At 36.8% G+C, this 72,089-nt stretch overlaps 4 protein-coding genes across 5 annotated transcripts in view; 2 read left to right on the top strand and 2 right to left on the bottom strand.

Annotated features, from left to right (window-relative positions):
• Positions 1-632, bottom strand: part of LOC113332067 (cytochrome c oxidase subunit 6b-1-like) — a 3,078-nt gene extending 2,446 nt beyond the window's left edge. The window contains exon 1 of the mRNA XM_026578746.1: positions 475-632. Within this exon, the coding sequence (XP_026434531.1) occupies positions 475-510 (36 nt within the window). The 5' untranslated portion in view covers positions 511-632. The remainder of the gene's footprint in view (positions 1-474) is intronic.
• Positions 633-43,092: 42,460 nt separating this feature from the next.
• LOC113332023 (VQ motif-containing protein 9-like) lies at positions 43,093-48,973 on the top strand. 2 transcript variants are annotated; one of them, XM_026578685.1, is made up of 2 exons: positions 43,093-44,390; positions 46,898-48,973. In XM_026578685.1, the coding sequence occupies exon 1, from the start codon at positions 43,310-43,312 to the stop codon at positions 44,360-44,362; it is 1,053 nt and encodes a 350-aa protein (XP_026434470.1). In that variant the 5' UTR covers positions 43,093-43,309; the 3' UTR covers positions 44,363-44,390; positions 46,898-48,973. The 2 variants fall into 2 exon arrangements, with proteins under 2 accessions (XP_026434470.1, XP_026434469.1); XM_026578684.1 differs by lacking the exon at positions 46,898-48,973 and adding an exon at positions 44,506-44,623.
• Positions 48,974-49,997: 1,024 nt separating this feature from the next.
• LOC113331937 (14-3-3-like protein) lies at positions 49,998-52,432 on the top strand. The gene is made up of 4 exons (XM_026578572.1): positions 49,998-50,554; positions 51,282-51,404; positions 51,743-51,859; positions 52,094-52,432. Exons 1-4 carry the CDS (start codon positions 50,078-50,080, stop codon positions 52,145-52,147), a joined length of 771 nt encoding a protein of 256 aa, XP_026434357.1. The 5' UTR covers positions 49,998-50,077; the 3' UTR covers positions 52,148-52,432.
• A 3,238-nt stretch (positions 52,433-55,670) lies between these two features.
• On the bottom strand, positions 55,671-57,201 carry LOC113331743 (VQ motif-containing protein 9-like). Its single transcript, XM_026578387.1, has 2 exons — positions 55,904-57,201; positions 55,671-55,788 (listed from the first exon to the last, which is right to left on the bottom strand). The coding sequence occupies exon 1, from the start codon at positions 56,982-56,984 to the stop codon at positions 55,932-55,934; it is 1,053 nt and encodes a 350-aa protein (XP_026434172.1). The 5' UTR covers positions 56,985-57,201; the 3' UTR covers positions 55,671-55,788; positions 55,904-55,931.
• Between the last annotated feature and the right edge of the window lie 14,888 nt (positions 57,202-72,089).

Raw genomic sequence — 72,089 nt, 5'->3', positions numbered from 1 at the left:
CCAGGAATTTCATTTATCCGTATGCCAACAGTCCAATTCGACATAATACATACAGATGAGATATAGTGACTTTCTAACATCAAAACCAAAATTACATCTATTCAAGATCCTAGCATTCAGAACAACTGTATGCATCCTTCCTAAACGAAAACCTATTACTGATTCATAATTTGTGGGGTCTGGTTTTAGGTCAAAACCCAGTCCATATACAAACATCTTTCACCAAAATTCCACCTAACGAAAACAAAGTCGAGCTTGAGTACTTTGTAGATCTAATTATTGAACTACATTGAAGAATAACATTATATCAATTTTCGGCAAAACCCATACACAGATTCAATGAGTACATAAACAGATCGGAGTGCAACCAATTTATAAACAATATTGACGAAATTAGGCTTAATTTTTAGATCTAAATCATGGTGATTTAGATATAAAAGGGTGGGGTAATATCATGAGATTGAGATAATATACCTGTGCTAGGGTTAGGGTTTTTTCGACTTCCGCCATTGCTATAGTTGTTGTACTACGACTATTTCTGCTTTCGTCTCTCGATATGTAGAGAGAGAAACAGAAACAGAAACAGAAAAAGAAAAATAGAAAAAAGAAGAGTGACTACTAAAGAGTAACTAGCTACGTGGCATCATCTCGTACGAAATTCATTAGAGTGATGAGAGGAATCATGGTTATTGTTTGGGGGGGAAAAGTCAAGGATGTTTGACCCAAACTTAGATTGGAATCGAGCAGAGGTTGGAACCTAGTTATTAATATGAAGCATGCCTCCATTATTGCTACAGGAAGATAAAGAAGGGCATTTTTTTATTTTTTTTTATAGACAACCGCCTTCGGAAAGGCTAGTGATCCAGGAATTGTTTGAATTTTGTCCAATAAGCTAACTCATGAGCAACCGAATTAGAAATGCGAGGTTGGAAAGTAAAAACATAAAACACTAAACTAGAAGAAAAAAACTGAGTATCCTTAAAAATTGCATCCGTTCTTGAATCCCTATCAAACACGCCTGTTGAAAATTGATCAATGAGATTTTTCGCATCACTTTCAATGATAATGTGAGTAAATTTTTGCTTCGTAGCTTTTTTCAAGACTTCCCAAATAGCGCTGGCTTCAGCTTCTTCAGCAGACTTTACTTCAAAAACTAAGGATGCACAAAAAGAAGCTTTGCTTGAGAAGTCCCTCATCACATAGCCTGCACCATTAGCTCCAGAAATGTCATTATAAGCTTCATCAGTATTATATTTTATCTAGCCAATAGAGAGGGGCATCCACTTATCACATAGACCAACATGAGTAGAAGGAGAGATAGTTAAGCAAGGTTTCCTAGTCAAGAGCATAGCTCTAGCTCTACATTAAACTGCCATATGAGTTTCTTTGAAATTTTGGAAAATCAGGTTATTTCTACTGCTCCAGAGGGACCAAAGAACAGTAACAAACAAACATTGAGTATCATCAGGAAGTTTAGACACAGGGTCAGTAAGCCAAAACATCAACCAATCATGGAGAAACCTTCATGAGTTTATGAAAATAAAATAAGGAAAAATAATGGAGGAAGCATGTGAGCGGCTAGGGCACGGCCGGCCGGCCGGCGGGCACGGCCCATGGGCGCTTCTCCATTATTTTATTATTATTTTCTCTCTCCTATTTTTGTGTAGGATTCCTTATTATTTCATGTTTTTGGACGCTCGTTCGTGCATCCGGGTGCTCAGTCGTGCATCATTGTCGAGTACACTCGCACCATTTTTGTGAGCCTTACTCAATGATGGTCCAGATGCCCGATTGCTGAATATTTATTACTAATTTATGAAATTCAGTGGAGAATAGTTCATGAAACTGAGTAATAAAAAATGAATAATTGTTCATTATTAATTCATAGAATCAGCTATGGATTCGACTACGAATTCAGAATAATAAAATGAGCATTACCACCCTATGGGATCGTGGATTCGACTATAGAATCAGAGTAATTAAAATTATCCATTACCATTTCATGAGATCAGTGGATTCGATCATGAAATCGGAGTAATGAGATAACACAGTTGTGTTTTATTGCCATTCTATGAGATCAAGCCGTGGATTCGATCACAGAATCAGAGCAATTGTTATTGCCATTCCATGGGATCAGGTCGTGGATTCGACCATGGAATAGGAGCAATGCTATTGTCATTCCATGGGATCAGGTCGTGGATTCGACCATGGAATATGAGCAATGATAGATTATTCTGGGAATTCAGTAGTGAATGTCACGACAGAAGTAATTTATTTCAGAAAAGATATTAGCCAGTTAAAGCGTCACATCCATTCTGAATGATGCACAGTCAGGGAGTCACGACGTTGTTTACGACCTAAAGGCGTTAGTGTTATCAATCTACGAAGAACCGCCTGAATCTATGCACTCTCTCCACATAATCAGGGAACGGTGAGTGTCACCGACGTCTTGAAGGCGTCCGCCGCGCAACTATTCTTCTATGTGGAGGTGGGTCTCTCTCCTGCAGTCAGGGAACAGTGAGTATCACCGACGTCCTGAAGGCGTTTAAGTTCTCAATCTACGGAGAACCGCCCAAATACATTATTCTGCATAGAGGGCACGACGAAATGCCAGGGGTCGAACGCTCAGCTAGTGGAGGCTTTTCAAAAACATATTCGTCATGGCTTCGTAAAATATGAATCGTTGCATGCTTGAAAGCCGTGTCAAAAACATGCCTCATGATTTTACGGTTTTGCCCTTTGTTGAAAATCCGCCATCTATCTAATCTTTCAAGGATAAGATCTGGACCTTGTTGCATATTAGACCAAGTAAATTTAGGGCCAGAGAAACCAGGATCCTGCAAATTAAACGCAGAACAAAAACTCCTAAGATTTAAAAAATCAGAATCATCAACTTCTAGCCCACCATTCTTATCCTCGATACCTAAAAGAGCATTAAATTTTCCCTACAACGAAGACTGGTTCATCTAGAGGTGTATAAGATAACTGACATTGATTTTCCCATAAAGCTTGTCTTAGACTACTACTAGGTTCACCATATATGAAATGAATGTGACAAATCTTGGATTGGATAATATCAGTAGATGTGACATAGATTCCCTCAAGCTAGAGGATAAAATGTTGAGTTGGATCTCCTTTTTCCAGGCCAGAACTAGACCACCATTTCTTCCAATACTTGGGACATTAAAGGTGCACGGAAAACCCATATTTTATAGTCTTCTAGCAGCCAAATATTTGTCCGTTTTGGTTTCCGACAGGAAGATGATACCATGGTTAATGTTTCTACAAAGCAGGTTGAGTTCCTTATTAACAGTTTTTTTACCCAATCCTCTAACATTCCAGCAAAGCATGTTGACATTATTAACAGGAAAATGATTGACAGGAATAGCGACATTAAGAGGGTCAATTAAAAGGGGGGAAGGAGTAGAATTTACCTGAGTGGTAGAGGCAGAACCACCACCAGGAGGAGAATCACTATGAAAAAATGAGGGTACCCAAATACACCACAATCTCTTATTTATACACCTATAAGTCCTCTTACCGAAAGTGATCATCTATGGACAAAGTCGAGACAATGCAACAAATCGGTATTCACACTTTGTGTAATTGTCTATGGATAAGAGATCGAGACAATACGACTACCAAAGTGTGATACTTGATAATAGGTTCAGACTTAACCAAACTCTATAGGGTCACTATCAAGTATGTACGGAGTTAACGTTTGTGTAATTTACTTTAAATTATATAAACAAATAAAATTGCGGAAAACAAAAGTAAATCACAAAGCAAGATTTTGTTAACGAGGAAAACTGCAAATATAGAAAAACTCCGGGACCAAGTCCATAATTGGATACTCTCATAATTAAGCCGCTATACAAAATCTAAACCAACTTTGTATAGTTGAGACCAAGAAACTACCCCTAGTTCACTTAGTTTCCTCAGTATCCCTGCACTTCCGACTTCGATGAGTACACACACTGGAACAATTCCTTTGGATCGTATTCCAAAAAGGAACAACAAATCTGTTTGGTAACAACTCTTTCGATTCTTTCAAGATAAAGATATCTCAAGTCATACGCAAAGGCTCTTCCGTTTAATCCAATAAACTCCTTTGCCTGGTTAGATCAATCTATCCAATAACTACCAAAGTAGTCAAGTTTAGATTCATAATCACTCGATATAGATCCCAACAAGAAACTATTAAGTGATGCCGATATCACGCAACTAATCAATCGAATAAATCTGATTCTAGTTGTATCCCAGTCGATCAAGGTTTGTGCACACCCAAAGATATGAGAACCAAATAATAAATCTTCTTTGACTTCAAATCTTCTTTAATCTTCAATAAACACCTGCACAACACCACTTGAATCTCTTGCGATCAATCACACACATAACGGAGTTTGTTAACAATGGATTATCACAATATGTCTTTAGATATACAAATATCTCTAAAGATCTCGTCGATACTTCGATCCAGTTTGAGTAAATCTTATATCAGAAGAGAAGATTCTCAAAAATAAACAAACTAGGTGCAATCAAATTTTCAACAACTGTTAGTCAATCAAATCAATCGAAAACTAATAACACTGCAATTTTCTAGTTTCCCACCAACGGTACTCGTGGAGCTTCTTGATCCCACATATGTCTTTAAAGGAGCGGTCGTAAGAGATTTCGCCTAATTAGGGTACTTTCCTCCCCGGATAGACGGCTCCACCAGAAACAACAAAAAGATGAAGTTTGCCTGGCTCTTAGGATAGTTTGCTAGAAATGCAAACTTAGGTATTTATAGACCAAGGATGTCTAGACACCAAGGAATTTCCAAAACCGGAAATATTCTCAAGGTATGCAATAACAGGGGTTTACTCTTTAAATACTTTTTCTGATTTCCAGAGACTTTAATAGATTTCCAAAGTATTGTGTTACTGGTTGTATACTTTATGAAACTCCTTGTAATTATATGTTACTCGTTATATACTTGTAAAATCTCGTTCAAAGTTTGTGTTACTCGTTATACACAAGAAATTTAAAGACTTTGCATACTTAACAATTTTTAAGACTTTGAATGATATTTACGTGTTTTTTTTCGCCTTAGAGAAAGTCTTGCAAAATATGAAAGAGTTTGGGAGACTTCTACAAAAATTTAAAAACTTCATTTATTATCTTTCATATTTTTGATATTATTTTATTTCTTCATTTATTATCTTTGATTTTTTTATATTATTTTATTTTATTTCAAGTTGATGCAAGCACTTGCACGTATACGCTAGATCCACTTCTCTCTCTCTCTTTTAATTATATCCTTAATGCATATGATCAAACTTTTTATATATATCATATAATACGATCAAACTTTTTTGATTTTGTTATTTGTTGAAATGAAAATTTTCGTTGATGGATAAAGTGTTTCAGATTATGATTGCTGCTCAATTTAATTTGCAATCAACGTTTTTCAAGAATTGTTTTTGATATGATAAATTTTATAGAACTCTACGAATCTCTAGATTTGTCTTGTTTGGTTGTTGTGCAATTCTCTAGAAATCTTGTGTTCACAACTTTTTAGAACTCTACAAATCTCTACAAGAATTAGGCCAACTGTGCATCTATTTTTCAAACTCCTTAGAACTCTCTGAAAATTGTTATTTTTCATGACTCTTTTTAAATCTATACAATTCTACAAAAGTATTTATTGAGTAAACCCCCGTAAATAACAAAATTCGGTTTTCCTAATTCCAATAAATGCTTGTCCAAAATTTCCGAAATCTCTCAATAGAAATTCTCCAATTAGTAAATGCTTAATTAAAAGATATGCATTTTTATTCTCTAGAGATATCCATTTAATTGCTGGTAATTAAAGCATATAATACCAAAAATCTTAATTAAAAGATTCTCAATTTATTTCGGCACAGGATCTCCTTGAGTCTTAAGGAATATCTTTGAACAATAAATGATAAGAGTTATTGAACGTGTTCAAAGTATGTTGACATCTTTTCACTGTAAATCCTTATTCATATTTACATTCTTGGAATCGGTTATACTGATGTATTTTCAAATGGTTGTAGAGATAGTGGTAAAAACTGGGTCTTTTCAGACTTGTGAAGAAAACAATTTTTATAGATTTAAATTAAACAGGCAACTAAATAAAATAATTCAAAGTTTTGGAGAAAAATACCAAGACTAGGATTCCACCATTGACCAAATAAATAGTAAACTCTAAATAATATTCATGCAATTTTATCTTTAAAAATAATTCTAATATTTGCCTCAAGTATATTCTTGAAGTAATCGTTGTAATCAAAGAGTATAAAACATCAAAAGTATTTAAAACCCAGCATGCTTCATCAAATTAATTCACAACTATTCAATAAGAACTAATATTTCAATTCAATCCCATGCAAATAATCAAATAATAATATTGCAAATAAATAATAAAATTAGAATTATACCAATTAATGTGGAACAATGGCTTCCTCCGTCGCCTTGGCTAATGGGTTTAGCTCTTCATGGTAAAAACACACACAAAATAATCACTCATGGCTGAATAGGTGTTTTTATTGAAGAAATAAGATGAAACAGAAATTCGCAACGCTGAAGAAGTGTTACAACGTCGCTGTTACAAAACAGATGATGTTGTTTATATACGATAATAATGATATGCTGTAGAGAAACGACAGTTTTATTTCGCTGTAAGCACTGTGGAAAAACGACTGACTCTGCGAGTCCGTTCTTCCTTCTTCGTCTTCCTCCTCGAGCAGCAGCAGCAGCAGCAGGTATGATTTCTGTTCTTCGTTTCGGCTCTGAACTCTCTCCTAATTCTCTCCTCAGGGTTTCTAACCCTTCTATGACAAAAACCCAACTATATATAGCCTTCAGATTCCCTAGAAACTCGATCAAATTCGAGAATAAATCTCTTATTCTTCACGTGCAGTTTTAACAATAATTCCATCTGTCGATCTTTGTATGCGTCTGTTAGCTATTCTATTGCTCCCAAAATCTTCTCTGACTTGAACTCAACTGTTTTGAAGTATATCCCACGCAAGAATCTCTCCCAAATCTTTCAAACCAATTCAAAACCCTAAACAGGGACCGTGTGCACTTTCTTGACTTTGTGTGGATTTTCTGACTTATCCAGCCCAATTAGATGGGTCTAATCGCTTCTAACAGGTCCCTTATGTCTTGTAGAGTCCGTGGGTACCAAATTTGCCCATTGAATCGCCTGCTAGGTCGCTCAAATCCTTGATCCAAAACTGTTGACGCTGCTGCCTTTTTTCCCGCCAAAATCCAGTTTTGAAACTTTGAAAATGACCTCCCCCTATCCAGTTCCGGTCTCCCTTTAGCAGATGCCTGGAAATGGGTCACCACTTAGTAATTAGGTTACCCCTTATCCAAAATGAGAGTCCGTATAGTAATTTTCTCCCACGGGCGCAAAAACCATTTTTTAGCCAATTTCGCCGCAAAAGCTTTATTCTTCCAAAAACACCTACAAATACATAAAATAACCGAATAAGTACAATATCGAGTACTAACAATATATACAAATGAGCTATATTAGACACATAAATGCGTCTATCAAATACCCCCAAACTTATTATTTGCTAGTCCCGAGCAAATCAAAACTACAAAATAAAATCCTAACTCACTGTCGCAGGCATCGTCGATTGCATTTAGCGTATGCAATAAGCCTTTAAACCCCTAGGTGGCCCTAGTGGCCGAGTTATAGTCTCGGGAGGGCTTACCAGAGATATACCCACAAAACCTGTACTCCAGACCTTAGCTATCTACGCAGAACCTTGGAAGGCACTAAAGAATCTCCTTGGTTGGCATACTTATTGACTACAGGAAGAAGTACCCTGATGCGAAATTCCAATTGTTGTACACGAGTTTGCACTCAAGCATACTAAAATTCATATAAAGTGACAGAGCTCTACTCAGATAGTTGCACTATGGACATCATATTCGGAGTCAAAACTAATCACATGGATAGATCAAGAAGATGGATATAGAAAAACATGTATGGTTTTGATGTTACTAAGTGAACGGCGTTTCCCATATCTGTCTGAAGGCCTCCGCCAAAATGAACCTATCCTAATGGATTGAGATACTAGTATGACTAATATCAACACACTGGCATATACAAGGGTACCAGTGGTCGATAACCTAACTCTAGGTCAACACAACTGGCATATACAAGGGTACCAGTGGTCGACTTTATTGAATTTATTCCTTTTGGTCAAATGGTCTGGTCTCAATTTCTTTCTTTCTTTCTTTTTTTTTTTTTTTTTTTTTTTTTTTTTTTTTCATCTTTTTTTTTTTTTTTTTTTTTCATTCTTTTTCTTTTTCAACTTTTTTTTTTCATTTTTTTCATGGTATCTCAATCACTCTAATTCACCCTAGCATTGGTAACAACTTGAATCGTGGGCCCCACCTATCACTTAGAGAAACATAGTTTAAAAACAAAATAAAATAAAAATAGAAGTGAAAAGGACTCAACGAGATATGGTGAAACTATCATGTTATTTCTAACATCTGAGCTCTGTGCTTTTATGAATAGACTCTTTAGATGTTTCCATCTAATCAGATTGGTTCCTCAAACCTACAATCAAAATGCTTCCATCCACTTAGATTAGTTAGTGCAATCCTCAATAGGCATAAATTTCTAGGCTCTGGAGTTTATTTATTGCAACTAAAAGCTAACAAAAAGTGTTTCTTCCCCACCCCCAAACTTAAATCTTACATTGTCCTCAATGTTCTAAGGATGAAAATAAAAGCATGAACAAGGAGAAACTATTACCACTGGAGGGAAAAGAAATAAGGAAGGATATTACCGTATCACATGAACGCGGGAGCCTCCCAGTAAATGCTAAATTTATAGTCATTAGCTAGACATCAAATACCTCAAAAAGAATTTTCACCTTCCAAAGTCGTATACCAATAGTCGAAATAATTGTGGGTCCATAAGACCAAATAGAACTGCCACAAATAGGAGACAAATGCTCAAGATCAGAAAAATGAGCAGATAGAGCACAACCTGATCTAAAGTTTCTCGCAAGACAACTGGATTTATCTGAGGTGCCCACTTGGGCTTCATATGAGTGTCTCGGCAAACAGATTCATCCGAAAAACGGGTCTCTAACATATGGATTTTCTCCTGGACATTATCAGGCGGATCAGGTTGTGGAGTCTGAATACACTCAAGCGATACCTCAGATGCACTAGGCTTGAGTCCCAAGTTAGGGACTTCTATTGGGGATAATTGACAATCTCTAACCCCAAACTTAGAATTTTGGGTGCCTCTACAATGACTAGTCACAATGTTCCTAATTTCTAGACCATCGGGTTCTTGAAAAAGGTCAATTGCTTTCTCTAAGTCATAATCAGGTGGTTCATCCTCAGCTTGCTTCATATCTTCTATGGTCCACTCTAAGGCTTCCTTATTTTCTTGAAGCACGGTCTCTGGACTACTTTCCTGATCATTATCCAAATCGGAGGCTATAATCACAGGGAAAGACTCGGAGGCTACTTTCCTGATCATTATCCAAATGTATAGTTAGACTCCAACTCAGGAGGCTCTTTTAAATAAGGTATTAAGATAGACTCAGAAGCTAGTAATGGTTCGAACCTATCTTTCCATATATCAATATCTAACATAGGAACAGAATCCAACAGAGCATTTACTTGTTCAATGTTACTATCATCGTCGAAATCCAGGCTAAAATGGGATAAACAACTCTCCAATGTATTTTCCGGTACGATGTTTGGTAATGACTCCTGAACTAAGGTTCCTATCATGTTCACCTCTTCAATACATGTGCTATCTAGCTCAGAATGTAGCTTGTTTACATTAAAAATATTCAGCTCAATAGTCATATTACCAAAAGATAGATTCATAATACCATTTCGACAGTTTATGATCGCATTAGACGTAGCTAAGAATGGGCGACCTAAAATCACAGGTATTTGGTTCTCTGGGTCGGGGACAGGTTGGGTATCTAGGACCACGAAATCCACTGGATAAATAAACTTGTCGACCTCAATAAGAACATCCTCGATCACACCACGAGGGATTTTAACGGACCTATCAGCTAACTGGAGTGTTATCTGGGTAGGTTTCATCTCTCCAAGTCCTAGCTTAAGGTACACATGGTATGGCAGTAAGTTCACACTGGCTCCTAAGTCAAGCAACGCTTTCTCAACACGGTACTTACCTATTGTACAAGAAATGGTAGGGGACCCTGGGTCTTTATACTTAGGAGTAGTGGTATTCTGAATAATAGAACTCACATGACTAGCTATGAAGGCTTTCTTCTGGACACTGAGCTTACGCTTTCGCGTACACAAGTCCTTAAGGAACTTGGCATAAGAGGGAATCTGCCTAATTGCATCTAATAATGGAAGGTTGATATTAACCTGCTTAAAAACCTCCAATATATCATTAAAGTTGGACTCCCTCTTAGTCGGAACTAGCAGCTGTGGGAATGGGGCTCTGGGAACAAACGGGCTCAACAGGACCCTCATTGGTCTCCTTGGAGACTCTATCAGTCTCCTCATTTTCTGGCTCAGCAGGGTGAACTACAGCATGTTCACTATCAGGCATGGCAACCTTGTTGTCAACTTTCTTTCCACTCCTAAGGGTTGTGACAGCATTCACATGATTGTACGATTTCTCTCCTTTTGGGTTGGGATCAGTACGACTAGGGAACCTTCCATCTTCTCTCTCACTTATGAACTTAGCTATTTGTCCTACTTGAAGTTCTAATTTGGCAAGACTCTGGGAATTATTCTTCAATTCTTGCCTAGTTTCTTGTTGAAAGCTCATGTGGTTCTTTGTTAGCATTTCATGGTTATTTGCTAACATAGTGAGAGTATCCTCTAAGGTAGAGATCTTTTTCTCGGAAGTGTTTGAAACTGGGTTTGACCTGAAGAGTTCTTAAAACCAAAACCTGGGGGAGGCTGAGAATTGCTAGACTGGCCTTGACTCTGGCCCTTAGACCAAGAGAAATTAGGATGGTTTCTCCAACCAGGGTTGTAGGTTTCTGAGTATGGGTCAAACTTCTGACGGTTCTCAAACCTAGCATTGTTATAGACAGCATGGGCTTGCTCTTCACTAACCTGACCTTCCCAAAATGAATTATCGGGCTCTATTCACACAACTAGAGACTTGAGAGGCTCTATTAGGTTCAACAAGGGACCTATTTTTAGACTGACCCATTTCCAAAGCTTCTAACCTTCTAGATAAAGCAGCAAACTTAGCATCTGAACCAAAACTGTATCTACCATTGGTGCTACTTCTATTGACCAAGAGTCTTTTAGGGGGTTCAACACAAGATTCCCACTGTTGGGATTTTTCAGCGATAGCTCCTAAGAAGGTAAAAGCATCATCAGCATTTTTACTAGTGAACTCACCAGCGCACATAGATTCAACCATGGCTTTGGTCGAATAGTCTAAACCATCATAAATAATCTGTACAAGTTTCATATTATCAAATCCATGGTGAGGAACTGAGATAGGAGATCATTGAATCGCTCTAAAAACCTATAAAGAGACTCTCCCTCTTGTTGCACACTAGCACTAATTTTCTGCCTAACAGCTGCAGTTTTATGCTTAGGGTAGAATTTCATATAGAAGGCAGCGATAAGTTCCTGCCATGTTTCTATGGATTCAGACGGTAGGTTGTTAAGCCAGGTCTTGGCTTTATCTCTCAAGGAAAAGGGAAACATTTTAAGTTTCAAGACTTCATCAGTAAGGTCTTTTATTCTAATTGTCCCACAGATTTCCTCAAAGTCCCTAATATGGAAATAAGGGTTCTCATCATCTTTTCCTAAGAATATAGGGATCATCTGAAGAATACTAGGTTTTATCTCAAAATTAGCCGTAGTGGCTGGCAATTTAATGCATGAAGCTCGTTTGGTCCTAGTTGGGAACATGTAATCTTTCAAAGTTGCCATCGTTGGCACAACTGGAGTACTAGGGGTACTTTTGTCACTCAGAGATAAATTCTCAAAACTGAAGTTTCCAAAAACAGGGCTCTCCAAAGAAGAGTCTTCGAGCTCCTGCTTAAATCAGAATAACTATTAGGTTTTTCGCTAATCAATCGACCTAGAGTATCTCTTTTCCAAGCCCTATTAACAAAATCGGGCATACACTAAAAAGAATTCAAAAAGAAATAAAAAAAAAATCCTAACAGGAAGGTTTTAGCAATCACACAGCAGGCTGACTCGAATTTACCACAGCAAACCTAAAGATTTCTAGCAAACAAGCATGATGGCTCCACTTAGATTGTTTCTAGACCAGCTTCTAATCCTTCGAAAGGGAATTCGTTACAATTTGAGCAAACCCCTCTGGAATCAATCCGAGTTTAAGCAAGTTGAATCGAGGCGAGGGAAGCTCAGTGGAACTTTGATACCCAAAACCTCACCGATCCAATGCGGCGCAGTCACGCATTCAACTCGCAGAAACCGTCAAGAACTTCGAGGTGTGCTTAAAAGAGTAACCAATATTTTTTCGAATGATTGTCCTGTTAAGCTCGATACCCTATAGGTCTCTTTCTAGTCCAAATTTTAGGCTTAGGTTCGCTTTAGGTTTCGTTTTCCTAAGGCGGGCAAGAAGGGAGCGGTGATGAAATCCGAACCCTTATCTTATATGGTCCAGTCCTTGCCCTTTACTAGGAATTTAAAAACAGTCCATATTCAAGTCCTCAGCATATATTCACCTTAAAGAGTCCAGTAACCCGCTTGCAAGAGATTCGCGGGTGTTTAGAATTTTACCTCCCGTACCAGACGGGCGAAGAACCGCTGAAGTCGACTCGGGCCACGACTCCTATGTCGTGTGCGAACCCGAGGGGCCGAGGTGATATCGTAATCACCGTCCTTCCCTGCAAACAGTTTGTATTTAAGGATACCCTTCCGTAGGGTTTAAAAATAAAAATAAAAATGTCCCAAAATTAATGTCCAAAGTCCATAAAAAAAACAAAAGAAAAGAAAGTCTGAAAAAAAAAATTACAAAAATAAAAATGTCTCTCTTTTTTTTTCTCTCTTTTTATCAAAAAATAAAAAAAATTCTTCTTCTTTCGTTCCTATAGCTTTGCTTTTCGCTCCCAAACTTTAAGTAAATCACCACAAGCTTTGGCAAAATTGTCTTTCGCTCCAATCTTCAAAAATCTGCAAGGAAACAAGAAAAACCCAAAAAACGTAAAGAAGAACAAAAATAATAAAAAAAATCCTAACTAAACACAGGTCCGCGTCGGCTGCGCCAAAAATTGATGCATTTTCAAATGGTTGTAGAGATAGTGGTAAAAACTGGGTCTTTTCAGACTTGTGAAGAAAACAATTTTAATAGATTTAAATTAAACAGGCAACTAAATAAAATAATTCAAAGTTTTGGAGAAAAATACCAAGACTAGGATTCCACCATTGACCAAATAAATAGTAAACTCTAAATAATATTCATGCAATTTTATCTTTAAAAATAATTCTAATATTTGCCTCAAGTATATTCTTGAAGTAGTAGTTGTAATCAAAGAGTATAAAACATCAAAAGTATTTAAAACCCAGCATGCTTCATCAAATTAATTCACAACTATTCAATAAGAACTAATATTTCAATTCAATCCCATGCAAATAATCAAATAATAATATTGCAAATAAATAATAAAATTAGAATTATACCAATTAATGTGGAACAATGGCTTCCTCCGTCGCCTTGGCTAATGGGTTTAGCTCTTCATGGTAAAAACACACACAAAATAATCACTCATGGCTAAATAGGTGTTTTTGTTGAAGAAATAAGATGAAACAGAAATTCGCAACGCTGAAGAAGTGTTACAGCGTCGCTGTTACAAAACAGATAATGCTGTTTATATACGATAATAATGATATGCTGTAGAGAAACGACAGTTTTATTTCGCTGTAAGCACTGTGGAAAAACGACTGACTCTGCGAGTCCGTTCTTCCTTCTTCGTGTTCCTCCTCGAGCAGCAGCAGCAACAGCAGGTATGATTTTTGTTCTTCGTTTCGGCTCTGAACTCTCTCGTAATTCTCTCCTCAGGGTTTCTAACCCTTCTATGACAAAAACCCAACTATATATAGCCTTCAGATTCCCTAGAAACTCGATCAAATTCGAGAATAAATCTCTTATTCTTCACGTGCAGTTTTAACAATAATTCCATCTGTCGATCTTTGTATGCGTCTGTTAGCTATTTTATTGCCCCCAAAATATTCTCTGACTTGAACTCAACTGTTTTAGAAGTATATCCCACGCAAGAATCTCTCCCAAATCTTTCAAACCAATTCAAAACCCTAAACAGGGACCGTGTGCACTGTCTTGACTTTGTGTGGATTTTCTGACTTATCCAGCCCAATTAGATGGGTCTAATCGCTTCTAACAGGTCCCTTATGTCTTGTAGAGTCCGTGGGTACCAAATTTGCCCATTGAATCGCCTGCTAGGTCGCTCAAATCCTTGATCCAAAACTGTTGACGCTGCTGCCTTTTTTCCCGCCAAAATCCAGTTTTGAAACTTTGAAAATGACCTCCCCCTATCCAGTTCCGGTCTCCCTTTAGCAGATGCCTGGAAATGGGTCACCCCTTAGTAATTAGGTTACCCCTTATCCAAAATGAGAGTCCGTATAGTAATTTTCTCCCACGGGCGCAAAAACCATTTTTTAGCCAATTTCGCCGCAAAAGCTTTATTCTTCCAAAAACACCTACAAATACATAAAATAACCGAATAAGTACAATATCGAGTACTAACAATATATACAAATGAGCTATATTAGACACATAAATGCGTCTATCATATACCACACTTCCAAACACGTTTATAATTGATTCACATGTAATCCAAGATCACTATGTGATTGATCAAATATCAAATCACATACATGGGTTCAATCGGTTCTATCAATCACTAGGATCGGTTATACCTTAATATGGAAACACTTGTGATCGGTCACACAAATTACCAGGACCGGTTACATCAATTACCAGGACCGGTTACCATATACTCATGGTATTGCTTGTGATCGGTCACGTTAGTTACCAGGATCGGTTATACCAATTACCAGAATCGGTTACACCAATTACTAGGACCGGTTACACCAATTACAAGGATCGATTACATAAAAATCTGTGATCGGTCACACCAATTACAGGGATCGGTCACACCAATTACAAATATCAATCATACCATCTCATGGTGATTACTTAGGATCGGTTACACTAATTAATAAAAACTAGTCATACCAAATCATAAGTCAGGCACATGTGATTAGTTGTACCAACATACATAACAAAGTTACAACTGGTTCTACCATCTCACACATATTGGTAATCCAAAGATTTGCAATGAATAGTCGTACCAATAAGCCTAGCGATTTCCCTTTCGATTCATAAAATAAGTTCATGAATGTGCTTCCTTTAAACAAATGTAAAAAATTGTTTCCTAGGATGAAATCTTCACCATAACCCATTCACATAATCATAACAATATATACAAGATTATGTCGATGTCATATCTACGAAGTTCAAAAGATAAGCGTTATACTTCGTAGTCTAATTCCCTAATACTATGATCATATAAATATGACCATGTCACATCACTAGAGTAAAATACAATATGTAAAGTATATACAGCTTCACAGTTATATTTTCAATATAGCATGAGTTGAAAGATATGTTAGGAATGAAATCAGTTCAAGTCAATATTACTAACCTCAAGAGTAAGGATGATGTTGTCGTTGTAGTTCGCTTATTCTTCTTCTTAACTTTCTTCAGGTCTTCGGAGTAATACTTGTATGTTTCAACATTCCTAAAATTTCTAGTCTCACCTAAACGAAGTTGACTCTAGTATACATTCAAGCGACTTTACATGAGTTTTGAGTCACTAAAATATGACAACCAAACTTGACATACCAGCGCTTGGTGAGTTCAACCGAGCTATGCTCTAACACACTATAACCACCAATTTGAGAAACATCTTGGGTAGAACTGAGACTCAGAGTAGCAGAATTGTGAGGATAATTTTTGCAGACACCATTGCTGCTTGGGGAATCGTCAACAGGTACATTATAACTTCCATAAGGATCAACCAGGGAATGAGTGTTGAGGGTACAATTTGATAGCTAGGTAAATCTCCCAATTTAGTGATTGGAGGGCAAAGTTGAGCATAATCAGGCTCAGAAACTTCATGTTATTCAGGAATTACCACAATGCTAGCTAAAGTAAAAGAACTAGATCTTGTGTGTTTCCTCATATCAGCTCTAGGATTAATTTTACGTTTGAGGTTTGATGGAGCATCATGCTCATCAACTGCAGAGATGATTTCTCCTTTAGTGATAGTAGGAGTCTGAGTCGGAACAACAACTGTTTTGAATCTTCTCAAAGAGTTAAAGGTTCGAATCGGACCACGATTTGCAGACTCGGGGATAGGGATGGAAGCTTTAGCAGTAACATTCTGAGTAGTGACTTGTTTGAAAATAACTGGTAACCCATTGTCCAGCTGAGTCGAGTTTTGTTGAATCGGGCCAACATCAAAAATATTTAGAGCAGTGAATGTATTGACAAAATGACGCATTTGGAGATTACTTGTCAACCCCTTTTGAACAATTTTCTCAAAATTATGAATGCTTTCCTTAGTTTTCCGTTTATAACACAGAGGAGCAATAAAGGACTCATCTTGACTATCTGGAACAATATCACTTTGGTGCATAATGGTATTATTTGCCAAATTAGTAGAAGTAGATGCAGGTAGCCGACTCACTATCTTTGGTGGCATCATCAGCTTCGAGACAGCTGGAAGAGAGTATTTAGTGTTTGAAGAACAAGTTTCCTTGATATCTTTCTGCTTTAATTTTCAAGTAGGACAATTAACATCTTTGTGATCCAAAACACGACATGAGGTTTGGAAGTATCGCAGAACCTTAATATATCTGCACTCAATGAGGTAAGGCTGAGTTCTTCCACTAGTAAATAGGAGAATGCCAGAAGGTAGAGCCTTTTGAACTGAAATTCTGACACAGACCTTAACATTCTTCTTTAGAGGATGGTTTCCACAAGGATATTGAGCTTCAATCAATTCTCCCATCTTGAAAATGAGATTCTGGAGATCTTCAAATTCAGTACATTCTTTCGGGATATTAAATAAAATAAACCACATAAGTTCTTCAGCGAATAAAACTTGATATTTTGCTGGCCAACCTGTTGGAGGAACAACTCTAAGAACTATTAAATACCCACAGGCAAACCAAGGTCGTTGAGAATTAACTCTGTTGAAGTCACTTTCTGCTAGGAACCTTATGAGAACTTTGTTTCTTATTCTACTGAAAGTTATAACGGTGGGAGTTTGAGAAAGAGGCCATTGATTACAAATATAATAACGAGTGGGAGAAGTTGGTACAAGGGTTTCACGACATATATAGCCAACCATACACCACTTCCAGTTGTCATTAGATTCAGCTAGGATAACTGTTTTGTCAATAAACACAGGTTCAGAGAGGGATGAGGGTATAGTTAATTTTTCAGCCGTTTGAGTAGTGAGATTTTGGATGTCTGAATTTGAAGAATGAATATTATCAGGTAAACTGGAGGACTCTATATAATTTATAAACTTGATGAGTATAAGAAGATATTTATGAAGAGGAGAAGCAAGAATATAAAATATAATATGTAGGTGGATAGAAAGGAATCTTGTTTTGGTACTTCTCTGATGATACTGACAAACTATCAGGATGTGGAGATGAGAGCAAGTATAATCTTTTAGTAACCTTTGAACTTTAAAATGGGACGTATAAGACTGTTGAACAAGGTTTGAAAAGTGTTCAGGTGAGAAATGGTGTAAGGTTGTTGTTGTTATTCTGCTATTATTTTTGAGATGAGGGCATCTATCATTCGAATTGTCCCCTTCCACCACACATTTTTGGTTTAATGAAAGAGATTGAAGCTTTAAACGCACGTGGGATTGGTGACAATATTCCAAAGCAACAACTTGTACAATAATCCTAGATAATATTTTCCTTGATACGTATATTTGGTGCATAAGCATGATGAGATACAAAGTTGGTAAGCCACAAATGGGTTTGGATTTTCTTTAGTAGATACGAGAATGATGACATAAACAACCAAGGGTAATTAAAGCATTGGTTTGAGACAATGGGTGTTGGTGGTTGAAAAGGGTAGGGTAATGGGTGATGATGCTTTGTGGTTTTGTGCTCTAGAAGGATGGTGTGAATGTTAGCAAAGTGGTTAGGCACACTGGCTAGGTTTTCTATGGAGATAACCCATCTGGCAGACGTACCCCAAGTGCCAATGGTACCTCTCGACAGGTGCTCATTACTCCGAATATGCATAAAATCAAAGATTCTAATTAAAACCCGTGAAATCTTTTCAAAATTATATGACCTACCAATACACCTCCTAATGATGGTTCCAAAGGGAGTAATGGCTAAAGAAGCGTTTAGGATTTGAAAATAGGGTTCTACAGAGTAATGATGGTCTTGAAAATGAAAATAATACGCATGGCTTTGAAGGGACTCGAATAACCAAGCGACAAGACCCTTAACCAAATGCCATAAATGGCAGTTAATGGGCACTATATGGTCTTTAAAAGGGGTTTAGTCAAGATATTAATACAACCATTATCAAATTTACTAGGGAAAATATTAGATAGAGGAGAGAAAAAAATGGCAAACTCCGGTGACAATCTTCCGGTCGATCCTTCCCTTTCAACAGAGTACAATCAAGCCAAAAATCTTACATTTTCTCTGAGGGATAGTGAGATTGAGAGATTGAGGGATGAGATACAAGAGGAGATAAACAGGTTTGCACAAGAGTTAGCCCGTCGCCAGAAAGAAGAGGAGGAAGTTGATGCTCTGTATGTTGCATGGAAGGTGGAGCCTTTTGAGAGGGTGGACAGGAAAGATGAGGAGAGATCACAAAAATCAGAGAAGTGTAAAGGGTATGGAAGTGCAACTGAAAGCGATTTTGAGGGTTCTGACAATGTATTTGAATATCCAGTTGAAGAGATTGATACCAGTGAAGAGGATTCAGATGATACAGAGGAGAAAGAGAGGATGAAAAGGTATCATGAGAGGAAGCTTCGCATGAGGTTTGAAGATGAGAGAGCCAATCCAAAGATCTTTGCCAAGACCATGCATGAACGAGAGTCAAGTGATGATGATGAAGAACTTTTAGATGCTTCCAGTGATGAGGATGAAGATAGTGATGAGAAGTCGTCGTCAGATGAGAGTTCGCCATCAGATGATAGTCAAGTTTCTCCTGCATCACCAGGCAGTGATTATAGTGCGGAGTACGAAGAAGAGGATAATTGGAGCTACGATAAAGAGGACTTTTAGAAGTCCCTTCTGGGGTATCGAACGCAACCAAATTCTCAGACTTTGAGAAAAGTTTGAAGATGATTAATATGTTTTTTCCGAAATGGCTTTCTCGATACTTGCTCCTTTTTTTCTCTAATTTGTTGTGGATATTGGTGAAGTTGATCTTTTGCTTTTTAACTGTTCGGCCGGTTTTATGAGAATTTTTTTTGGTTTCTTGGTGTTGATAGGTGGTGAAAGTTATGGAGTTTGTGAAGTAGGTGATGGAATGATCATAATCTGTAGAGTCAGTAGTATCTTGTTATTTTTGGTGTCTGTGAACTTCTAGAAAATCGATTAATTGAAGTTGTTGATGATGTTCACTTTTCTTTTCTTGTTTGATTTCAGTGTCAGTGATGTAAGTGTTATGAATATAATTGACTTGATAATCTAGAATGTGGTGGTTATTGTAGTTCTTTTTCTTGCTTTCTGTAAAGATGAAATCTGTAGTGCAAATGCTGGAATTGATAATGATCTTGATGAAGCAAATTAGGAAAGCAATGATAGACGATAACATGTACTCCCTCCGTCCCTAATTAGATGACCTAGTTGTAGTTTGTACAATTTTTAAGATAAGGATGTTAGTAAAACTTAGAAATGATTTATCTCTTAAACTATATCACGGTTTTTCGTAAACTTTATACCGTTGAAAAGCATTTTAAAACACCTACGTAACGAATATAAACATAACTATCAAATTATACATATTTCTTATAGTAACAAAAATAGGCCATCTATTTATGGGACAAAACTTAAAACAAGTAGGTCATCTAATTAGGGATGAAGGGAGTAATTGATTAGAATGGGACAAGGTTTACTGAGAGGATTTAGGAATTGCATCAGAAAAACAATTTTGCAAAGTAATTTTTTTAGAACAAGCTTACGTCATGCTGATCTATCAGAGTTTTTTTTTTTTAAATTCATTTTGGACGCATATCTACTTGCTAAAGAAGGGCATTTTGAAGCAAAATAAAAAACCTGACATTTTTAGGGGGATCCAAAAAAAAATTAAGGGTAACTTTTTTATTCCCATATAGTGAAGATGGTTATGGGGTGTCTTAAAAATAGAATTTGTCTATGTTTTTCATAATAATCAGTAGGTAAAATAGATTGTTATCTACTGATTATTTTTGGGCTATCTTTATGGAAATCCAAAGGTTCCCACTTTGGCTTATAGACAAACGTGGTTTCCGTTTTCCTAAGTAGAAGGACAGGGTCCAAGAGCATAGTTCAGTGGTATCCCATCAACTCCAGTAAGGAGGAAGTCAGGGGTTCAATCCTCTCCGCCGTAAAAATTTATAGTAGATTAGTTATGTAGTCCGGCTTTCGCGTTTGAAAAAAAAATAAAAAAATAAAAATATAGAAGGACAGAGTTAAATCGGTGGAGCTGGTTGAAACAACACGTTATAGTCAATTTTTTTTTTTTGAATATGTGTTTAAATCCACCGAATAGAAATCCTTACCCAAATTGTGCTTCCAAGGGAAACGAAGGTTCCCGTCTAATGTGTTCGCTAGCAAGCATTTACTCTAAAAAAAAATCTGCCAGAGGGTAGCGGGTATCCCTAATGACTTGTAGGGATGTAAAACCCATTTCATCGGGATCAATTCTTATGGCTAATGATTTTTCTTGATAACTTGATTCTAGGTGTATTTCTTCATCTTTATTTCAAACTGGATTTGTGCAGCGACTCAGGGGAATGGTTGCTATCAGCGTCGTTTTGCAACCAACTCATTAGAGGTACAATTTGACGCTTACATAGTTATTTGGTTTTCTGGGTCGCATTGGTTGAAGTGTTCATATTCATAAAACAAGCAGTTTAGCTATTTGAGTAAAGAGGTGATTTTTTCAATTGCCATAAGGGCTTTCAACGACATGCCTAAGTAATGCAACGTTGTCTTTTAATATTTTTCAGTTAATGGTAACAAAGGCTACTAGTGACGTTTGAACTACTATTTAGACATTTCTTTTAATCTTTTTCTTCTCTTGATAACAAAGTACTTGGGGTTTATGCAATAATTATCTTTTATATTTTTCTACTATTTGAACTACAACATCGGCAAAAAGCCTGCCCCAAGCGATACAGTGATTATCAGCAATTGATGCTAGATACATCCCCACGACCCTAACACTTATCAGTATGGAGACATAGGGTGAGAGATGAATCTAACATTAGTTTGTGAAGTGGTTATTGGAATCGTTTTTAAGGAATCATGAGGATGTCTTTCATTGAACCAAATCATGAGAATTAATAAGTTTACACTAAGAGGTTACAAATATTTGGCGTGGTATTTAAAAGTATGTCTCTATTTGTTTGTAGTGTACTTAATTTGTGTATTGTAGGTTCCAACCAGATTTGAATTGAGGAGATACCGGAGGAATTAAAAATCATAGATTTGTGTATTGCAGGTTCCAACCAGATTTGAATGGAGGAGATACTTGGAGAAATTAAAATTCATGTTAGAATCAAGAATTTGGTACTCATATTGAGATATGTAGTCCATTAGGTGGATTAAGTAAAATTCCATTATAGAGTTGTTCATTTCGGAAGTAGCTAAGGGTCCTTTAAATCTGCAGCGAGACTCGACACCATAAGAATAACCAATAAGTTGTTGTTCACTTATATGTCGACAAAAGTGACGTTGCACGGTAAAATATGGATGTGCAATGTCTAATGGCAGATTATTATGGTGTTATCCGGAAGACTTGAGTTTATTAGTTTCAGTGAAATTGAGCACTCTATGCTAATCAAAATGCCTAAAATGTCTGTTGTCATGCCTTTAAAGGGATTTGGAGAACATAATTTGCAGAACTGGATGAGTCAGGTTAGAATGCAATTTTTGCTGCTAACAATATTAATTAATTGTTGTTTTAAGGTTTTTAACTAAATAAATTTAATTTTGTTTTCTTTGTGAATGAAACTTATTAGTTCCACATTGTGGAGTTTCCGTATTTTAGTAGTTTTAAGAGACTATATAAACTTTTTAGTCCAACATCGGGAAGTTCCTCCTTTTAATTTGTTTTTGTCAATTATATAAACAAATTCACTATTTTTGTAAAATCTACGGGAAAGGGGTTGCTCTATATTTTAGAGGGACCCCTAAAGGGAAAATATTTTATATCGTTTCTTAAGCGTTCGTGATTTTCCTTAACGGTTTTTTCGGAGTTGCCAAGCTCAAGTTTGAGCATCTACTACATATGCTAGTAGTAGGTGTAGTAGGGTGTTTTATCCTGGAGATATCCGTCCTGTGAGTGTTATAGCATCACTCTTGAGTGTAGTCGGGTGCTAATGTCTTAAGGGCAACGTGTTGAACACGTGACTCACTCTGTTTTTCCAAAGTTTTGCCTTGTTGCTGTTGCGGGGATTTGGGGAGCTCGTCTGTTTCATCAAATCGATCACTTGCACTATAAAGGAGCTAAGTATCAATAACTTTTGCTTATTTGATTTTTTTTCCTTGTTTTTGATTATTGCACCCAACAATCTTAAGACATTAGAGTTTGTAATAATCATGGATGTTAATTATGGAGTGAAAAACAAAAAACGAATTTTTGGTCAGCTGTAGAGTTTCAAATTTATCTCTCAACCTAGAAGGAATTTAGATGAACCCTTTTGACACAACGTAGTAGACATCCTGATAGTTACCCACGTAAAATTTCAGAATTTTTGGAGTTGGAAAAGTATTTTTTGATATTTTACAAAGCAGAGAAACGTTCCTGAAAAATTCTGACGGGCAGAAATTTGTTGTTAACTAAAGTAGTTTTTATGGGGTAACCATGAGTTTTTTGAAATGGTGATTCAAACGAAGTTTGTAGATCTAGATGTTATCTTCAAAACTCATAAATTATTTTCCGACTCGGAACTAAGGTTTGTGAGATGTGGTGTATTAGGTGATTGGTAAATTACCGTGTCTGTGGTCAGAGTATAAACGAGGATTGTGACATGAAACTGAAAAGGAACATGGCTACCAGGCGCATGTGTATGAACACAAGTCTTCCAAAGATGACAAAGGCGAGAACATCAAATACAACTTAAGCGTAGTCTTCATAGGAAAGGTATGTTTCGTAAAACTGAATCCGGCATTACTTTAATTAAGGGTGATTGTTATGTTTGTAAAATTCCTGTCCGTACGACAGTAAAGTGTAGACAACATAAAACCTTAATAAGTTGAAAGTTAATGCTAATTTAGTTGAAAAAAATTAAAACGAGTTCGTTGACATGATGTCGGAAGTTATTTTAATAACCAATGTGAGAGACTGGTGGGTGGACTCTGGAGCCACTAAGTATGATTGTTGAAACAGAGACATGTTCACCTCTTATCATAGGATAAGGGATGTCGAGAAACTCGATATGAGTAACTCATCTTCGACAGAGGTTGCATAAAAGGGAAAGGTCGAGCATAATCTCATATCTGTAATATTCTCACACTGAATGAAGTTTTCATGTTCTAAGCATATGCAAGATTCTTGTATCTTGTTCTCTTGAAGATGGTAAAAGATTGAAGATCTTAATTAAATGTGGAAACTTGTTATAACTAAGGGCAACGATTTTTTAGGCAACAGTTATAGGACTTAGGGTCTATATAAGCTTAAAGGAAAATCTGATGAAGTGAACATAATTGATTCTTCTGCCTTCTTTTGTGTGTCTTTGAATGTTTTGCATGGTAGACTTGGAACCATAAAATTATAAGTCAATGCATAAACTGCCTAGCATAGGTTGCGTACCCAAATTTAGTTTGGATCTTGAACACAAAAGTAAAATGAATATGACATAAAATCTTTCAGCACAAATGTTCAGAGTAATTCTAATCCCTTAGAATTAATTCAGTTAGGCCTAGTTGACATGAGTTCAACCCAAAACCTCTGTGGTAAAAAGATGGTTTATAACTTTCGTAGATGATTGTACGAGGTACTATCTTGTATACTTGCTTAGGGATAAGGATGATGCCTATGAAGCCTTAAGATGTATAAACTTGAAGTTGAAAACCAATTGGAAGCCTTGAACATAATAATTGTGTCCTTAAGGAGATAACAATTACCATGTTGATTAGTTCAGGATTACCTGCGGCCTTGTGGGGGGAGGCAGTCCTCTTATCTAGTATATCCTGTATCGAGTACCCTTTTAAGGATCAGATGAGTATGGAAAGGTAGATGACCTTCTTATGAATGCGTCAAAGTCTGGGGGTGTTTGACTAAGATTGTCATTCCTCTTCCTAAAAGAACTAGATAGAAACCAAAAATGTCGATTGTGTATTTATATAGAGTATGCTGAGTATACTTCTACATATAGATTTTTGGTTGCGTGTTCTTATTATTTCTGACTTTGGTGTGAATTTTATTGTGGAATCTAGGGATGCTGAGTTCTTTGAACATGTTTATTCTTAATCATGTACCTCATTAGAGATGTGTTTTTGATCCCCTAGATTTATTTTCAAATAGTCAGAACTTATCTTAAAGGAAGATGAAGTTAAGGTTGAGCCTAAGATAAGTAAAAAAAAATTATACTTGAGACTTCTTATGAAACCGACTTCATAACTTGCCTTGCTTAGTCTGAGCCCCAGACTCGTAAAGAAGTCTTGAAACCCCATTCTGGTAAGAAGCTTCATTTAGTGAAATGGACTCAGTCCGTCGGAACCAGTGTAGTCAATATCGGCCGTATCGGCCGATATATTGGGGATATTTCGGATGTAGGCCTTGGAGCGATAGGATAAGCATTGTATCGGCGATACAATATCTTGGCGATAATATCGTCCGATATTAGCCGTATCGGACGATATATCAGGGATATTTCGTGATCCTATTTTTCTTGATGAGCATGATGAAAATGATGAATGGTTGGATCCACAGAACTTGGAAGACTTGGTGGTAGAAGGTGATAATGTAACTTTGGATGATTTGCAAGATATTATTGGTAAAGAAAGTCGGCCAGTTGGTAGTAGAGGTGCATGTAGCTCTCGAAGTAAGCCTACTTACCCAACCGACTCTGAGTATGATGGATATGATATTGATCAATTGATGCTAGACACAGATTATAGACTACTTGATCGAGCTAATGGAGTTACTGAAGATGATGATATCAATAGTGGCTCGTATGATTTTGAATAAGACTGTAATATCCTTGTTTAATTACCATTTTAGGTAGTAAACTTTAAAGTTGTTGAAGTTACTCTCCTGTTTTTGGTTTGAACTTTTAACACGTTTAATTACCATTTTAGGCAGTAAAATTTTAAGTTGTTGAAGTTACTCTCCTGTTTCTAGTTAAAACTTGTTTATTTATCATTTTAGGTAGTGAACTTTAAAGTTATTGAAGTTACTCTTGTGTTTTTTGATAAAATTGATGGTAGCTATAAAACTATAGTCTCTAAATTTGGAACCGATATTATACCGATATTTGAACGATAATATCCCCGATATAAAGTCGTACCAGTGTATCGGTCCTGGCCGAGATAAAGCGATGTCTGATATTAACTACATTGGTCGGAACCAGACTTGGGAGCTTGCTAGTTTACCTCTAGGTAATAAGACCATGGGGTGTAAATGAGTCTTTAAGAGTAAACGTTAGATTTATGGAACTGTGAAAAAATATTAGGCTAAGTTGGTAGCTAAAGTCTATAAACTAAAATAAGGTGTAATTTTCCTTGATTCTTATTCACTTGTGACGAGAATTACTTCTGTTGAGATGCTAATTGATATTGCTGCCATAAGCAACTTGGAGATACATCAGATGGATGTTAAGACAACTTTCCTAAAACCGTGAATTAGATAAAGAAATTTACATAGACCAACCTGAGGACTTTGTAGTGAAAGGTTATGAAGACAAAGTTTGTAAGTTGAACAAATCTTTGTATGGTTTATAAAATAAGCACGTAAACAGTGACATGGAAAATTTTGATCATGTGATAATGTGTAGTGGATTTAAGTTAATGAATCTGACAAGTATATTTACAAGTAACTTGTTAAGGATGTCTGTGTGATTGTATGCTTGTATTTTGATGATATGCTTATACTTGATACAAACATAGATGTGATTAATTCCACTAAAAACATGCACTGAATGAGAACGTTGACTTGAAAGACTTAGGCCCTTTTGATGTAATCTTAGGGATGAGGATTAGAAGATATTCAAACATTTATAGTCTTAGTCATTCTCATTATGTTGAATTTGTGCTTAAGAGATACAATCAGTCTGATTGTAAGCCTGCTTTTACTCCATATGATTCTTCTTGTAGACTCAAGAACAATAAGGGTAATGGAGTATCTTAACTTGAATACTCAAGAGTTATGGGATGTCTGATGAATTTAATGAACTGTAAGAGTCCAGACATTGCCTATATTGTGAGTAAGTTAAGTAGATATACTTGTAATCCAGAGCAAGAGCATTCAGATGCACTAAGTAGAGTATTATGGTACCTAAAATACTCTATTACCTTTTATTTGATTTATGAAAGGTATCTTGCTGTCCTTGAGGGACTTTGTGATGCAAACTGGATAGTTGACTCAGAGGAGTATAAGTATACGAGTGGATATGTTTTCACTCCAGCATGAGGGTTTGTTTTTGGAAGATTTCCAAACAAACATATATTGCTCAATTCATTATGGAATCTGATAGTATTGCGTTAGATAAAGCACGAGAGGGGGTCGAGTGCCTAAGATGCTTTTTAGAAGACATTCCTCTCTGGCATTGGCATGTGCCAGCTATATCTATACATTGTGTTAGTCAAGTTATAATAGCTAAAGCTAAAAATAACTAATCTCAATCGGCGTTATTTCCATTGAGGATAAAGTCCAAGGAGAATATCGCACAACCTTTGATGAAAGGTTTATCCAAAGAGATAGTTAGAAATGCATCGAGGGGGATGGGGCTTAAGCTCATAAATTAAACTTGCCATGAAGGATACTCATAAATTAAACTTGCCATAAATTAAAATTTGAATGAGACAACTAATTTTTGGTGGGTAAAGGTAAACACTATCAGAGAATTTCATTCTCTGTCCCTTCCCTATGGTGTAGACGTGATAGTGTGATTGCATGTGAAGGATGACTTTTAAGAAGTCTTAATGAGTTATATAGTTTCAATTTAAGATTGAAGTGGGGTGTAGCAGTAACACTCTTGATGGAAACTCACCTATCTGAATGAGGAAGTGGGTCGCTTCCTATGGGAATATGAGCTTTGATTCTCTAGAGCATTCTGAGAAACAGGATATGTCCAGGGCCAAATTGGACAAAACGACACGAGCTTGGCAGAACCCTTGGAGATATCATCCGTGGTTGTTATCGCAAATTACATAAAACGCTAGCAGTTCAAGACATAGTTCACTGTCTCTAGTAAGTAATTCCGGTAATATCTCACTAAGCAAAGGTTAAAGACCTCATGGACACCTCTGCCTAAAATGGTATTTCCTGTGTTTTTTTATGTAATTTTCGTTTTAATGGTTTTGGTATTACTGGAACTTAGGACCTAAGGGTCACTAAGAGTTCACTAGTTCATGCTTTTTCACTTTGGTGAAAGGAACCTTTAGTCTCACTTGTGAGGAACTAAAGATGAAAGCTCTCTATACTATATGATTTTTGCAATCCATAGTATGACCCTGGGGTCAACACACTGTTGTGTAAGGGAGAGGACGTAGAAATGACTAGTATGGTTTCAACACTTGCACGATCTGTATATCTGTTCAGTATGTTTGGGTCGTGAGATTGGGATGTTGATTTACCAAGATCTATATGTACTTTCATGTTTTATTGAGGTTTTCATTCATGTGGGGGATTGTTGGAAACAATATTAATTAATTGTTGTTTTAAGGTTTTAACTAAATAAATTTAATTTTGTTTTCTTGTGAATGAAACTTTAGTCCCACATTGTGGAGTTTCCGTTTTTAGTAGTTTTAAGAGACTATATAAACCTTTTGGTCCCACATCGGGGAGTTCCTCTTCTTACTTTGTTTTTGTCAATTATATAAACAAATTCACTACTTTGTAAAATCTACGGGAAAGGGGTTGCTCTATATTTTAGAGGGACCCCTAAAGGGAAAATATTTTATAGCGTTTCTTAAGCGTTCGCGATTTTCCTTAACGGTTTTTTCGGAGTTTCCAAGCTCAAGTTTGAGCATCTACTACATATGCTAGTAGTAGGTGTAGTAGGGTGTTTTATCCTGGAGATATCCATCATGTGAGTGTTATATCATCACTCTTGAGTGTAGCCGGGCGCTAATGTCTTACGGGCAACGTGTTGAACACGTGACTCACTCTGTTTTTCCAAAGTTTTGCCTTGTTGCTGTTGCGGGGATTTGGGGCTCGTCTGTTTCATCAAATCGATCACTTCCACTATAAAGGAGCTAAGTATCAATAAATTTTGCTTATTTGATTTTTTTTTCTTATTTTGATTATTGCACCCAACAATTTTTTGTGATACACTTCAACCTGAGATCCTATTTAAATCTGTCCTTTCATAAAGCAAAAAATAGATCTTTTATCTTCTCGAATGTAGATGACCAAGCAGTATTATGCATCATTTCACATCATTTGACCTGTAATTCTTTATTCGGATTTTAAGTAGGAGTATTTTTGCAAGAAATGACAACTGAAATACAGAACCTTCAGTGAGATTAATGTTTTGAAGGCCTAATTAAGGAAGTGATTAGCTCTCGTTAGATCATTATCTTTACAATTTACAAACTTTGTTGCAATTCATCACTGGTGAAATAATAGTCAACAACTTTTTCTTTTAAAGTACATGCTTTCTCCTATTAAGTACTGATTATTGGTTCTGATTTATGTTTCTTAAAGTTTTGGCTGTCTATAACTTGATGTAGATCACATCTGTGTTTCTAGATCGAATACCTTTTTGTGGTGAAAAGGATAGAAGACCATGCTTATCGTGCTGTCTCTCGCCTGAACTCTTACGTGATAACCAAGAAAACATGCACATTAGTTGATTCAAATTAAAGTTTATTCATCTATATATATTTTTGCTCATTCTTAATTTCTAAGCAATAATTGAACATCACAGGTGCAATGATTAATCATTTGTTGTTACACAAAAAGATTGTTACAAATAGTACTGCCCCGACTGGGCATAATGTTTGTTTGGGTTGGATTAAATATTTCTACTAGAATTTAAACACGTAGACTAATATCGTCTCACCAAATTACGTGTGTCTCCGCTACCCTATTTAATTTACAACCGCCTAAAACAGGTATCCATTTTAATTTATACGACCATAGAACAACATCCTAAAATTTATTTTACACGATTGTTTTTATGGGGTACCCAATTAATTTTATACGAGAGAAACCCTAATTTGCAACATCAGTGTTACCATCACCTCTGTTAGTTGAGTTTGTAGAATAATTCATGCCTTCCATTGCCACACACAATCCTAGCCGTCGAGTTCAAAATAAAATCAATTCCTTCATTGCTCCCACCGTAACCAATGGAGTTACTGCATCTACTTGAGTTCCCATTGAAGTTAGGCTTCAAACCCCGTCCATATCCGAACTTAGAGTTACGGTTTGCATTTCCTCCATAGGTTGGATTATTGCCTGATCAAATTCACACCCATTCCCAAAAGGACCAAATGGCGAAAACACACCTCTAGTACTAGCAACTGGACTAAACATATCCTTTTTCATTCCATAACCACCAAAAGTGATCCACTAGATCTGATTGCTCATGCTAGACGAGGTAAACAAGGATAAGTTAACAGGAAAATCAAAATTTTGTATATACTATCCATTTTCCATTCGGTATTTAGGACCAACTCATTTCCCAAACCCGTATTTTTGGACTAATTACGGTCGGGTTACAAACTATATGGTAAAGGGGTTAACTTTGGAAAAAAAAAACTTTTAAACTTATGAAATAAGAACGGACAAAACAATTTGTCTGCCTACTTAGCAAAATCCAAACCTTGTCTGTCTGCCATGCAAAGTAGAAAAGCTGGGATTTTTATGATGTTAGCCCATTATTTTTGATTCCAAAATTCATTTTTCTGTACTAAAAATTAAGAACAATCGGCAGATAATGAACATCACTTATCTACCGATTATGAAAATAGAGAAATTCAAAATTTTACTAGTTTTGAAAAAATTTACATTTGGGACGACTAGCATAATCGATAGATAATGAACATAATTTATCTACCGATTATTAAAATCAAAAAATCAAAATTTTATTACTTTGAAAAATTTACATTTGGGGCGACTATCACAATCGGTAGATAATGACAATTCAATTACCTGAAATAGACTTAGATTCATGTTAACTTGCTTTACTAGTTCCCTTGAAGTCTTTGTAAACTATGCATTCAAATGGCCAACTACCGCAGTACCCCATGAATACTTATGCATCTCATCAAGGGGATGTAATAGTTGAAGATACTTGGCGTCAACCAAGTTTTTGGACTGTCGGGGAAGACACAGTTGGCCAGGACGTATAACAATAAGCGGACACAGTAGCATTATTGACTCTCATTTCGTCCACGCTTCCCTCTTCATCCCACTATATTCATCCCTCAACTTCTTAAGCTTCAAGTTCTTGTTTCTTTAACCATCCTTCATCACAGACATAGACTCTGACTTCTCTCATCCCAACCAAACAAGTTCTTGGTTAATTTGAAGACATTCTCCCAAGAAATTTGATCATCGTAGCCGTCTTTGGTGGCTTTTCCATCAACCTCGGGGCCTATAATTTGCCGACAATCATCAAGAGTAATCGCCATCTCACCGAATGGAAGAGCATTGTGTTTGTCTCCCCATAAAACCTCTCACTAAATATGTCAACTTTGTCATACTCAACAAATGAACTCTTCACCGCAAGCCCAACCCGGAGTCCTTGACAGTATCTTTCACGACGTTACATTCCTTGTCAAGTGGACATTTTTTATCATATATTTGAAGCTTGGCGCCTCAAAAGACGGATGCCATTCTTATGATCCTAAATAACATAAACCAAACACACAATTAAAAAAAAATATAAACATTTGACAAATTCAAGATAAAATGTCTTAAATAACAACAAAGTGAGATTGAGATTACTTACGAGAGTAGAATACATTTCATACGCCCATGAGTCTTTGTATCCAAAAAGAACATGTCCACCATCCTAGTAACTCTTGAAGGGGTTCACCTTCTTCTGCACCTTCTTCAAGTGAGAAGGGCGGCATATGTGGGACTCAATACGTTTATTGATAACCTTCTTTTTTATGGTTGCAACTTGTGGTACTTGTTCAACCCGAACCCATGTTTCTTGACCATTACCTTCTTCTTCATCTTCATCTTTTTTATCTTCTTCAATAATTTCACCTTGTCCATCATCTTTATCACCATTATTCCCATCATCATTACCTCCTCCGGTAGGTGGAATGTTATTCCCATCTCTATCATTACCTCCTCCACCAGTCGGAATTCCTTCATTACCATCATCATTACCTCCTATATTATATGGAATTGATTAGTCTTCATCTGGAGTTTCATCTTAATCACTTGGTTCCGGTAGTGGCTGAGAATCATTCCGTTCACGGATCCTAAGTGTTCCCAACTCCAAAAAAGTTCCCGACGTGTTTCAGTCAAGAGCTTGTCGCCTTTGCGAGGAGGTTTTGAAGGAGGAATAATATGTTTCTTTCCTTGCTTAACCTTTTGCATCATAAACACTAACAAAACAAATACAAGAAATCAATTAAAATTTGCGTATACAAACTAAGAATTCAATAACAATGGAAATACATTGCAATTATTCGGCATGGTCGATAATTCCCCGTAGTGACGACCCACACTTAGTCGTCAAGGTATTCCAATAACAAAATGTTACACATGGAAACCTGGTTTTGATCAGTCGGCATGGTCGATACAAAATGTTGACTATTACTTAGTCGGCAAAATACTATTCAAATAACACACAGACTAATTACAAATAGGAACACAAGAAAAACAAGCTTTTCACAAACATTACTAGGCAGTTAGGAACTTCAAATACTGACGACTAACTATATAAACTGCAATTTCAGAGTTTCGAACCTTCTGAGCTAATTTGACATGCAAACAAAAAATCGAAGTACTAGAGTGAGTTTACGTAATCACTCACTTCTCAATCAATCTCACAATTTCTTCGGTTTCAGCTGTTTCAGGGATTTCCTCTTCGTCAACTCTTTCTTTCTTCCGTCTGTATTGAGTAGACTTTTCAATTCCAGGGTCATCACTATAAGTTTGTTTGTTTCACACGCGGCTTCATGTTTGAAGATTAATCGACGATAGAATTTTTGAATCAACTATTACAACAATATAATCGACGAGTTTACAAAGATTTTCGATGAAAATTCGTGACCTTGATCTGGTATGCTAGAGGAGAAGAGGGAAAAGGAAAAGGTGAAATGAAAATAAAATAAAATGAGAAGATGAACTAGTTTTGAGTTTTAATTACAATGAGTAAGAATAGTTTTGTAACTTCACCCATTTTAATACCAGCGTAGCCCTCCACTTAAAATTTGGTAATATCCCGATCAAAAGAAAATATAATGCCCTTCCACGTTCAACCATTATGCTGATTTTTTTTTGATAGAAAACGAGAATATATTAATTAAGCAATATAATACAGAAGTTCTACAATTTCATTTTTTTTAAAGTATTAGAAAGAATACTTTTTTTTCTGCACTTGTTGTTGCAAGTGTTTCGACATGTGTTGTAGTCTTCTTATTCTTGCTTCTTTTGCTACCGAGTCCGTTGCTGCATTATGATCTCTGTTAATAAATTTTAACTTGGCTTGTGGTAACTTGTCTAGACTGGAAGTAATTTCTTCTATAGTATTCTCCACCACCCAAGCAACTGGGGTTTCTTTATTGTTAATGCAATATGACAGAACTTTACAATTTGTAGCAATAAATACACTAGAGAAAATATTGTCTTCTAGCCATTTTAAAGCCTTTAAAAGAGATTTTGCTTTTGCATGTAAAGCTGAGGACGCCCAATTTGAACCTGCAGAGAGATGCATAAAAGCTTCTTGTTCTACCGAATATAGAATGAAGGCGTAGCCCATGATAAGTTATCCTCGTTAAAGAGAAGCATCTGTAAAAATTATGCTGATTATTAACATTTCATCCAATCTCCCAAATTGCTAGCTAGGATCATGATTCATGAGTAGTGTACTCATCTTGCCAATTTCTGTCATGGCTATGAGCTAATGATTGGGCTCATAGAAAATTTTGATCATGTGTAGTGGAAAATTTTGATCATGTGATAATGTGTAGTGGATTTAAGTTAATGAATCTGACAAGTATATTTACAAGTAACTTGTTAAGGATGTCTGTGTGATTGTATGCTTGTATTTTGATGATATGCTTATACTTGATACAAACATAGATGTGATTAATTCCACTAAAAACATGCACTGAATGAGAACGTTGACTTGAAAGACTTAGGCCCTTTTGATGTAATCTTAGGGATGAGGATTAGAAGATATTCAAACATTTATAGTCTTAGTCATTCTCATTATGTTGAATTTGTGCTTAAGAGATACAATCAGTCTGATTGTAAGCCTGCTTTTACTCCATATGATTCTTCTTGTAGACTCAAGAACAATAAGGGTAATGGAGTATCTTAACTTGAATACTCAAGAGTTATGGGATGTCTGATGAATTTAATGAACTGTAAGAGTCCAGACATTGCCTATATTGTGAGTAAGTTAAGTAGATATACTTGTAATCCAGAGCAAGAGCATTCAGATGCACTAAGTAGAGTATTATGGTACCTAAAATACTCTATTACCTTTTATTTGATTTATGAAAGGTATCTTGCTGTCCTTGAGGGACTTTGTGATGCAAACTGGATAGTTGACTCAGAGGAGTATAAGTATACGAGTGGATATGTTTTCACTCCAGCATGAGGGTTTGTTTTTGGAAGATTTCCAAACAAACATATATTGCTCAATTCATTATGGAATCTGATAGTATTGCGTTAGATAAAGCACGAGAGGGGGTCGAGTGCCTAAGATGCTTTTTAGAAGACATTCCTCTCTGGCATTGGCATGTGCCAGCTATATCTATACATTGTGTTAGTCAAGTTATAATAGCTAAAGCTAAAAATAACTAATCTCAATCGGCGTTATTTCCATTGAGGATAAAGTCCAAGGAGAATATCGCACAACCTTTGATGAAAGGTTTATCCAAAGAGATAGTTAGAAATGCATCGAGGGGGATGGGGCTTAAGCTCATAAATTAAACTTGCCATGAAGGATACTCATAAATTAAACTTGCCATAAATTAAAATTTGAATGAGACAACTAATTTTTGGTGGGTAAAGGTAAACACTATCAGAGAATTTCATTCTCTGTCCCTTCCCTATGGTGTAGACGTGATAGTGTGATTGCATGTGAAGGATGACTTTTAAGAAGTCTTAATGAGTTATATAGTTTCAATTTAAGATTGAAGTGGGGTGTAGCAGTAACACTCTTGATGGAAACTCACCTATCTGAATGAGGAAGTGGGTCGCTTCCTATGGGAATATGAGCTTTGATTCTCTAGAGCATTCTGAGAAACAGGATATGTCCAGGGCCAAATTGGACAAAACGACACGAGCTTGGCAGAACCCTTGGAGATATCATCCGTGGTTGTTATCGCGAATTACATAAAACGCTAGCAGTTCAAGACATAGTTCACTGTCTCTAGTAAGTAATTCCGGTAATATCTCACTAAGCAAAGGTTCAAGACCTCATGGACACCTCTGCCTAAAATGGTATTTCCTGTGTTTTTTTATGTAATTTTCGTTTTAATGGTTTTGGTATTACTGGAACTTAGGACCTAAGGGTCACTAAGAGTTCACTAGTTCATGCTTTTTCACTTTGGTGAAAGGAACCTTTAGTCTCACTTGTGAGGAACTAAAGATGAAAGCTCTCTATACTATATGATTTTTGCAATCCATAGTATGACCCTGGGGTCAACACACTGTTGTGTAAGGGAGAGGACGTAGAAATGACTAGTATGGTTTCAACACTTGCACGATCTGTATATCTGTTCAGTATGTTTGGGTCGTGAGATTGGGATGTTGATTTACCAAGATCTATATGTACTTTCATGTTTTATTGAGGTTTTCATTCATGTGGGGGATTGTTGGAAACAATATTAATTAATTGTTGTTTTAAGGTTTTTAACTAAATAAATTTAATTTTGTTTTCTTTGTGAATGAAACTTATTAGTCCCACATTGTGGAGTTTCCGTTTTTTAGTAGTTTTAAGAGACTATATAAACCTTTTGGTCCCACATCGGGGAGTTCCTCTTCTTAATTTGTTTTTGTCAATTATATAAACAAATTCACTACTTTTGTAAAATCTACGGGAAAGGGGTTGCTCTATATTTTAGAGGGACCCCTAAAGGGAAAATATTTTATAGCGTTTCTTAAGCGTTCGCGATTTTCCTTAACGGTTTTTTCGGAGTTTCCAAGCTCAAGTTTGAGCATCTACTACATATGCTAGTAGTAGGTGTAGTAGGGTGTTTTATCCTGGAGATATCCATCATGTGAGTGTTATATCATCACTCTTGAGTGTAGCCGGGCGCTAATGTCTTACGGGCAACGTGTTGAACACGTGACTCACTCTGTTTTTCCAAAGTTTTGCCTTGTTGCTGTTGCGGGGATTTGGGGAGCTCGTCTGTTTCATCAAATCGATCACTTCCACTATAAAGGAGCTAAGTATCAATAAATTTTGCTTATTTGATTTTTTTTTCTTATTTTTGATTATTGCACCCAACAATTTTTTGTGATACACTTCAACCTGAGATCCTATTTAAATCTGTCCTTTCATAAAGCAAAAAATAGATCTTTTATCTTCTCGAATGTAGATGACCAAGCAGTATTATGCATCATTTCACATCATTTTGACCTGTAATTCTTTATTCGGATTTTAAGTAGGAGTATTTTTGCAAGAAATGACAACTGAAATACAGAACCTTCAGTGAGATTAATGTTTTGAAGGCCTAATTAAGGAAGTGATTAGCTCTCGTTAGATCATTATCTTTACAATTTACAAACTTTGTTGCAATTCATCACTGGTGAAATAATAGTCAACAACTTTTTCTTTTAAAGTACATGTTATTCTCCTATTAAGTACTGATTATTGGTTCTGATTTATGTTTCTTAAAGTTTTGGTTGTCTATAACTTGATGTAGATCACATCTGTGTTCTCTAGATCGAATACCTTTTTGTGGTGAAAAGGATAGAAGACCCTGCTTATCGTGCTGTCTCTCGCCTGAACTCTTACGTGATAACCAAGAAAACATGCACATTAGTTGATTCAAAATTAAAGTTTATTCATCTATAATATATTTTTGCTCATTCTTAATTTCTAAGCAATAATTGAACATCACAGGTGCAATGATTAATCATTTGTTGTTACACAAAAAGATTGTTACAAAGATAGTACTGCCCCGACTGGGCATAAATGTTTGTTTGGGTTGGATTAAAATATTTCTACTAGAATTTAAACACGTAGACTAATATCGTCTCACCAAATTACGTGTGTCTCCGCTACCCTATTTAATTTATACAACCGCCTAAAACAGGTATCCATTTTAATTTATACGACCATAGAACAACATCCTAAAATTTATTTTACACGATTGTTCTCTAGTAAGTAATTCCGGTAATATCTCACTAAGCAAAGGTTCAAGACCTCATGGACACCTCTGCCTAAAATGGTATTTCCTGTGTTTTTTTATGTAATTTTCGTTTTAATGGTTTTGGTATTACTGGAACTTAGGACCTAAGGGTCACTAAGAGTTCACTAGTTCATGCTTTTTCACTTTGGTGAAAGGAACCTTTAGTCTCACTTGTGAGGAACTAAAGATGAAAGCTCTCTATACTATATGATTTTTGCAATCCATAGTATGACCCTGGGGTCAACACACTGTTGTGTAAGGGAGAGGACGTAGAAATGACTAGTATGGTTTCAACACTTGCACGATCTATATATCTGTTCAGTATGTTTGGGTCGTGAGATTGGGATGTTGATTTACCAAGATCTATATGTACTTTCATGTTTTATTGAGGTTTTCATTCATGTGGGGGATTGTTGGAAACAATATTAATTAATTGTTGTTTTAAGGTTTTTAACTAAATAAATTTAATTTTGTTTTCTTTGTGAATGAAACTTATTAGTCCCACATTGTGGAGTTTCCGTTTTTTAGTAGTTTTAAGAGACTATATAAACCTTTTGGTCCCACATCGGGGAGTTCCTCTTCTTAATTTGTTTTTGTCAATTATATAAACAAATTCACTACTTTTGTAAAATCTACGGGAAAGGGGTTGCTCTATATTTTAGAGGGACCCCTAAAGGGAAAATATTTTATAGCGTTTCTTAAGCGTTCGCGATTTTCCTTAACGGTTTTTTCGGAGTTTCCAAGCTCAAGTTTGAGCATCTACTACATATGCTAGTAGTAGGTGTAGTAGGGTGTTTTATCCTGGAGATATCCATCATGTGAGTGTTATAGCATCACTCTTGAGTGTAGCCGGGCGCTAATGTCTTACGGGCAACGTGTTGAACACGTGACTCACTCTGTTTTTCCAAAGTTTTGCCTTGTTGCTGTTGCGGGGATTTGGGGAGCTCGTCTGTTTCATCAAATCGATCACTTCCACTATAAAGGAGCTAAGTATCAATAAATTTTGCTTATTTGATTTTTTTTTCTTATTTTTGATTATTGCACCCAACAATTTTTTGTGATACACTTCAACCTGAGATCCTATTTAAATCTGTCCTTTCATAAAGCAAAAAATAGATCTTTTATCTTCTCGAATGTAGATGACCAAGCAGTATTATGCATCATTTCACATCATTTTGACATGTAATTCTTTATTCGGATTTTAAGTAGGAGTATTTTTGCAAGAAATGACAACTGAAATACAGAACCTTCAGTGAGATTAATGTTTTGAAGGCCTAATTAAGGAAGTGATTAGCTCTCGTTAGATCATTATCTTTACAATTTACAAACTTTGTTGCAATTCATCACTGGTGAAATAATAGTCAACAACTTTTTCTTTTAAAGTACATGTTATTCTCCTATTAAGTACTGATTATTGGTTCTGATTTATGTTTCTTAAAGTTTTGGTTGTCTATAACTTGATGTAGATCACATCTGTGTTCTCTAGATCGAATACCTTTTTGTGGTGAAAAGGATAGAAGACCCTGCTTATCGTGCTGTCTCTCGCCTGAACTCTTACGTGATAACCAAGAAAACATGCACATTAGTTGATTCAAAATTAAAGTTTATTCATCTATAATATATTTTTGCTCATTCTTAATTTCTAAGCAATAATTGAACATCACAGGTGCAATGATTAATCATTTGTTGTTACACAAAAAGATTGTTACAAAGATAGTACTGCCCCGACTGGGCATTAATGTTTGTTTGGGTTGGATTAAAATATTTCTACTAGAATTTAAACACGTAGACTAATATCGTCTCACCAAATTACGTGTGTCTCCGCTACCCTATTTAATTTATACAACCGCCTAAAACAGGTATCCATTTTAATTTATACGACCATAGAACAACATCCTAAAATTTATTTTACACGATTGTTTTTATGGGGTACCCAATTAATTTTATACGAGAGAAACCCTAATTTGCAACATCAGTGTTACCATCACCTCTGTTAGTTGAGTTTGTAGAATAATTCATGCCTTCCATTGCCACACACAATCCTAGCCGTCGAGTTCAAAATAAAATCAATTCCTTCATTGCTCCCACCGTAACCAATGGAGTTACTGCATCTACTTGAGTTCCCATTGAAGTTAGGCTTCAAACCCCGTCCATATCCGAACTTAGAGTTACGGTTTGCATTTCCTCCATAGGTTGGATTATTGCCTGATCAAATTCACACCCATTCCCAAAAGGACCAAATGGCGAAAACACACCTCTAGTACTAGCAACTGGACTAAACATATCCTTTTTCATTCCATAACCACCAAAAGTGATCCACTAGATCTGATTGCTCATGCTAGACGAGGTAAACAAGGATAAGTTAACAGGAAAATCAAAATTTTGTATATACTATCCATTTTCCATTCGGTATTTAGGACCAACTCATTTCCCAAACCCGTATTTTTGGACTAATTACGGTCGGGTTACAAACTATATGGTAAAGGGGTTAACTTTGGAAAAAAAAAACTTTTAAACTTATGAAATAAGAACGGACAAAACAATTTGTCTGCCTACTTAGCAAAATCCAAACCTTGTCTGTCTGCCATGCAAAGTAGAAAAGTTGGGATTTTTATGATGTTAGCCCATTATTTTTGATTCCAAAATTCATTTTTCTGTACTAAAAATTAAGAACAATCGGCAGATAATGAACATCACTTATCTACCGATTATGAAAATAGAGAAATTCAAAATTTTACTAGTTTTGAAAAAATTTACATTTGGGACGACTAGCATAATCGATAGATAATGAACATAATTTATCTACCGATTATTAAAATCAAAAAATCAAAATTTTATTACTTTGAAAAATTTACATTTGGGGCGACTATCACAATCGGTAGATAATGACAATTCAATTACCTGAAATAGACTTAGATTCATGTTAACTTGCTTTACTAGTTCCCTTGAAGTCTTTGTAAACTATGCATTCAAATGGCCAACTACCGCAGTACCCCATGAATACTTATGCATCTCATCAAGGGGATGTAATAGTTGAAGATACTTGGCGTCAACCAAGTTTTTGGACTGTCGGGGAAGACACAGTTGGCCAGGACGTATAACAAATAAGCGGACACAGTAGCATTATTGACTCTCATTTCGTCCACGCTTCCCTCTTCATCCCACTATATTCATCCCTCAACTTCTTAAGCTTCAAGTTCTTGTTTCTTTAATCATCCTTCATCACAGACATAGACTCTGACTTCTCTCATCCCAACCAAACAAGTTCTTGGTTAATTTGAAGACATTCTCCCAAGAAATTTGATCATCGTAGCCGTCTTTGGTGGCTTTTCCATCAACCTCGGGGCCTATAATTTGCCGACAATCATCAAGAGTAATCGCCATCTCACCGAATGGTAAGAGCATTGTGTTTGTCTCCCCATAAAACCTCTCACTAAATATGTCAACTTTGTCATACTCAACAAATGAACTCTTCACCGCAAGCCACAACCCGGAGTCCTTGACAATATCTTTCACGACGTTACATTCCTTGTCAAGTGGACATTTTTTTATCATATATTTGAAGCTTGGCGCCTCAAAAGACGGATGCCATTCTTATGATCCTAAATAACATAAACCAAAAACACACAATTAAAAAAAAATATAAACATTTGACAAATTCAAGATAAAATGTCTTAAATAACAACAAAGTGAGATTGAGATTACTTACGAGAGTAGAATACATTTCATACGCCCATGAGTCTTTGTATCCAAAAAGAACATGTCCACCATCCTAGTAACTCTTGAAGGGGTTCACCTTCTTTCTGCACCTTCTTCAAGTGAGAAGGGCGGCATATGTGGGACTCAATACGTTTATTGATAACCTTCTTTTTTTATGGTTGCAACTTGTGGTACTTGTTCAACCCGAACCCATGTTTCTTGACCATTACCTTCTTCTTCATCTTCATCTTTTTTATCTTCTTCAATAATTTCACCTTGTCCATCATCTTTATCACCATTATTCCCATCATCATTACCTCCTCCGGTAGGTGGAATGTTATTCCCATCTCTATCATTACCTCCTCCACCAGTCGGAATTCCTTCATTACCATCATCATTACCTCCTATATTATATGGAATTGATTAGTCTTCATCTGGAGTTTCATCTTAATCACTTGGTTCCGGTAGTGGCTGAGAATCATTCCGTTCACGGATCCTAAGTGTTCCCAACTCCAAAAAAGTTCCCGACGTGTTTCAGTCAAGAGCTTGTCGCCTTTACGAGGAGGTTTTGAAGGAGGAATAATATGTTTCTTTCCTTGCTTAACCTTTTGCATCATAAACACTAACAAAATACACAAGAAATCAATTAAAATTTGCGTATACAAACTAAGAATTCAATAACAATGGAAATACATTGCAATTATTCGGCATGGTCGATAATTCCCCGTAGTGACGACCCACACTTAGTCGTCAAGGTATTCCAATAACAAAATGTTACACATGGAAACCTGGTTTTGATCAGTCGGCATGGTCGATACAAAATGTCGACTATTACTTAGTCGGCAAAATACTATTCAAATAACACACAGACTAATTACAAATAGGAACACAAGAAAAACAAGCTTTTCACAACATTACTAGGCAGGTTAGGAACTTCAAATACTGACGACTAACTATATAACTGCAATTTCAGAGTTTCGAACCTTCTGAGCTAATTTGACATGCAAACAAAAAATCGAAGTACTAGAGTGAGTTTACGTAATCACTCACTTTCTCAATCTCACAATTTCTTCGGTTTCAGCTGTTTCAGGGATTTCCTCTTCGTCAACTCTTTCTTTCTTCCGTCTGTATTGAGTAGACTTTTCAATTCCAGGGTCATCACTATAAGTTTGTTTATTTCACACGCGGCTTCATGTTTGAAGATTAATCGACGATAGAATTTTTGAATCAACTATTACAACAATATAATCGACGAGTTTACAAAGATTTTCGATGAAAATTCGTGACCTTGATCTGGTATGCTAGAGGAGAAGAGGGAAAAGGAAAAGGTGAAATGAAAATAAAATAAAATGAGAAGATGAATTAGTTTTGAGTTTTAATTACAATGAGTAAGAATAGTTTTGTAACTTCACCCATTTTAATACCAGCGTAGCCCTCCACTTAAAATTTGGTAATATCCCGATCAAAAGAAAATATAATGCCCTTCCACGTTCGACCATTATGCTGATTTTTTTTTTGATAGAAAACGAGAATATATTAATTAAGCAATATAATACAGAAGTTCTACAATTTCATTTTTTTTGAAAGTATTAGAAAGAATACTTTTTTTCTGCACTTGTTGTTGCAAGTGTTTCGACATGTGTTGTAGTCTTCTTATTCTTGCTTCTTTTGCTACCGAGTCCGTTACTGCATTATGATCTCTGTTAATAAATTTTAACTTGGCTTGTGGTAACTTGTCTAGACCGGAAGTAATTTCTTCTATAGTATTCTCCACCACCCAAGCAACTGGGGTTTCTTTATTGTTAATGCAATATGACAGAACTTTACAATCTGTAGCAATAAATACACTAGAAAAAATATTGTCTTCTAGCCATTTTAAAGCCTTTAAAAGAGATTTTGCTTTTGCATGTAAAGCTGAGGACGTCCAATTTGAACTTGCAGAGAGATGCATAAAATCTTCTTGTTCTAACGAATATAGAATGAAAGCGTAGCCCATGATAAGTTATCCTCGTTAAAGAGAAGCATCTGTAAAAATTATGCTGATTATTAACATTTCATCCAATCTCCCAAATTGCTAGCTAGGATCATGATTCATGAGTAGTGTACTCATCTTGCCAATTTCTGTCATGGCTATGAGCTAATGATTGGGCTCATAGAGTGGAAGAATGGCAGTGGTCCTGTATAACTCCTCCATGAATCCACTACAAAACCAGTACAGTCATCTGTCCAAACTAAGAATTCTTTTCTTTCATAGTTTTCTAAAAGATTCTTATTTTGACTTTGACCAACTCATGACCCCATCATCCCCACTCATGAGAAGAAGTGATATCAGGCATATAAAAACAGTACTTGTCCCCCTTTAAAACCCTTTAATTCACCTTTTTAGTACCAACACCATAACGTAGATATAGAAAACAGAATATAAATGTAAAAAAATGAGAAACCCTTCGTTTCCTTTTGTACTCATCTTGTTCTATTTTAAAGCTAACATTTTTATTACAGAGACGTATATCATATATATAGATAGATAACAAGATCTAGAGTGAGAGAAAGGTGAGTAAGCAGAGAGCAAGATCTGTGATAGTCTCTGTAGAAGTTCAGAGATATAGAGAGAATAATGGAGAAAAGCTGTCACTCATCATCTACTTCTGGAGGAGATTCTATAACCAGTAGCAGCACTAATAATAATAACAATAATAATAGACAGAACCCAAGTGATCATTTTCTCAAACATCTCAATAAAATCTCTCATAAGATATCCAAACAGCCAATCGTTAGAAAACCCCCTTCTCCTCCTCCTCTTGATCAGCACAATAACCACCATCAAAATCAAAATCAAAATCAAACTCAGAGTTTTCAAAATCAAACTCAGAGTTTTCAAAATCAAAATCTTCATCAACAACAACAGCAGCAAAGTCAAACCCATAGTCAGAATCAAGAACTACAGAACCAACATAATCAGCAGTTACAGCAACAACCACCTGTTTATAATATAAACAAGAGTGATTTTAGAGATGTAGTACAGAAATTAACAGGTTCACCAGCACATCATGATAGATTCTCAACACCACCACCAATACAACCACCTAAACCACCAAGTTCTCGTCTTCATCGTATTCGTCCACCACCTTTACAACCACCTAGACCCACTTCTCCACTAAACAACCCCGCCGCTTTCATACCTCAACCACAACCTCCTCTTCCGAATACAAACCCTAACTTCAATAACAACAACAACAGCAACAACCCAGGCAGTAGTAGCTTTGGAGGAAGACAAGTAACACCATTATCACCACTACCACCATTTCCATCTGTACATGGTGCAGCAGAATCACCAATCTCTGCTTACATGAGATACCTTCAAAGTACAACACCAACCCTAGATGCAGAATCAAGAAAGTTTATTGGGTTCTCTTCAGTTCCACCAATACTTTCACCTAAATGGAATAATCAACCAAACTCGTTTTTTCAACAGCAACAGCAGCAGTTTCTTCTTCCTTCGCCCAATTCAATGGCTAATTCGCAGTTTCCGATGCCTAATTCGCCTTTGGGATTCGGATTGCTATCTCCAAGTTTGCTTTTTTCGCCTACAAGTGGTCAATTAGGGTTTCCTCAGTTCCCTCCTTCACCAAGGTTGCCATTGCTGAGTCCAAGATGGAGAGGTGTTTAAAACATCATGATAAATTTATGTTTAAAAGGTACGCCCTTTGGCCCTTTTCTTTTGCTGTGTAGTTTTTTTTTTTGTTTTTTTGTTTTGAAGATTGATAGTTTTTGCTTTTTTGGGTGTTCTTTGTGTTGTTACTGTACATGAAGATTTGTATTACAAGTAGGGTGTTATTGGAGAGGGAAAAGGATCTAACAATAGTCAAACTTGAATTCTGTAAATGGATGTGAAAGACATTAAACCCCTAAATTTGTTTTTCATGTTGAATTTGTTGGAGATATTAACTTCTTTAAATTTGCATTTGTGTGTTTCTTTTGTCATCAATTTGCTTGCATGTTGATATTCATGTAGTCCAAGATATTTGACTGCTGCACGGTATGTGTTTCTGAGGGTATTAAGGTAATCTAATTTCAAATTGATAAGGATATTAAAAAGTAAGTACATATTTATTGATGTATAAGGATATATTTATTGAGTGTCAAAAGTAGGGACATATAAATAATGTACCCTTGTGTTAAATTGGATTTCAGGGTGAATGTGTGTGTGGTAATCTGTATGAAATAATCTTATGGATATAGCAGGGGTGTTGGTTTGAGCTGCAGTTGTAGATGTTAGAATTGTTTTGGTGGTGAACTGAATATGGATTGCAGTTCATGAGATTAGTGTTGATATTGTTGAACTGGTGGAGATGAGATGCTAAAATTATACATAATCCCAGCTGAAATAAGAAGTTTTGTAATGGTGAGAATAATGTTAATGTTATAAGAATTGTGCTGCTGATTCTAGGTATTGGTGTGAGTTGGGTTGGGAAAGTAGAAAAGATGTAGAAATAGTGAGAATGACAGTGGGTAGTCTTATTGAAAGCTTGTAGTTACTGCAATTGCAGGTAAGCTGAGTTTAAAGTTGTAACTGAGTTATGGAGTATTGTTTTTGATTGAAGGTGTTATATTAATTTTGTAGACATAGAATTTGTGTAGCAATGTAAATGAAGAAGTTGGTATTCTAGAGTTAAGAGTTTTGGTATGTTGCACAGTGATTATGCATTAGAGTTCTTTGGCCTGAGAAATGGCTCTGGCCTGTGCAAAGGCTTTAGCCTTAAACCTTTCAGATCAGTCAAATGTCTGATTGGCTTAGCTTCCCTGACTCAACTATCTGAATGAGTTGACTCATCAACCAGACCTGACCAGACTTGACTCAATGGACCTTGACCGATTTGACTTAGTTGATCATTTTACCTTGACATCAGACGTGGACTGTTAGTTGACCCCTTTGACCACCAGTGACCGTTAGTTGACCCAGTTGGGTCAGGCCTTGTGTGATGGGCCGATGTAGTGGGTCGTGCCGGATCAGGCCCATGGGCTTGGGGCTTAAAGTCAACTTTCCAATTTTGTTGAATTTGACCCTTTATGGTCCATATTAGCCTTTGGTTCCTTTTACAAAGTTGGTAGATCTTCTTAGGACTTGTCTAGTGGACTATAGAATCAATCTAATCGGATTAGTAAACTCTTAGTTATACTAAGGATAGAGAATGAGTTATCATAAATGAGTTTAGAACCATTAGATAGACTTGTTATGAACCTTGTATGAGCCTTTTGGCTGAACTCTTGGAGTGCTTATGTGATTAATAGTTAGTCTATATTGACAACGATCGGTTTAAAAGATGAACCATCGGGTTGAGGATCTCGAGGTAGGCATGGCTTGTCATCAATATAGGTGGGAATTGTGTAACCTTCTTGTAATCATTAAGTTTCTTTTCAACAATGAGCATGATGTGCCTTTACTTCTTGTGAGCATAATTGTGTGTAATTGAATGGGCATGAGTTGCGATACGCGTTACCTAATATCCCTGCAGGGAGTGTCTATGGTTTCCACATGGCTCCTTGCAAGTCTTATTCAGCACGGGAAGTATAAATATTATATAGCACGTGAAGTGTAAATAGTATTACTTTTTATTTTTTTGGTAATGTTTTATTCAGCATAGGAAGTGTAAATATTACTACGAGATATTTGGGTAAAACGGTCATATGCATATCATAATTGTTTGATCTTAGAGATTATATTATGGACTGCTAAATATGCATTTCTTCCTTAAATACTATAATTTCTGATGTTGTGCTCGGTGTTTGGTGTTAAGGTGTTAATTGCCTTTCTATATTGTTATATTTTAATTGTTTATCTTTTAGTAGCATGTTAGTGGATTACCGAAAGTTATATATTTCCATTGGTCACCCCTTTGGGATGATGTGCTCACTCGTTCCCACTTCAGTTTTAGTAATCAGAAGAAATGGTGCACGAAGATATCCGTTTTCGTAGATTAAAGTTTTTAGCGAACCGAAGATGTTTATTTGTCTTTTATGTGTGTATTCTTTCTTTCTTTGTAAAACAACACATTATTATATTCATATCACTCAAAAGATCTTCATTTATGTCATATCAGAGCGTATGGGTTTGTTTTTTGGATTAGCTTATGAAATTGAATTCTTAAGATCGTTAATCTAGATTTGATGTTTCAATGAAGTTATAATCATATTAGCTAAGCAGGTGATTAGGTTGGGGCGTCAAATATTCCAGATTCCGATCAGAATCTTCGAATGGAGATACTATTCATGCTCATTTGAACAATTCTGGTAATGGTCATCGCTCTTATTTTACCACTCCCTTCCTCTCTATTGATGCATTTGATGGAGAAATCCCAACATTGTCTGAACTAGCACGAAGGCAAGAGATTTTGGCAAGAAACGTGAATTGACAAAAGGGAGAAATTGATAATTTGTTCAACTGCATGGTGGATTTGACGAGAATTTAGGGAGCTTAAGTGGTGGAGCGTTCATCTCCTGACACCACTGATGCCCATCCTCAAGCCAACAGTTTCACTACTTGTGAGAAACCGGTGGATAAGGAAGTTACACATCTAATTGAAAATTTATGTGAACTCCTGCACTTCTCCAGAGATCAGTGCACAAACACATTTGTTGCACTCAACCAAATACCATATGATGTGCAAATAAGTCCGTCGTATCTAGCAATTGAAGAAGTATCCATGGTGTCCGAACATTCAATAATCAATATTACCTTAACTGAAGAAGACCGAATGGCAAAAGAAGAACATAAACGAGCCTTGTATGTGACTGCTTTTATTAAAGACTCCGAATTCGAAAGAGTTATCGTTGATAAGCGCTTCTACCAATCTTATTTCTATAAAGACTCTCAGAGCGGCCAAAGTCGCACAAAGCAAAATCGTTCATCATCCCATATTGATGACAGGGTTTGAAGGAATCCAGAGCCATACATACGGGTATGCCTATGTGGATCTGAAAGTGGGACCTATTCAATCAACAATCAAATTTCACGTGATTGAGGAAGAGCCTGACTATCATATGATACTCAGACGGTCGTGGCTCCATGATAAGAAGGTTGTCCCTCGATATATCATCAATGTATGAAGGCTCTGTTCAACAACAAGATCGTCCGCGTTGCAGCTTCATCATCTCCTTATGCTCCAGTTTATGATGTCGAGTTCCTCGAACCTCAAAAAAGCATCCCTGAACCTCCAAGCAAGATCTACAACACTCCGCTCCTAAACTGGAAGTCCATCAAGAAAGCTGTCGACAAACCATCATCTTCAATGGATAATGTTAGATCCTCCAAGTCACCTGACACACCGCTCAAGCATCACCATGATCAAGTCTCAACTCACGATCATACTAAGAAGGGATCTACTTTATAACCTGCTACGATGCGGAAGGATCATTCACCTACGATACAGATATTAGCAATTAACAGGGGAGGTCGATGAAAAGTCTCCCCGTCCTGAAGAGTCATGTCAGAGCGAACAATCGACTGATGAAGAAATTCAAGATGCTCCACGACAATTGCAAGATGACACTGATTCCACTACTGATGATCTTGAAACAATCAACATCGAAACGGAGGAAGATCCAAGACCAATTTTTATTAGTTCTACACTATCACCAGAGGAAGAAACGGGATTGATAAGCCTGCTGAAGAAGTATCAAGATATTTTTGCTTGGGCGTACGAGGAAATGACCGGGTGTGGACGACAAATTGGTCACGCATCACTTGCACATAATTCCCGGCTCCAAACCTGTCAAACAACCGCCCAGGAAGTTCAGGCATGAAGTCGAGGAACAAATTAAATTTGAAGTTCAGAAACTACTAGCATCTGGATTTATCAAACCCATTCAACACCCGACGTGGCTGGCGAACGTTGTCCCGGCCGGTCAAGAAGAAAAATGGTCAAATCCAATTTGTGTAGATTTCAGAAATCTGAACAAATGTTGCCTGAAGGATGACTTTCCCTTACCCAACATTAACATGCTCGTATATGCAACCAGTGGTCATGACATGTTCTTATTTATGGATGGATACATTGGCTACAACCATATCAAGATGTATGAGCACGATGCTAGCAAAAGTGCGTTCCGAACACCACTGTGATGCCTTTCGGATTGAAGAATGCAGGTGCTACCTATTAACGAGCAATGACTGCTATCTCTCATGACATGATGCATAAACAAGTAGAGGACTATGTCGACGATGTGGTTGTCAAATCAAAAACTCGATCATCCCACCTAGATGTTTTGAGACAAGTCTTCGAAAGATGCAGACTAATTGGGACTAATTGTTTCTTTCCATTTGTTTCTGATATAATTGATCGTATTAACAAAATTTCTTTTTTTCTTTGGTAATTGAAATGTATTAAACAGAAACCAGAGCCTTACAAACCTGGGGAAGGCTCTCCCCATTACATCATCCAGCAAAATAGGAGACACAAAAATTGGAGGGTTCTATAACCATTTATCAGTATACACATCATTTGCAGTTTTCGTAGCAAAAAAAAATCGCTGCATAATACTTTCCTAATACTGATGTTGAAACCTAATACCATCAAAAAGAGACATATATCTAATGTCAAAAGTAAAACTTCAAAAACCACAAGCTCTCAGTATTTACCATTACACAGATGTACAATAAGCTGAGAATCACTTTCAACCTGTAATTTCTTAATGCCAAGGTCTAGAGTAAGTTTCAGACCATCTCTAACCGGCCAAAGTTCAGCCAGATTATTGCTATTATGATAGATGTACTTGTAAAAAGCAGCCATAAAACTTCAATTATCCCCGCATAGAACTCCAGCACCCTATTCAACAAAATTTCGTATCAACGAAATTATCATGCACAACGCTTTTCTTTCATAAGAAAAACACAGGAAAACGTATTGGTCCGGGACTCTTACCGAGGTCCGAGGCCCATCTTCAAGACCGAGGTATTAGGTGCACCCACTTGACAAGAGATGACCATCATCCATCCATCTTCAAAGACGATAAGTTCGAGTAGCATTAATAACCTATTCTATAAAGTAGGTGAACAAAAGTTCTAATAAACATAGGATCCAATACCATCAAACCAGCTAAAACCACTTCAAAAAACAACAAATAGTAATGCCAACTGGCCGACAAATGACACGTGGTCCGCATAAGAGAAACGTCTTTAAGTTCCATTTTTAGCCCCCTGTCCCCTTTTCCAGTAATAAACCGACGGTTATAAACAAAACATCAGATTCAAATGAACGGCTAGTGTCCATTCAGTTTCTCCATTTATTTTCTTTCTTTTTTTCCACCTCCCTTGTTTTCTTCTTCTACATTTTTATTCTTCTTGATCTCGAAAATTTGCTAGCAATTCAGATCTGAATTCAAATCAATGACGTCACCAAGAGAAGAATTCGTTTACATGGCGAAACTCGCCGAACAAGCCGAACGATATGAAGAAATGGTTGAATTTATGGAAAAAGTAACTACAAAAGTTGAATCAGAGGAACTTTCAGTTGAAGAGAGAAATTTATTGTCAGTTGCTTACAAAAATGTGATTGGTGCACGCAGAGCATCATGGAGAATTATTTCATCAATTGAACAGAAAGAAGAAAGCCGTGGTAACGAAGAGAATGTATTGACCATTCGTGATTACAGATCTAAGATTGAAACTGAACTTTCAGGCATCTGTGATGGGATTTTGAAGTTGCTTGATACTAGATTGATTCCGTCTGCATCTTCTGGTGATTCTAAAGTTTTTTATTTGAAAATGAAAGGTGATTATCATCGTTATTTGGCTGAGTTTAAAACTGGTACCGAAAGGAAAGAAGCTGCTGAAAGTACTCTTTCTGCTTATAAATCTGCTCAGGTTTGTTTTCTCTCGTTAAATCTTAATCTTTAGTGTCTTTCAAGGTTCGGCTTTTTTTTTAATCACTCAAATTTTAAGATTTAGGTTAGTGTTAGGGTTATAGAGATCGGCGCATTTGTGTGTTTATGATTTACGGCTTTTGTGTTTCTTTTGCTTGTAATGTTGTAGGATCTTATTTTCGTTACAGATAGGTATAAGGTTAACAATTGTTCCGCTGTTATTATCTGTGGATTAGGGGTTTTATGATTTCCTTAAGAGTAAATCTTGTAAGATATTATTTTATGACAAATTGGCGTCTGTTTGTTCAACTTTTCGTGCATAATATTATGATTTTGATGTAAGTCTTACGGTTATGGGTATGATACTCGTTGCTTTTTATGTATGATTAGTTGGGGTTTTGTGGTTTATGTTAAATTCGACCCAGAAAGGTTTATTTGTTGAAAAACTGGTTCAAAATCGTAATGATTTATGTTATTTCGATACATGGTGATCCTAGGGTTTTGATCATTGCCTTCTTATGTTTAAACTTTCACAAATCTGAAGCTATTCCATTTTGATTCATTGTAGATTTAGGATAAATGTGGTTTTAAACTTAGATGTAGTGCGGATATTTTGTAATTATTATTCTTTGCGGACTTATGCAGCTATGCTTGCGTAGGAATATGTTCACTGCATCTTCTTGCTTTGGTATTATTGCCGCGTCTGATTGTAATGTTTCTCTGTGCAGGATATCGCAACTGCTGAACTTGCACCCACTCACCCAATCAGGCTGGGACTTGCTCTTAACTTCTCCGTCTTTTACTACGAGATCTTGAACTCTCCTGACCGTGCTTGTAATCTCGCCAAACAGGTGATAAGTTATTCTCATTTGAAACTTTTACATTAATTTTTTGTTTTCACATATAAGTATTCTAGGGTTGGTCTAATTTTTTTGCGATGAGTTGAATACTTTTCTTCATTTCTACTGTTTTCATGTTTCGCTTTGATGGTCTCCAAGGTGACTTTATTTTCTGAAAAGCAGTGGAAAACTTGTCTTGTGATTAAAGATCCCTCATATTGGATCCTCATTAGCTGATATTCTGTACTCTCGGGTGTGGTTATGATTACTTAGCCCTTGCACTCGGTCGGTTTGAAATCACTTTTATATCTTTTTGGACTTGATCCTTTATGTACTACGTTCTTGAGTAGGCATTTGATGAGGCTATCGCGGAGCTGGATACCCTTGGTGAAGAATCATACAAGGACAGCACTCTAATTATGCAGCTCCTTCGTGACAATCTTACTCTGTGGACCTCCGACATGCAGGTATCATATTTACCCTCATTTTCTCTGAGACATCTCACTTTTCAAATTTGCCTATTCTGATTCTCTCCGATCATCATTTTGTTTTGTGGGTCAATGTAATCCACTTAGTATTCATGAAATGCTGCATGTTCTTCTCGTTATAATGCCGTAGTGCTGACTGTGACTGCATGTTCTTCTCGTTATAATGCCGTAGTGCTGACTGTGAATTTCATGTCTGATTTGATTTTGATTCAGGATGATGGTGCAGATGAAATTAAAGAAGCATCCAAGCCTGAAGATGACCATTAATGATAGTTTACCACATTTAGGATCTCACCTCTCCTCAGTTTGTTTTATTAATAGGAGAAGGTGCTTGCTTGATACACAACTCCTCTAAGTCTATTTATTAATTATATTAAGGAGTTTAGTTATTGGGTTTTGTTAGTTTGTCATTCTTCTTATCCCTTGTGCTTTTCTTTTCTCATCTCATCTTAATTCTTCTCTTAAAAGAGTTTGAAGTTGTATGTTTATCTGAATCTGTGTGGGAACTCGGTTTTATCTAAATTATCTTTTAAGATGATCGTGTTTGTTTAATTTGACAATTTAGCATTTACATTTTGCCAACCAATTTGTTTAAAAACTGCCTCGGCCAAGTGAGCAAGAAAGCCCATCCAATAGGGGCCAAGGGTTTACTGAATGCCTATTTTTGTGCTGAAAGGCACCGATTGTTGTTACCAGCCATACTGTTAAACAGGTGAATTGAATTAGGTCAACTCCTAAAGAAACACAAGTGAAGTACTCCTAGATTAGACTGACCTCAGTGACCAAGTTAGATTAGCGGAGTCGATGCTCTAGAAAACAGACAAGCTGGTCCAGGAAATTAGATAACCTATCAATACTAGAAACTACAGAAGCTGGTCCAGCATGCAATCAAGTCCAGGAATGATGAAAAACACTGAAAAGCTCCTCAATTCAAGTTACAGGGGATAGGAGAGTACTCTCTGCACCAAGACTTCCGGGAGACAGATTCGAGACTCAAGCACTCCACTCCTTTCAAATGCTCTGCCATAATTTCCCAAACACTGTTTTGATCGATGATACTAAGAAACCATGGCTGACTATTCACACTTGCTAAATTCACATCGAGTCACTCTATGTCCGTAACTTTAACGAGAACTCTATTATGGTAAACAATATGGTGATTAGAGGATCCGTAACCACAAAATGGAATCATGCGAACGTCCATGACTACTTCGATTAAAGAAATTATCACTCAGTGGAACGCAAATCTCATATATCGGAACTATATCTACCTACATGGGTTATCGCATTAGTTCCTAAGAAGTAAATACTTCCATTTTGAATATAAATCCATGTAAGTACGAATTTCGAAGGACCAACAGGTGAAATGATAATCTCAATTTCCCGTTCTTCTACAGGTTGAACCTGATTTTAAAATGTCATCTTTTAGCACGTTGAACACTCTATGCTCTTTCTCTAATGACCCTGACATCCACAGCATATCACTTCAGTATCCACGGACATCCTAATTACCTTTGAACTGAAACTCTGTTGTGCTAAATGCGGGCAAATTACTGAATGAATGGTCGAAAAGACACCACGTTATCACCAACGAGTTAGCAATCTAGTGGCGCATAATCTAGCATTTTAGAATGTTGTTTTTACAGAACGGCGCGCACTCAAGGAGCTAGCTAGTCTTGTGTTTTGGTACCAACTTTTGCCATGCTTAATACGAAACTGAGAACTCTTATGAATTCCCCTTCTCTTTATACCAGCCACCTGTGTTCTATCTACAAATTTTCTAAAATTTTATGAACATGCAAAACTCAGAATAACAAGGTAATAGAGAGGAAAGCACTGAAGTACTGAACAAATTAGCCAATTAGAAACAAAAATTACCCAGAAAACTGATCAGTCTTTATGCGTAAATTAATCATCTTTACAAAGAACAAAAATATAAATTCTGCAGAAATGTTTTTCAACCTTCCAGGTCAAAAACATATCTAAAACATGCACCATAGATCAACTTTTAGAAACCAACAAATGCTTAATTTTTCTCCACGGCCAACGACACCACAAAGGTAAAAAGAAGTCCCAAGAGTGACAACAAAAGTAACTTAATTATGAGAGGGTTCTATATCCGATAGAGTAGTGTTATCCCGCACGACCTTACGGGAAGTTATCCCGCTCAAGCGGCTTTTTTACCGTTAGATCATGCTAAAATCCAGATCTAACAACCTTGAACCCTTTAGGGGAAATGGTGGGTCCTTTCCTGAAAGAGGTGGGTCATTTCCTGAAAGTGGTGGGTCGTTTCCTAAGTGTGAATCTAACCGTTGATTTAATCATCCAACGGTAAAAAAGCCGCTTTTGCGGGAAGCCATCCCACGTATTCGAAGTCTTGACATATGCATATAACTAAGACCTCTTAAAGCTGCCAAGAACATAGATATCTAAACAAAGCACGACGACCAAATCTGATAAATCCACCAAGAATATCATACTTCCGTGTTCCAGTGCATCATTCATGCACGGGTCTACCATCACCTAACTTTCTTATTAACATCATAAGAATCTCTATGTAGGCTAAGACAGAGAACTTCACTCTCTACAACTTAAGAAGCAACAAAGAACAACTAAAATTATGATAATTATAAATTCCTTTTTCAGGCAGGTCAGCTGAGCTGCACTCAAAAGTGTCTAACAGGGCCAAATCTTCAGCAGATAAAAACTTTGTGCTGTTTCATTTTGGGTTACTGCTGACATTTGAAGCTGTCATGCCAAAGTTACTGATTACTCAATATTAGAACAGCTGACATTGACATTGAACAAAATACTTGTAACACCCCGTATTTCAAAATACAAGACAAATGATCATGTAGTCTTTTCCAATTTTTCTAAGAAAAGTGCATACCAGTCTGGTAACTTGTTAACATTCTGCTCAAATATGACCTTGCTTGAAAGTTAAAAACATTAATGTCAACAACTTATACTAATCCTGCAGTCAAGCAACGACGACCATAGACTTTAGATTGAGAAAATTAGGAACATCTGTTACCAAACAATCAATCCCAAGCTATGTAAATATTAATTACTCAGGTTTCAATTCGGCAAACTATATCAACTTTGTTTTTGATCCTTCAATATCCAAAGATTACACTCGACTTTTGGCGAAACGCATATCCTTTGCTACACATTTTTATGAACTAACTAAGACTAGGATTACCATCATGAGACTCAGTTTAATTATGAACTTATAATCTTCACTACTAGCTTTCATCACCCACTCATCTAAAGTTCGACTTTGGACAACGTATAGCCAAGTTGGAATTTCTAACACCTTCAACAGGATTCTAGACCTCAATAAGTAGGATAACAAAAACTCACACCAAATTTGCATAATATCCATTCCCAATCTAAAGTTTTTAATGGAATCAAATACAGAATTTCTGCTCTACTCAAATTCGTGCTCAGAAGATCTCGCTATACACAGATTTCTTAAAGATGAAGTTCAAACATCCTTCTTCCTAAACATGATACATCTATGACCTTGGAAGAAAGCCTTAAAGTTGACAAGAACATCAAAAATGCCGGCTTATTTACCACTTCAAACAATCCAAATAAATAGACAACAATTGGACAAAGGATCTGATTCCAATCTCTACACCCTTTAGACATGTCCACGTTTAATCTCAGAAACACATACCGTGCAGCAGTCAAATATCGTGGACTACATGAATATCAACATGCAAGCAAATTGATGACAAAAGAAACACACAAATGCAAATTTAAAGAAGTTACTATCTCCAACAAATTCAACATGAAAAACAAATTTAGGGGTTTAATGTCTTTCACATCCATTTACAGAATTCAAGTTTGACTATTGTTAGATCCTTTTCCCTCTCCAATAACACCCTACTTGTAATACAAATCTTCATGTACAGTAACAACACAAAGAACACCCAAAAAAGCAAAAACTATCAATCTTCAAAACAAAAAAACAAAAAAAAAACCTACACAGCAAAAGAAAAGGGCCAAAGGGCGTACCTTTTAAACATAAATTTATCATGATGTTTTAAACACCTCTCCATCTTGGACTCAGCAATGGCAACCTTGGTGAAGGAGGGAACTGAGGAAACCCTAATTGACCACTTGTAGGCGAAAAAAGCAAACTTGGAGATAGCAATCCGAATCCCAAAGGCGAATTAGGCATCGGAAACTGCGAATTAGCCATTGAATTGGGCGAAGGAAGAAGAAACTGCTGCTGTTGCTGTTGAAAAAACGAGTTTGGTTGATTATTCCATTTAGGTGAAAGTATTGGTGGAACTGAAGAGAACCCAATAAACTTTCTTGATTCTGCATCTAGGGTTGGTGTTGTACTTTGAAGGTATCTCATGTAAGCAGAGATTGGTGATTCTGCTGCACCATGTACAGATGGAAATGGTGGTAGTGGTGATAATGGTGTTACTTGTCTTCCTCCAAAGCTACTACTGCCTGGGTTGTTGCTGTTGTTGTTGTTATTGAAGTTAGGGTTTGTATTCGGAAGAGGAGGTTGTGGTTGAGGTATGAAAGCGGCGGGGTTGTTTAGTGGAGAAGTGGGTCTAGGTGGTTGTAAAGGTGGTGGACGAATACGATGAAGACGAGAACTTGGTGGTTTAGGTGGTTGTATTGGTGGTGGTGTTGAGAATCTATCATGATGTGCTGGTGAACCTGTTAATTTCTGTACTACATCTCTAAAATCACTCTTGTTTATATTATAAACAGGTGGTTGTTGCTGTAACTGCTGATTATGTTGGTTCTGTAGTTCTTGATTCTGACTATGGGTTTGACTTTGCTGCTGTTGTTGTTGATGAAGATTTTGATTTTGAAAACTCTGAGTTTGATTTTGAAAACTCTGAGTTTGATTTTGATTTTGATTTTGATGGTGGTTATTGTGCTGATCAAGAGGAGGAGGAGAAGGGGGTTTTCTAACGATTGGCTGTTTGGATATCTTATGAGAGATTTTATTGAGATGTTTGAGAAAATGATCACTTGGGTTCTGTCTATTATTATTGTTATTATTATTAGTGCTGCTACTGGTTATAGAATCTCCTCCAGAAGTAGATGATGAGTGACAGCTTTTCTCCATTATTCTCTCTATATCTCTGAACTTCTACAGAGACTATCACAGATCTTGCTCTCTGCTTACTCACCTTTCTCTCACTCTAGATCTTGTTATCTATCTATATATATGATATACGTCTCTGTAATAAAAATGTTAGCTTTAAAATAGAACAAGATGAGTACAAAAGGAAACGAAGGGTTTCTCATTTTTTTACATTTATATTCTGTTTTCTATATCTACGTTATGGTGTTGGTACTAAAAAGGTGAATTAAAGGGTTTTAAAGGGGGACAAGTACTGTTTTTATATGCCTGATATCACTTCTTCTCATGAGTGGGGATGATGGGGTCATGAGTTGGTCAAAGTCAAAATAAGAATCTTTTAGAAAACTATGAAAGAAAAGAATTCTTAGTTTGGACAGATGACTGTACTGGTTTTGTAGTGGATTCATGGAGGAGTTATACAGGACCACTGCCATTCTTCCACTCTATGAGCCCAATCATTAGCTCATAGCCATGACAGAAATTGGCAAGATGAGTACACTACTCATGAATCATGATCCTAGCTAGCAATTTGGGAGATTGGATGAAATGTTAATAATCAGCATAATTTTTACAGATGCTTCTCTTTAACGAGGATAACTTATCATGGGCTACGCTTTCGTTCTATATTCGTTAGAACAAGAAGCTTTTATGCATCTCTCTCCAGGTTCAAATTGGGCGTCCTGAGCTTTACATGCAAAAGCAAAATCTCTTTTAAAGGCTTTAAAATGGCTAGAAGACAATATTTTTTCTAGTGTATTTATTGCTACAGATTTTAAAGTTCTGTCATATTGCATTAACAATAAAGAAACCCCAGTTGCTTGGGTGGTGGAGAATACTATAGAAGAAATTACTTCCGGTCTAGACAAGTTACCACAAGCCAAGTTAAAATTTATTAACAGAGATCATAATGCAGTAACGGAGTCGGTAGCAAAAGAAGCAAGAATAAGAAGACTACAACACATGTCGAAACACTTGCAACAACAAGTGCAGAAAAAAAGTATTCTTTCTAATACTTTCAAAAAAAATGAAATTGTAGAACTTCTGTATTATATTGCTTAATTAATATATTCTCGTTTTCTATCAAAAAAAAAATCAGCATAATGGTCGAACGTGGAAGGGCATTATATTTTCTTTTGATCGGGATATTACCAAATTTTAAGTGGAGGGCTACGCTGGTATTAAAATGGGTTAAGTTACAAAACTATTCTTACTCATTGTAATTAAAACTCAAAACTAATTCATCTTCTCATTTTATTTTATTTTCATTTCACCTTTTTCTTTTCCCTCTTCTCCTCTAGCATACCAGATCAAGGTCACGAATTTTCATCGAAAATCTTTGTAAACTCGTCGATTATATTGTTGTAATAGTTGATTCAAAAATTCTATCGTCGATTAATCTTCAAACATGAAGCCGCGTGTGAAACAAACAAACTTATAGTGATGACCCTGGAATTGAAAAGTCTACTCAATACAGACGGAAGAAAGAAAGAGTTGACGAAGAGGAAATCCCTGAAACAGCTGAAACCGAAGAAATTGTGAGATTGAGAAAGTGAGTGATTACGTAAACTCACTCTAGTACTTCGATTTTTTGTTTGCATGTCAAATTAGCTCAGAAGGTTCGAAACTCTGAAATTGCAGTTATATAATTAGTCGTCGGTATTTGAAGTTCCTAACCTGCCTAGTAATGTTGTGAAAAGCTTGTTTTTCTTGTGTTCCTATTTGTAATTAGTCCGTGTGTTATTTGAATAGTATTTTGCCGACTAAGTAATAGTTGACATTTTGTATCGACCATGCCGACTATAAGCTGATCAAAACCAGGTTTCCATGTGTAACATTTTGTTATTGGAATACCTTGACGACTAAGTGTGGGTCGTCACTACGGGGAATTATCGACCATGCCGACTAATTGCAATGTATTTCCATTGTTATTGAATTCTTAGTTTGTATACGCAAATTTTAATTGATTTCTTGTGTATTTTGTTAGTGTTTATGATGCAAAAGGTTAAGCAAGGAAAGAAACATATTATTCCTCCTTCAAAACCTCCTCGCAAAGGCGACAAACTCTTGACTGAAACACGTCGGGAACTTTTTTGGAGTTGGGAACACTTAGGATCCGTGAACGGAATGATTCTCAGCCACTACCGGAACGAAGTGATTAAGATGAAACTCCAGATGAAGACTAATCAATTCCATATAATATTGGAGGTAATGATGATGGTAATGAAGGAATTCCGACTGGTGGAGGAGGTAATGATAGAGATGGGAATAACATTAAACCTACCGGAGGAGGTAATGTTGATGGGAATAATGGTGATAAAGATGATGGACAAGGTGAAATTATTGAAGAAGATAAAAAAGATGAAGATGAAGAAGAAGGTAATGGTCAAGAAACATGGGTTCGGGTTGAACAAGTACCACAAGTTGCAACCATAAAAAAAGAAGGTTATCAATAAACGTATTGAGTCCCACATATGCCGCCCTTCTCACTTGAAGAAGGTGCAGAAAGAAGGTGAACCCCTTCAAGAGTTACTAGGATGGTGGACATGTTCTTTTTGGATACAAAGACTCATGGGCGTATGAAATGTATTCTACTCTCGTAAGTAATCTCAATCTCACTTTGTTGTTATTTAAGACATTTTATCTTGAATTTGTCAAATGTTTATATTTTTTTTTTAATTGTGTGTTTTTGGTTTATGTTATTTAGGATCATAAGAATGGCATCCGTCTTTTGAGGCGCCAAGCTTCAAATATATGATGAAAAAATGTCCACTTGACAAGGAATGTAACGTCGTGAAAGATATTGTCAAGGACTCCGGGTTGTGGCTTGCGGTGAAGAGTTCATTTGTTGAGTATGACAAAGTTGACATATTTAGTGAGAGGTTTTATGGGGAGACGAACACAATGCTCTTCTCATTCGTTGAGATGGCGATTACTCTTGATGATTGTCGGCAAATTATAGGCCCCGAGGTTGATGGAAAAGCCACCAAAGACGGCTACGATGATCAAATTTCTTGGGAGAATGTCTTCAAATTAACCAAGAACTTGTTTGGTTGGGATGAGAGAAGTCAGAGTCTATGTCTGTGATGAAGGATGGTTAAAGAAACAAGAACTTGAAGCTTAAGAAGTTGAGGGATGAATATAGTGGGGTGAAGAGGGAAGCGTGGACGAAATGAGAGTCAATAATGCTACTGTGTCCGCTTATTTGTTATACGTCCTAGCCAACTGTGTCTTCCCCGACAGTCCAAAAACTTGGTTGACGCCAAGTATCTTCAACTATTACATCCCCTTGATGAGATGCATAAGTATTCATGGGGTACTGCGGTAGTTGGCCACTTGAATGCATAGTTTACAAAGACTTCAAGGGAACTAGTAAAGCAAGTTAACATGAATCTAAGTCTATTTCAGGTAATTGAATTGTCATTATCTACCGATTGTGATAGTCGCCCCAAATGTAATTTTTTTTGGCATTTACAGTGATCAAACACAGTCATGGAAGACTATTTTTTAGTCAGGAGGAAGTATAAAAAACGCCCCAATTCAGACGCACTTTTAATGACCGCCCGATTTCAGGCGCACTTTTAATGACCGTCTGATATCATGCGCACTTTTAATGTCCGCCTGATTCAGGCGCACTTTTAATGACCGCCTGATTAGTGAATTTACAGAAATATTAGCCCACTAATCTTCTTCTAATAACATATTAGCCCGCTAATCTTCTTCTAATAACGTATTAGCCCACTAATCTTCTTCTAATAACGTATTATCCCACTAAACGAGTGAATACACCAACGTCCCATTGGGGCGTACATTAAAACAACGTCCCATTGGGGCGTACAATATACCAACGTCCCATTGAGGCGTACAATATAACTACGCCTGTGTTGGGACGTATGTATTACATGCGTTCGGTTAGGCGGAGTTTATATATGCGCCTGATTCATACGCTAATTGTATCACCGCCCCATCTTCAAACGGTAATTATACGCTCGTCTAATTTCATACGGTCACTAAAATCTCGCCTGCTTTCATACGCTATTAATACTTCCGTCCCACTATATCTTCGTTTAGTCTGGGTTGATGACCACATTTGGTCTCAAACCCTAATTTTGGCGACCAAATTTGGGTTTGGTCCCTTCCGTTGCGGCACATTTTGAGACCAAATTTGGGTTTAGTCCCCAAATTTGGTCGTGGTTGTGGTTGCTCTAAGGTAATCCAATTTCAAATTGATAAGGATATTAAAAAGTAAGGACATATTTATTGCTGTATAAGGATATATTTATTGAGTGTCAAAAGTAGGGACATATAAATAATGTACCCTTGTGTTAAATTGGATTTCAGGGTGAATGTGTGTGTGGTAATCTATATGAAATAATCTTATGGATATAGCAGGGGTGTTGGTTTGAGCTGCAGTTGTAGATGTTAGAATTGTTTTGGTGGTGAACTGAATATGGATTGCAGTTCATGAGATTAGTGTTGATATTGTTGAACTGGTGGAGATGAGATGCTAAAATTATACATAATCCCAGCTGAAATAAGAAGTTTTGTAATGGTGAGAATAATGTTAATGTTATAAGAGTTGCGCTGCTGATTCTAGGTATTGGTGTGAGTTGGGTTGGGAAAGTAGAAAAGATGTAGAAATAGTGAGAATGACAGTGGGTAGTCTTAATACCCTCATCCATATAATATTTTTCTTTATTTAAAAATGAAACAAATTTCTTCCTCTACCACTTCACCACCACCACTAGCACCGCCACCACCAACATTCAACTATCATTCCACCACCACCGTTCAACGACCACCGCTTACCAACCACCACCACCACTAATATTCCACCACCACTCCTTCACCACCACCAGTTACTCCACCACAACTAGTCCGTCTCCGCCACCATCACTAGTCCGCCGCCGTCACCGCCGTCACCACCGTCACCGTCGCCGCCGCTGCCACCACCACTAGTTCGAATATTTTTGTATCAACAATAGTAGTTGTTCCAAATAAAAAATAGAACCAACGGTAGAAGTTGATCCAATTTAGGGGATCAACAATGGTAGTTGATCCAAAAAAAAGGATCAACAGTAAAAGTTGATCCATGTAAATGGAGTGAACTTGGCGTGATTCGAACACGCATCATCTGACATGGAGTCAGTCATGCTACCATTGCACCACAAGTTCAACATTTGAAGAAATTTGCATGATTTAAACTACAAGTACGATTTAAACTACAAGCATGATTATACTAATCTAAGGAAACGTTCTCAACAATAGGAGTTGAAAGGATCAACAACAGTAGTTGATCCCATAGAAAATTGGGTCAACAACAGGAGTTGATCCCATAAAATGTATCAACAACAGGAGTTGATCCCATAAAATGGATCAACAACAGTAGTTGATCCCATAAAAAATTGGGTCAACAACAGGAGTTCATCCGATAAATGAATCAACAACAGTAGTTGATCCATAAAAAATTGGGTCAACAACAGGAGTTCATCCTATAAATGGATCAACAACAGGAGTTCATCCGATAAATGGATCAACAACAGGAGTTGATCCATAAATGGGATCAACAACAACAATTAATCCTATAAAAACGTATAAACAACAACAATTAATCATCACATGTAGCTTCATAAACAACAATCCAGACTTCATAAACGTATAAACAACAACAATTATCTCCAATCCATTCTGACATACATTAGCAGCAATTCAGTTATACTAAAACACGGACCCATTCCTCCACCAGCTACAGTTTCAGAACCATCAACCACCATCTATAATCCATAGCAGCAACCACCAGTTTCAGTATCAATAATTTACCAAAAACTAAAAATCAAAACTTAATCATACCAGTTTCAGAATCAATAATCTCGATCTCAATTAAATTGAAATAAAACAAAAAAATAAAGTTAAATCATAATATTAAATAGATATTTGGCTTCAATGAATTGAACATGAAAAGATATCTTTGAATCTTCAACTCGAAATTCAAAAATCGAAACCCTAAAAATCAAATCGATCTCTGCATCTGGTTTCGAAATCAATCCCTAACCTAAGATGATGAAGAACAATTAATAACTAGTTGAAATCAGTTGAAATCGAAACAAAATTAGTGATCAATCTGTTGATAGTAGTGGCGGATGCGGCGGAGCTGGTGGTGCTGGTTTGTGGTGGCGGCAATAGAGAAGAAGAATGAAGTTTCTGTATAGAAACGAAGAAGAGTGAAAGAAAGAGAGGAAGGTTAAATAAGGTAGTATAATAATTATTATTTTTGGAAAAATTTACAATTATACCATCAGGGATATTTGTAAAGTTTTATAGGGATATTTGTGAAGTCCCATCAGAAGGAGGACAATAGTTCAATTACCACTTAACACAATTACAATCTTCTCCACCAGTTCTATAATTTACAGCTGCATCTCAGCTCAACACTGGAACTCCCAATCTGCTAGAAAACTGACTTCAACCACCAACTGAAATCAAGCAACCACTGCTTCCAACCTCATCTCCCTGTAATCATCATAACCCTAACACAGTTCCATTCCATATCATCTTCAAATCATAAATCCATATCCAAAATCCTCAATACAAACCATAATTCTCAACGTAAGAGAAAACAGAAACCCTGATTTCTTCTGGAATCAAAATTAAACTTCAAACAACCATCTCTACTCAAATTAGAAGTAAACCCATGAATCAATTTATCAATTCAAACTCAATTTCAAAAAATTAGATTTTTAATTCAAGAGAATCCTAATTACCTTTTTATGTTCTCCCCGAATTTGATTCAACACCTGAACCAACAACAGTTCTTAATTTTATGGTTCTTCTCTTGATCCCAGACCACAACCATCCTCCCCTTCATCGAATCTCAAAGAGACCATAATTCCCATCACCTTCACTGTTCTCAGAAACCCTAACTATTGATTCAACCACCAGAACGACTCTACCGCCTCAATTAAACATCAACTCCACCATCAACAACCAATCTATATGAAAAAGCGGGGGCCTAACAACCACACCCAATATTTCGCTTAGGAATCTGTATGGACAAACTCCAATATACTTTCGAGAGAATCAACTAGACAGTCAGATTCAATCTCAAGAAAAGTATATCCAAGAGTTGCATCTTTATTTCACAATGTAATTGGCAAATTAAACATATAGAAATCCGTGAGCCTGATTATTATGCGAAACAACTTGAACGGTGCCAAAGACCAATGTTCAAGTGTCAATCAATATAATCAACAACCAAAGGTTGGATTCTCTAATTGATTGAACTATGTCAATCAATATAATCAACAACCAAAGGTTAGATTCTCTAATTGATTGAACTACGCATAACCTGTGATATTTCTATTATATAACAAAATATAATACGGAAAAGAAATAACACAGACACCAGAAATTTTGTTAACGAGGAAACGGAAAATGCAGAAAAACCCCGGGACCTAGTCCAGATTTGAACACCACAATGTATTAAGCCGCTACAGACACTAGCCTACTCCAAGTTAACTTCGGACTGGAATGTAGTTGAGCCCTAACCAATTTTGTCCAGATCAAAGTACATTTGTCTTCCTTACGCCTCTTGAACCACGTTGGATTCTGCGCACTTGATTCCCTTAGCTGATCTCACCCACAACTAAGAGTTGCTACGATCCAAAATCGAAAACTTGATAGACAAATCTGTCTCACACAGAAAAGTCTATTATATAGATAAATCTGTCTTCCACAGAGAAACCTATGAGTTTTGTTCTGTCTTTTGATAAATCAAGGTGAACATGAACCAATTGATAAACTTGACTTATATTCCCGAAGCACAGCCTAGTATTATAAATCACCTCACAATAACCTTAATCGATTAACGAAACAAGATATTGTGGAATCACATACGATGAGACGAAGATGTTTGTGACTACTTTTCAATCTTGCCTATCGGAGAATAAATCTCGAGTAAATATTAAATAAGATAATACTCAATCACGATAGAAAACATTAAGATCAGAACATGCAACTACAGAGAAAATAGTTGGGTCTGGCTTCACAATCCCAATGAAGTCTTCAAGTCGTTAACCTATAGGGTTTCATGAAAAACCTAAGGTTAAAGGAGAATTAACTCTAGTCGCAACTAGTATCACACAGGAGGTGTGGGTATTAGGTTTCCAAGTTTATATAGTCTTCAAATCAGGGTATGCAATCAGTGTTACCTTGGTAACAAAGCATTCAATATTCACCGTTAGATGAAAACCTGATTAGATTCAAGCTAATATCTTTCAACCGTTAGATCGAACGTAGCTTGTTATACACAAATGAAATATACCATCATTTACAAAAGGGTAACCGTACCTAAATGTGTACACTTAGTTGGTTCAACAATTGTCAACCAATGGTTAGCCATATGAGCACTTTCATATCAACATGATTCATCTTTATCATAACTAGTTCAAATGACTCAAATGAAACTAGTTAGAGAGTTGTTCAATCGTTTATATTTTCATAGAAGTATACAAGACACAATTGAAGCAAAATAGATTTTGATTCACTCGAATCATTTCATGAACATTATAGCCACGGTTTGCAAAAGATTGCATTCCTTATTATATATAAATGTATTAGTTCGTGAACAAACCGATTTTAGAACATAACCTACTTAATTTTGCAAACGGGTACGCATACCTAAGTAGCCGGACTGAGTTTGGTTACGCCAATACGCGTACGGGTATGCATACCATTTACACTTCCAAACTCCAGTAGAAATTCACGAAACTTGAACTTCCGCCATTACGCATACGGGTACGCATACTTAGTTTCCGGACTTCCAACAACCAACCAGTACGCATACGGGTACGCATACCATGGTTCTTGGTTTTGGACTTTACACAAATCTGAATACACGCTATGTTTATATCTAATCATGGTTAAATGTTCTAAACCCTCATTTCAATCATTGAAACATTCTTGGAAGACAACGATAGCTGTCTCACACAAACTATTAGCTTCAAAGAAATTTTCAAGTGATCGAATGATAAATACGAAACATTCCGAGTCTACATCAAATGACTATCTCACACAAATCATGTAAGATGTTACAAGGTGATTTTCACATGATCATCTTTTGAATTTCATCAAGAATAAACGATGAACTTGGTTAAAGCGAAAGCTTACCAGCACATATTTCGAGAAATAGATAAGCGAGATAAACTCGGCTCAAAATACCAAATGTGTATAATTGAAGTCTATATAGCAATACAACTTTTTGTCTCAAATAGGAGATAGAGTAGATACACTTTTGAGTGATAGATGAGTTCAAGTCTCCACATACCTTTTGTTGATGAAGTTCCACAAGTTCCATTGAGTAGTTCTTCATCTTCATTCGATGAACACCGTGAAGTCTAAAGATCAACTACACTTACTATCCTAATCCGAGACTTAGCTATAAGTAGACTAGAAATCAAGACTTATAGTTTTGGCAACTAAACTTGACAAACAAGCTTGAGATAGCAACGTTTGCAACTTCGACCGAGCAGTGATCTAACACTATGGACTTCCTGCTCAACTCTAACTCTTTGAACCACCAACTCATCATCTCAATTCATCAACAGATGAAGAACAAGAGAAGAAGAACGAAAAGAGGAAAGAAGAAGAAAGAAAAAGAAAAAGAATGAATGAGCTTATCTGCTCGATTGGTTCTGATAAGGCCAAAGACAAAATATAGAGGCACCCACCAAAATGATATGGGCAGCGGGTCTGTTTAAATTAGAAAGACCAATTTGTCCTTCAAAATTATTTGATGATTACTTTTTCATCTGGATCCGATTGACACGTTCGAGTATTCCATTCCACCTAACTTTTCGAGATCTATCTAACGACACCAGATTCGTATCTAAATTATTGTCAGATTAATTTCTATAATTAACGCTCATGTTAAACCGTTCGAGTCATTGACGGCTAAGTTGTCTCTTGATCATCTCTAGATCAACTCTTGACCAGTCTAATAACGTTGACGAGCTTGAGGGTCCTTATATTTTCCCCACCTTATTCATTTCATCCTCGAAAACCGAACCGTCCTTCTGTTCTTGAAAAAATCCCCACCTTATAGAGAAATTCTATTTCTCGACTAAATGCAAGTATTGCTCATACTTACAAACGCACGAAAACTCAACTCATTTCAAATGAGTTCGAAACAATAAGAAATGAAACACAGGCCTATATGGTTTTCTACAACTAAGATCTAAAGTTTGTAGCTCTAGGTTCAACTACAATAATTTATGTTCTAACAAATAATTATGTCTAAGTTTTACGCGCTAATGTTTATAATCTAATATTTAGTAATTTATTAATTTGATGCAGTTTCATGTTTGTTATATATATGTATCCATATAATTGATCCAAATTTGATTTCACGTCAAACTATATTATTTGAAATTTTAACTTTACTGCTAAATTTTCCACATATTATCTAATAATTTTCTATTAACCTAATTACTCAAATACTATTATCAATTGTGTTACTATTCTCATTACTATCTTTATAATTGGTTTGTTGATAGTCCAGTTGGTATACTAAGTCTTAATCCTCTAAATATGACTTTACATTCACGTAAAGATTGATATAATTCATTTTATTTATTCATATTGAATTTCTTATACTATATCTTGTTAAATATTGGCGTTGCTAAATTTTATTTATTCATTTTATTCATATTAATTCAAAGTGGATTTAGTGATGTACAAGATGAATTGAGGATTGGGTTTTGATGATTGAGGACCAACATGAAGTTGGATATGAGTTGTTCGTATCCTGGAGCATTGGTACTGATTTGGGTGCGGCTGAATCCAAAATGGATTCCTTTTCCTACCCAAACTCTCAAGGTGCCGTGCATTCAAAAGGGGTTACCCTCTCTTCTACTCTTGTTTTGTTGGCTTTGCTTCCGTAGCGGCGAGATTCCTTCCATCAGCAACCCAGGTGAGCCAATCATCTCAGATAGATAAGTATCTAATCCATTTGACATCCCGTATCCCGAGCCTTCATATAGGCAGGTGACAGAGTTTCTCTTTTTCATGTTTCGTCAATCTTGACAAGAGGCATGAGTAGTCTATGATCTTTGCATTGATAGCTTGGCCACAAGGTGCTGGGGCTTGGCGTACGTCTGGATTTGCTACGATACTGACGCCTGGAGTACTTCTGGCTTGGCCACAAGATGCTGGTGCTGTGGAGCGTTACAAGTCTGAGTGGCTGGTGATCTTGGCACGCTGCTAGTTAGGTCGTGGAGCGGAGATCTTCGTGCGCTGCTTGTTCGGCTGTGGAGAGGTGATCTTGGCACGCTACTTTTTCGGCTATGGATCATGAGTGTGGTGCACCCAGTCATCTATTCCCGTTCATGGAGCAAGGAGGAATCTTTCTTCTGTTCAAACTCTAGAAACTCTGTTCGTATAAAAAGGGGTATCGACCCTCTTTTTTTTGTTGCTCGTCCGGCTCCGTGCTTTCGTCTGCAGCGTCTGGCTCCTCTTCGTCATTTGTTAAGCGGTGGTAGAGCAATCATTAACGACAACAAAGCAATCTCCAATAGTTATAACCAACAGCAAGGCGAGCCATAAGAACTCAAGGTAGGTGCTCTCTCCTATTTTGTGCATGTAGCCACCCAACAGTACCATCGATCTTCTCCAGAATGTGTAATAAGGTTATGACTCCAGAATAATGAGTATCTAACCTCTCAAGTGGATTTTAAAATTTACCAAACTCCATTGCACTCTTTGGATGGATGGATGAAATATGTGCTCGACAATGATCATGTCAGGGATAATCTTGGAGATTGTGGTTGCGTTGTTGGTCTATCCTTGACTTTAGGTTATTTGGTGCCTGGACTTTCTGATTGTGATGATGATCTGTTGTGGATGCTTGTATGGTCAAAATCTTCTGGAGCCATTGGGTGAAATAGATGAGTTGACAGGCGCTCCGTTGCCGATGTGCTGCTATCAAATCTTCTAGGACTTCGTTCCAAGCGACATCCTTTGAACCATCTCATGAATCTTGGACTATTGTATGGAATGAGATGCGATGAGCAGCCCCAGTTACACTTCCGTCTGGTCATAGATCCGATGGTGTGGCCGAATATGTGAATATCTTTGTGGCGTGCTTTTGGAGTCTTTGATGCACGTGTACGACTTCATGTTGAGAAATTCCTGCGGATCGTAAATCTTCGACAGTGATGATGTTGAAATCAGGAATAACCTGGTTGAGGGAAGTGAAGGCATCCCATGCTGGTAGTACCCATGTATAATTATCTTGAGCCTATTTTCTCGTGGAAGATGTGCTTCTACTGCATTCACTGGTAAGGTGGTGACTGCGTTTAAACTTCTAAACCTGAAGGAGGCTTTAGTCCCTAAGTGTAGCCTACTTTAATTGCATCGCCTTGAATCCACACCTATGGGATTTGATACAAGTTTATTGTACTCTCCTGGATGTGATGCTGGGATGCTTGGAACATCACATGGACGAAACATTCTAGACAACGAAGAGGTAGAAGTGAAAGAGTTATGTCGTTAATCGTGGCTCCCTTTGTCTTTTCAAGAAAAATGTTTCAGCCGCGTCTCTGGAGTTATCTCATGAATGCTTGATTTTTGTCGGGGATGGACCGCGGTGAGCAGTCCCCAGTCGCACTTTTCTTTGGTTACTGAAGTTGTTTTCTCTGAGTAGGCTTGGGATCCGGGCCTCGTAAAGTGTTGCATGCGCCTTCTAGACGGAGAGGTGATGATATCCTTACGTTACACCTTTGAAGAACAGATGACCTTTCCGTGGCTATGACATTTAGGTTGACCATGCCTCCCGAGCTTTGACAGTGAAGGGATTTCGTGTAGAGCCTCAGTCCCCAAGTTTGGTTTACATGTTTCTATCTTGTATGGTCGGTGAGTTGACCATGATAAAGATATCATCTTGCATACGTACTGGTGACTTTATTGCTTCTTCTATGTGAAACTAAAATATGGAGAAGTATGGATTACCTTTGTAGTGGTTGTTGCTATGGTAAAGCTCTGGCTGGTATCAACAAACGAACAACAACAGTTCTTGGCAAGAAGAAGAGACTACATTGTCGTGGGAACCCAAAATAGGTTGGCTGGAATTGCATGGGCGTCCATGGAAGCAAAGGGATTGGATAGATGCGTAGGCGAGTAAATTATCCACGACCACGAGCTTTGGCGAGATGGATCAAAAAGTGGCCACAACTACGAACCTTGGTTGGCTGTGATCACGATCCTTGGCGGGGAGGAGTGTGGCGGCTACGACACGATACTTGGCGGGGAGGAGTGTGGCGTCTATGGCATGATCCTTGGCAGGGAGAAGTAGCGACTTCTGGAGAGAACGTTGAAGCGGAGCGGCTCCTGGAGCGAAACGTTGAAGCGGAGCGGCTTCTTGAGCGAAACGTTGAAGCGGGGCGGCTCCTGGAGCGAAATGTTGAAGCGGCCCCTGGATCGAAACGTTGAAGCGGAGCGGCTCCTGGAGCGAAACGTTGAAGCGACCCCTTCTGAGTTGTGACCATGTCCGTCTGAGTTTTGGAAAGAACTTCTTGTATCTCCATTAAATTGATAATGGTAATGGGAAGGTTGGTTTCCTCTGGCTCCTCCAGTCTCTCGTCCTGATGAAGAAGTGGTGGCAGTCCTGGTGATGATTGGAGGCGTCATGCTCGAAGAAATATTAGGAGTAGCGGCGGCTATGTCTCTGGTAATAAGAGGCGTCACGTCAGAGGGGATGCTCCCGCTGCTGGTGTTGGTGGTAGATGATGGGAACCTAATATTGCATACATTCTTATCATTTTGTAGGTGTTTATGGTATTCTGTTGCACTAATTACTTGTATTTATGACAAATTATGTATCTTGTAGTTCTTGTTATTTTCAAGTAAAATGTGTGGCAATTGTCCTGAATTTTTTTTTGTAGTACTAGGGGAATGAAAAGAATGGTCTGAACTTGTGCTATGAAGGAAGTGGATCTACAATGCCCTGTCAAGATAGATGCCAAGTCGATGTTAGGCAGACGCGTGTAGTGGAGAAGGCATCCAGGATGCCATCAGACTTGTGAAGCTAATGAACCTACTAGTGGTATGAGAAGCTCAAGAAGAAGGATTATTTGAGCATGGAATGAAGTAATGGGCCATAATCCAAGTTATACCCATGTTGGGAGTTAAAGAAAAGAAACCTATCCCAAGTTCCATTCTCATATTCCAAAGAGAAACCCTTAATCCAAACAACACCCAAACAAACCCTTAACCCATCTTCCATTTCACTTTCTCCTACAAACCTGACAACCCCCCATCAATTATCAACCCTAACTCTGCCAATCTCTTCGACAACAAGCTTCATGTCAAATCTATCAAACCCATACCTCTATCATCACTCTTACCCTGTCAAGACTAGTTGCTTATCTTTTATATTATCAATATTCAATCATAACCCTTGGCTTTGAATGATACAAGAGTAGGTCAGTTGTTTGATTCTCAAAAGCGAAAGAATTGACAAGTTAGAAGTCTGATTTTGTTACTCCTTGCAGACATCAAAAGCAGCAGAAAGAAATTGATGGCAATAGTCAGAAAAAGAAGAAGATGTTGACCAATTCTCTCTACAACAACAGGCAGCAGGCGTGTAAAAATAGGTCTGAATTTGACCTTCTTTGCAACTCCGACAACATCAATCAATTGATGAAGATAAGTGCAGCGGATACATGTGAATGAAGAGTGTTTAGTGGTGAGTTTCGAGAACAAAAACCCTGAATTTATATTGTGTATCTGTTGGTTGTGTAGAAGGGATTTTGGGGGAAGAATTCATGTATAAATAGGGGTTATTATGTTGTGTACTGGGTATGCAGTGAGTAAGGGAGTGTGGTCTGAAAACACTTAAGTAATTTCCTTTTTTCTTAATGAATCAATTTGAAAAAGAATAGAGTTCATTTGCTTCTATGGTTTTATATTTAATTGAACTTAACTTGTCTTCTGATTTTATCATGTTATAATTTATCAAGCTAGGGATTAGATGAAGCCCTTAGCTTACTGCTAGTTGCTTATGTTGATGAAAATGCTCTTGTAGAACTTTATTGAATA

This window comes from Papaver somniferum, unplaced genomic scaffold, assembly GCF_003573695.1.
Source record: "Papaver somniferum cultivar HN1 unplaced genomic scaffold, ASM357369v1 unplaced-scaffold_128, whole genome shotgun sequence".
Classification (NCBI taxonomy): Eukaryota; Viridiplantae; Streptophyta; class Magnoliopsida; order Ranunculales; family Papaveraceae; genus Papaver; species Papaver somniferum.
Note: the sequence above shows the minus strand (reverse complement) of the source record. Positions and strands in the feature narration are given on the sequence as shown.

What these genes read in the sequence shown, in the direction of transcription:
- LOC113332023 (XM_026578685.1), top strand. Translation starts at nt 43,310, where the DNA reads ATGGAGAAAAGCTGTCACTCATCATCTACTTCTGGAGGAGATTCTATA.
- LOC113331937 (XM_026578572.1), top strand. Translation starts at nt 50,078, where the DNA reads ATGACGTCACCAAGAGAAGAATTCGTTTACATGGCGAAACTCGCCGAA. An exon ending in CTGCTTATAAATCTGCTCAG is followed by an intron (nt 50,555 to 51,281) that starts GTTTGTTTTCTC and finishes TTCTCTGTGCAG; the next exon opens with GATATCGCAACTGCTGAACT. An exon ending in TGTGGACCTCCGACATGCAG is followed by an intron (nt 51,860 to 52,093) that starts GTATCATATTTA and finishes ATTTTGATTCAG; the next exon opens with GATGATGGTGCAGATGAAAT.
- LOC113331743 (XM_026578387.1), bottom strand. Translation starts at nt 56,984, where the DNA reads ATGGAGAAAAGCTGTCACTCATCATCTACTTCTGGAGGAGATTCTATA.